Source organism: Aptenodytes patagonicus, chromosome 1, assembly GCF_965638725.1.
Source record: "Aptenodytes patagonicus chromosome 1, bAptPat1.pri.cur, whole genome shotgun sequence".
NCBI classification, from domain to species: domain Eukaryota; kingdom Metazoa; phylum Chordata; class Aves; order Sphenisciformes; family Spheniscidae; genus Aptenodytes; species Aptenodytes patagonicus.
In genome coordinates this window covers 131,280,827-131,352,915 of record NC_134949.1, presented here as the reverse complement: position 1 = coordinate 131,352,915, position 72,089 = coordinate 131,280,827, and the positions used below count along the sequence as shown (strand labels likewise).

Here is a 72,089-nt window from a genome sequence, read left to right as displayed (position 1 = left end):
CTCTCTTTCTTACTCGTGTGGCCTTAATTGTAATTTCTTGGGGGCATGTTGTAAAAGCTGCATTTTTTTACATGGCTTTGAAGAGAGTATAAAGAAATGATGTGAGGGTGCTTTGGGAATGTTCCTGCCATCACTGTCCAGTGCCTGATGCAAATTGTTTTCTTCACTTTGTTATTTGAACTGCTGGCAGGTGAGTTAATTAATTTTAATAGAATGCTACAGGGTGAGTTTTGCAAGTCTAATTATTGGAAGGGCACTCAGAAATGTTAAAAGATCTCTTTTAATGCCAGATCTAAAGAAAGTGATGCAAATAAATAGTGGTCTATTCTTTTTCTTAATAAAATAAAAAAAAGAAGAGAGAAAAAGAAAAGGAAGAGGCCAGGTCAACTGAAGCAATTACACTAGTAGCGTTACAGGAGTGTTAGAAGTCCTCCAAACCCCTTGTTTTTGTTCATGTACACATCTCTCTGATATCTTTATAACTTCATTGTCTATATTTGGATCAAGTTAACGCACACTTCTCTGCTTTGACTTGGCCTGCCTTCACGCTGCAGTTGATATCAAGACACTCAGCAAATCCACAGCAGGGAGATCATCAAAATGGAGCTATTGGACCAGTCACACAGTACCAACCACCCTCAAGGGCAACCAGAGATACTGGTCCACTAAACTGGATCGGCCAGCGCAAGCATTCGTGGTATCTGTGTGAAAGAGTCAGTCTCCAGAGAGGGTTGATCGGAGGCTTGTTGGTGTGCAGTGCGGCAGTGGGGGGGGAGGCGTGCAGGAACGCTGAGGTTATCCCACCAAACAGGTAGGGATTGTCTAACCTGATAGGTGTTTTCATTCCTTAGGATTTTTGAAATCATCTCTCTCCTCCTTTGGCGGTGTGTATAAGGCTACCTCTACAGGGCAAGTAGATAAAGTGTCCCCTAAAGCCAAGAGATTTGCAATGTTTTTCTTGTAGAAGAAAATAGTTTCTGTCATCAACACGTCTCCTTGTCATTTCCCTTTTAAGGCTCTGTCTGTAACAACAACAGAGTTTGGCCTGCCATATTTCACCTTAAGAAATCAACAGAGTGGTAGAAGTTGGATTTCTACATATGTTTATGTATTCAGGTATCAACTCCACTCTGCCCTGCGTATGAGAATACCTCTGAGGTTAAAGTAGCAAGTTCCTGTACCTGCCTCTGGCCTTAAATGATTAAATGTGTTGAACGGTTGACTCTTGCTGTGCTTGAAAAGAACTGATAAAGAACTGAGGAGAGTTAAATCTTGCTTTATTTCAGGTATTTTCCCTGTAGTCATGTTCCTCTTGAACTGAGCACTCTTCAAAACATCTCTTCACAGATTAGGCTTTCTTTTTTATTCTAGTCTATGCCAAGGTAAATTTATAATAGAAGTTTTCTTTCGCTTGTGTATAACCTTGAGAAAGATTCTTTCAGGTGGTAGTTTGACTAACCTTACAAAGAACAGAGTTGAGCAATTTTGTCTAATCTCATCATGTTGGAAAAGATGTATTAAGCTTGTATTAAGAAATGAAAAGATTAAAAATGCAGTGGTCGTGCACAAGTCCATTCTCATTACATCTTTCCAAGTAACTATTTCAAGCTTTTATCTGTTGTTGAGCTTTGTTTCTATCGCTAATAAAACCAATATGAGACAAATAATGAAATATTGATTTAGCAACTTGAAACTTTTTAAACTGCCATTTTATTCAATGCATCCATAGGCAGCGCAGCAGAATGAAAGTTTTATTGTAGACTGAATGAACCCATTGGTTTGGGCACGACACGATGAAATTGTAACATAGCAATAAAATTGCAGGGCACATTTATGCCATCTGTTTCATAGTGGAAAAACAAAGAACATTTTGGTGATGGCCCCAAACAATAAATCTGGATTTAGAAAAGAAAAACAATTGGAGCTTGTAATGTTAGGAACAGCCTAGGATGTTACGCATCCTCCTTCCCCAACTGTTTCCCCACTGCAAAGTTCTCCCAAGTTTTTCTTGGTTTAGGCACCCTTAGCTGTTATAGTCTCCTGGCTTAAGGGCTCTAAAAAACATCTTTAAGTCACAGAATACTGATTCAACAGATGTTTGCCTCTTCCTATCTTGTCTATTGGTTTAGCACCTTTTCATTTTTGGAGTGGGCAGGAAGGAAGGCGGTCAAGTTGCATTGCTCCACAATCAGTTAGTGATAGGAAACAGAGTTAAAAGGTCACGATCTATTAGCAGGAGGCAAGCATGAAACAAAGGTTTTGTTCAATCTTCCATCAAAACAATGTAAAATCTAGTAGCTAAGCCCTGTGTTATCAGAAAATGAGGCCACTAGATTACTGTAAATCATATAGTATATGCAGGAAAGGTGTTTTTCTTGGGAAATCGGTGATGCAAGATAAGAGGGATCTCTTATTCTGGCCACTCTTCAAACATTCAATATTGTGGCCCTTGTATTTTTAAATATCCTGTGACCTTAAAGAAGGGACCATAAAATTCTGTCCTTGTAGCTATTGAAATCTGTAGATACAGAATGTGATTAAGATGGGTAATAAATCTTCATTTTAATTATTTTTGTTGCAAGGTTATAAATGTTTTGGCATATCTGCCTAGTAAGAAATAAAAAAACATCTTTCTTCTTTGGTGAGTGGGATCTCTCACAGCGAGTTTCTGCACAGTTTCTTACTGTTTTCTGCGTGTCCCCTTTCCCACAACAGTCCTCTGTAATGTACCTGGATGACCTTCTGTAGTGGTATCCATTCAAAGTCCGTGTCTGGACCTTCTGGGGGAAGAAAGAAGAAGACAAAAGATGTCAGGGTTGTTGAAGCCTCTAGTTTCCGGTCCAGCTACAGCACTGTGATCCCCTCGGGGCATCTGCGCACGCTCCCGGTGGCAAAACCCCTCTCTGGCATGTCCTCCTCGGTTCAACTACACGTCCCCAGTTCCTCAGCCTGGTTCCTTGGCCTGCCAACATGCGGTGAGTACACGCTTTCCTACAGCCTCCCCCACAGCCTGCTGCTCTACAGAGTCAGACCTTCGTAGATAATTGCTGTGAGTGTACCATCAACTTCTGTGAAGGAGGTTTTCATCCTTACCCAGCTGTCTCCATTTGGCATCTAGCTACCTGCCTGGCACAAATCGGTGCCTGTTGGATTTTAAACGAGAGGGATGGAAGCAACCGGGCTTGTTTGTGTTTAAGCCGCAGAAGGCACAGTTTTCATTTTTTATAATGTTCGCCAGTTTTAAGATGAGAGCTTGAAAAATGCCATTAAAATGAAGAATGGTCGCAAGGTAATAAAGAAACAATCTTCTCGCTTTAAGGATTTGAGCTAAAAGCTAAATGACTGTAGTGGCTCAGATTGTAAAAGCAGTGGGAAATTTAATGAACAGTGACCCCACAGGAAAGTCAATCTGTCTGTTAATGTTTAGTTTTGTCATTTCTTCTGAAAAGTAATAAACTTCTATTATCTAATCCATTGGTTATGGGACCTGGGGTCAGGCTCCCGTTGAGCTTAATTCTGCCAATCTGTCTCAGCTGAAATTACTGACTTTCCTGGTGTAATAGGTAAACATCCCAAGCAAGAAATAAGTATGCAGGTACTCAGGGAAAGAGTTACGGTTGTGGGGAAAGGAAACTGTCATGAACTTGACTGCAAGAGCTCTAAATAGTTTGCAAATTGCCCTAATATTGAGCCAATTCAGACAGTTAAATTATTTGAGCTGGGCAAAATATAAAGAATGAAACTGTGATTAATTAGTAGTGGCTGATGCCCCAGTTCTGTAACAAGCCATTCATCTGGCTGCTGTAGAATATTTATTGCAAATCTCGTAGCAAAGGTGGTAATCAAATAAGAGGTGAAAATATGAACCTCTTTGCTCATGTTTAGCTATTAAGAACATGTATTTACTTAACTAGGTAGCAGGAAGAGCATATGTAAAGAGGCACCTTGAAAGCTAGCTAATTTAAAGAAGTGTATTTTAGCTACAGACTAAAATAATTCAGCTAGAAGTAGTATATCTGTGCCCTTTGTGGTGCAATAAACCTTTGTAAAGCAGGAAAGCTGCAAACTTTGGATAGCACCATCCACAGAGGCTGCTGCTGTGAGCACAGGCCTGGGAGAGGCTGGAGAAGTCATCTGCTCCTGTCCCCTGCCGCAAGGCAGAACCAGCACCGTTCTGTAGTGTTCTTTCTTTGGGTTAAAGTTTCAGGTTGGCTTCGTTTTAAACTTATCTGCTTCTTAAATCAGAAGCTGATCCTGTTTGGTTATGCTTTGTGACCAGCGTGTTTGAGTGGCTTCGCACAGCAGTTTGTCCTGTGAGAATGGGACTGTGCATGGGTGGGATGTGACTTTGGAAGTGGCTCAGCTGACAGAACTCTTCAGGCTTCACCACTCTTCTTCTCTTTTTTTCTCCAGTTAAATAGTGGCGATTATCCAGCGTCCAACCTCTACACATGCACATCCCTCACAGTGTACAAATTTAACTGGAGATTTATGAATTGGTTACATACTGCATGTCACACTAAATCGGTATTTTCTTCTTTATGATGCTTTAATAAAAAATGTGTAGTTCTATTTACATATGTGTCTCAGATAAAATTTCTTTAAAGTCTACTCAAGTTTATTTTGGCTTAAAAGCCTATTGCAATTTATGGTCAAATATATAACACAAATAAAACTTTACATTTAAAAAGTTATAAAGCATTTTATAGTTTCCATCTTTTTTTCCCCCTTTTCTCTTTTTTTTGTTGCTGGCTGGCATTTGGTTCTGTGGGCTGGAAAAATAGCTTTCCCCGATAGTAATGTCCTTTTCCATTACGCAAATCTTGTTGATGTAAAGGAAGTTTTCCAGCCAGCAGTTTCCTATTGCTAAAGTACAGTGAAAAGTTGGTAAAAAATAGCCTGGAGAAGGCCACTATTTTCACGAAAAGGAATGAACCTATAAAGGGTCGTACTGGTCTTCAGGCTGTCCTGGCACAGCAGGGGCCAGCAGCGGGGGCAGGGACGTCCCCCAGCAGCCCCAGGGCAGAGCCGGGATGGGGACGGTGACCGGGGACCACCGCACGCCCCGGGGACCACCAGGCACAGCCAGGGATATGGGGCAGCTCCAAGGCCGAGCCAGGGACCTCAGCGGGGGCAGCGGGGTCTGCTCCCAGCCCAGGGCAGAGGCCCCCGATGCTCTTCCTCATCGGCTTTTCCCACTGGAGCCGGCCCGGTTAATGGGGCCGGTCAATGGTTTGATCCCCATAACCAGCAGGATCCTCCTTTTGGTGCCGCCTGTTGCCTTCTGCCTACTCTGCCCGGGTGCAACAGGGCAGACAGGAGGACGGCAGCCTCCCAGCCCAGCCCCGGTGCGCCCTTGGCTTCTTTGGCACGCCTGGGCACAGTCCTGATGTGCCACTATTTTTACTCAACGCTTTAATCTGCTAAGCATTCTCATCAGGAATATTTTCTCTCTGTTTGCCCCGGCAGCGTCTTGCATGTTCAGTGTGTGTGGCCAGCAGCAGCTGCCCGGTGCCCCCTGGTTCGTGCTGCACCGCTCTCACCGCACCTTTTTCTAAGCAGAGTTTCCTGGTGTCTTTTCTGAAGTAAATTTGGAAACTACAGACTTACTAAAGACCTCTTTCAAACACATCTCGTGTAGAAAGATACCACATCAGTCTTCTTTGATGGAGGTGATACAGAAATTTGCCAGCTAAACAAGGGAGGTTGCAGACCTGAGGGCGAGATACAAAATGAGGTATTTTGCATGTATTTGTATTGCATGAGGGTCAATGAAAGTAAGGACACGAACCTATAGAATTTTATTCATAATGTTACTCCTATTAAAATGACTGCTAGACAGGCTACCCCCTGAGGATGAGTTGGAGCACTGAGCCTCCAGTTTAGTTGTCTTATAGTGTCTGAGATATGAAAAAAACGACGTTTTCTTCCGATGTTTAGCTGTCCTAGATTGGATAGCAGCAGCGGGTCATATTAGCTTCTGTGAGATGAAAGAAATTTAATGCATACTGATTACATGTTACTGCTATAAGCAAAATAGCAACACTTTAAAAGAGTAAATGCTCTTTCTATAAATACTATGCATATATCGTAGAATGAAATTCTCAGTTCAAGAGCCTGAGCCGCCTTTTATTAAGGCAGGGAAGTGCAATGGATATTGCTACATTGCCCTCTCGTGGGGCGAGCCTGGAAACAGCAGCTGAAGGGGCCGGAGCTGCCAGCTCCCCTCCCGCAGTGTCACGGGTGTTCACCGGCCTGAGCTGACGGCCAGGTGATGCCCTGCCTGAGAGAAAGTGTTGCGAGACCTGCGCGTGGTAAATATTTAGTCAAATAAATCCATTTTCCCCTAAATCTTCTGTTTCTGCATTTCTGTAGACCACAGCTCCGAGGCTAGGTCCCTACTGGAATCGCAAAGATTGTCCCAAAACATCAAAACAATAAGCAGTCCAAATACGGTACAACTCCTCTTCCCAATTCTCTTTCCGCGGGACTTCACGTAGCAAACAGCAATTAAAAAGCAGGAGGATGAACAACATTACTTCGTGGCATAGTGCATGGATAAACTGCATGCCAGAAGCGAAGAGAGCATGCTGGGGATGAAAGTCTACACACAGATCCATTTTGCCTTACTGTGAATGATGCCATCTATCACGCAGATTGCTGCGATTGCCTCCCACGTTGTTATAGCTCATCTCTATTCTGTGCTCTTCTTCTGGGAATTTTAAAGCAGCGTTTTCCTGTCTAGCCAAGGTGCTTTTGTTACCCGCACTGAGAGAGCTGTCTGAGTACTTCACGGTCTCTGAAATATTTATCCTCTCACTTTTCTTGTCAGGTAAGGAAATTCTCCATTTTGCAGATGACAAAGTGAGGCACACAGATTAATTCTCAGATCCAAAAAGAGATTTATGCATGTAAAGTGGTGCTTAGGCAGAATTTAAGAGTCTATATCCAAAATGTACATTGCGAAAAGCCCCGTTCAAGGGCTGGAGGTGTCTGTGGGCATGCGGGAAGCTGGCAGGGAGTTCCCTTCTCTGCCTGAGGGAGAGGAAAAGTGACAGTGGTTAAAGTCCTTGTTACGAGCCATTTATTTCTGTATATTCTGAAATAGAAGTTCTTAAATAAAACTGCATTCAGCTAGGACTTCACATGCAGCCTGTGCTACTAGCAATCACGTTGGGGTGGAGGAGGAGGCAAAGCCTGCAAAGCTCCCAGAGGGGAAGGAATCAAGATAAGATCTTATCCTACCCTGCTGTGACTAGCTGAGGGAAACACTGCCTCCCTTGTTTTATGCACATGGGACACCTACATCCGCAGAGAAAAATCTTCCCTGAGAGCCTACTGCTGTGCCAACAGGCATGCTATACATGGTCTTGGCCTCGCTGAGGTGACCAGCTAAGTGTACGCTTAATTTGTGAGGCTGTTTGGGGCTTGACCTGCTGTTGAGAATTCATTTCACAAGCCTGAACTATCCTGGAGTTCAATTAAGATGACGTTATCACAAAACATGATGCCCCACTTCTGCCCAGTAACCTAGAGCACTGCTCCAAGACACCTAAGACCTGCGTCGTAGGCTCTTCTAATCCTACAAAAGTTTGAGCCTCCACCTCCCTGAGCTTAGAAAAATGTTCTAAACATGAGGCACTGCATATTTGGGATGGGAATACTCCCCGTTACTCTTGGGCCATTGTACATCTGAGAATGGAAGGACCACAGCACCAGCAGAGAGCAGCCATGGCCTGGAGCTCAGTGGGCTGTGCGTTTCCTGAGGGCAGGACCGGCTCCTACTCTAGAGCATTTTCTCTGTTTTATGAGCACTATGTTTCAATTTTCTCAGTAGCCTGAGGAACCACAGAGCACCCCTCCCCGAGCTAAGTGCTTACACCCAAGGCTACTGATCCAGTCCCCCGTGGGGACCCCTGCCTTCTGCTCTCACAAATTCAGCGCTTTTGACTACAGAGCAGTCTGAGTGCAGTAAGAGAGGCGAGGATTGCCTCTGTACAAAATGCCCCATAAACTGGCAGCTAACATCTTTTCCTGTAATGCAGAGCCATTGGTTCAAATGTCTGCAAGGGTGGTGCTAGTTTGGGATTTAGCTCTCACCTCCTGGGCACGTTTCGTAACCTCTGGCTATGGAAGAGAGCAGACAAGAGTGCTTTCAGGGCTCTGAATCCCTGTTTCATCAAAGACAAGGTTTCAGACACACAGCTGTCTCGGTGTTTCTGATTGACTAGTTTAAAACTCCCCTGTGCTCAGCAATTTGGCTTTTGGACATTCCCACTTGGATGCCTGATTTTCCTGTCTTCAGTGGAGAGTGACTGTCACCCCGCTATGTCACCCTTGCAGATGGCAGTGGCAGGACAGGTGCTGACTACAGAGATGCCACCTGTACATCGCAACTCCTGCAGCCCGTTGCTGAATGCCTGCTGAAGTGCTCTTGACTGTTGGAAGCAAACAAACAGCCACGCTGGACAGACTGCTTTGTTTTCTTTCTTGCATTTATGACAAAGAGTGATTTTAGAGCCCATCTCCGCTAAAATATTCTGTGTGAAAAGGGTTATTTATGTTGCTTACTAACAGCACTTAAATTTAGGCAACAAATTTAGACATCTAACTTAGGAGACTAGCCTGCCTCATTTCCCTTGTACAGTGTGTGGAGAAAGAAAGCTCACCCAGAGGCTTTTCAAAGCTGGAACTAAAGGTCAGGGGCTGTTTTAAAGTCATCAGCAGTGGGTTACATTAAAATGCAGTGCAACATCTGGATTTTCTGATTTGTCCTCTAAAGGACTGTCTCCTCTGCAACTGTAAGACCAGCCACCTCCTTCCATTAAGTAGTGTATCCCCTAAATGTCACTGTGTGAGGAGGAATAGCATTAGCGCTTTTCTGCTTGATAATGCAGCTCAGCAGTAAAGGAAAATGTTACATTAGAAAACAGATCCTGTCTTTCTGTGGACTGCAGATACCTTCTTTTGAATCCTCATTCAGCAGATCGCTTGGGAGTTGATTCAAAGCCCACCCAAAGAAGATCACATCTTAGTATGTACATGTCTTTAAGCAGATGTTTAAGGACATCTCTATTCAGCAAAGCACACAAATGTGTGTTTAAATCCCACTGAAGGCTAATTTCTCCCGTAAGTGCCTTATTGAACTGGGATTTTGAAATACATCATCACCTCTGTTTGAAATCTTTCCTCACTTTGGAGCTCTACTGTTTCAGAAGGAAAAGCCATATGGAACTAATCATGCACATTTTGTCTAGCAGATAGGCATTACAGCAGATTGTGTTTTCCCTTCAAGTGATTGTCCATATGAGCATGCAAACTGTGGTGTGCATATAGCCAAATATGTAAGACAAGATTTTTAGCCCTAACAACATCCATACTGATGGTACCTCCTGCTTAGTCGCATAATAATTGTAAGAGATGAGCACACTCATCACTGCCTATCTACCAGCCAAATGAGGCTTTTCTTTTTCTTTTGCATTCTGCCCCCACACAGACCTAACTCTTTTTTGAGCTTGTTTTCCTCCTTACTTTCTTTCACTTAACAACTGGACTTCTTTCCTTGTCTGTCGACTCCCCAGAAACATAGTAGAGTTCAGATTGCAGGAGAGAGATTTCCCTTTCTGGCAGATATGCTATATACGACTGTATTGCCTCAGAGAAAACTATGTTCTGGGAAGTATATGATTTCCTGAAACTTCAGCACTGGCTTACAGAGAAACAAGAGGGGCCCAACGTTGCAGAATTTTTACTAACCGTAACTCCAGGGCTAGAAAGGAGGCATCAATCACCTGCAAAGTAGCCCAGGAAAGTGGCTTCTCCATCACTATTGACAAATTCATGATATGAGATCTCTTTATCTTTGGAGCATACAAAGAGGTTTGAGTGAGCTCCCTTTCCTTATCGGTGCCTCCAAACTGGCATGGTTGGTCTCTATCGTATGATGAAAATCAAAGAGAAGAGAAAATACAGGGCTTCTCTTTCACCTACTAAAGCAACTCCTTCTCCAGATTTCAGGGCATTTCTGGGGCACTTCCTCAGCCCTGAGTCTTACCAGCAAGCAGTGAATGAGGACTTTATATCTCTCAAGAGAATCTAGATTTTTTTTTTTTAAGTTTTTTGAAACCCACCAGTTTTATTCTCAACTTCTCCTGCCTGCCAGAGCAAGATCTGGCTGTCAGACAGCTGAAAGGGATTTTACCAAAGGGGCTCTCTCATAGTCCCATATGGAGCTCTGAGGCACCAGTCAGGTAGGCAAACTTGGGCCCTTGCCTTAGGCCAGGCTCTTTCCTGGAGCCTCTCCAGCCCCTGAGAGACTGTACAGACTGCTCCTCACATCCAGGTTTATCTCCCTCCAGTTCCCTCCAAATCTTGTACCAGTAGCCAAAAAAAAAAAAAAAAAGGAACTAAATGTACTGGGATGAGTGTCAAGTTCCTTTGAGATGGTTTGTGGCGTGATGGTTGATGATATATACCTTCCTCTTCTCCATGCTGGTCCTTCCAGCAGTAGCTCCTTTTGCAGCCTGTTTGGTAGATAGCATGAGCAGACTGTTGAGGTCACATCTTCTCAGCACCCAAGCCAGAGCAGACCCTGCAAGTGCACACTCTCACTTAGGGCCATCTTCCTACAACAGACCTTCTCATTACTTCTCTGCCTTAGTCGGAATGGGTTTCTTTGCAACTTCATCCAAGGTACACAGTTATAGAGATTCCTTGGCTCTTATGAGATGAAATAGTAGGTCCTCTCAGATTGCTCTGTGCTAGGACTCAAGCATGATGTAACCTGGTGGCTGGGATAGAGTTAATTTTCTTCCTGGTAGCTGGTACAGTGCTGTGGTTTGGATTTAGGATGAGAACAATGTTGATAACACACCGATGTTTTAGTTGTTGCTAAGCAGTGCTTACACTAGCCAAGGACTTTTCAGCTTCTCATGCCCTGCCAGCGAGAAGCTGGGAGGGGGCACAGCCAGGACAGCTGACCCAAACTGGCCCAAGGGACATTCCATACCATGTGACGTCATGCTCAGTATATAAAGCTGGGGGAAAGCTGGCCGGGGGGTGGTGACCACTGCTTGGGAACTGGCTGGGCATTGGTCAGCAGGTGGTGAGCAATTGCACTGTGCATCACTCATTTTGTATATTCTTTTATCGTGGTGGTGGTGGTGGTGTTATTGGTGGTGGTGGTATTATTCCCCCCCCCCCCCCCCCTTCCTTTTCTGTCCTATTAAACTGTCTTTATCTCAACCCACGAATTTTACTTTTTTTTTTCCCCTGATTCTCTCCCCCATCCCACTGCGGGGTGGGGAGTGAGCGAATGGCTCTGTGGTGTTCACCTGCCTGCTGGGTTAAACCACAACAGTGCATCTGACAGCTGTAGCCACCATGCCTTTCCCACAGAATAAGTGCTTTGTTTTTTCCAACCAACTTTTACATCTCTTCAGAGTTTCTCTGCCAGTCGGGAATCTGCTCTCTGGCTGGGACATAAATTTGGTTCTTGAAATGATAGTGAGCTATAAGTTTGAACGCGGCATGTCCAGTACCTACCCTTACCTTTCTCTCTCGTCACTTTAGATAGAAAAGTTGGAGAGACTGAGACTCTCATGACTGCTACACGACTGTTACTCCTTGTACAAGCTTTCCTGTGGCATGACATTTCATTTCAGATATATCCAAAGTTCTTAATCAAACTGGTTCTCATTCCTACCTAATTCAAAAAAATCATCCTTCTCTGGTCGTGACTAAAAAAGCCTTTATCAGCAACAGGGGCAACACAACACAGAATAGTTCTTAAACATGATTTTTTCTTTTATTCAGGCAGGATACAGCCCTTCCTCAGTTCTTTATCTCCAATACAGAGAGATCATATGATAACTGTAGTAGCAAGCAGCTTGTATTTGAGATGATCCAATGTAACACCAGTAGAATGTATCACACGATTTTTAAAGTAGCATGTAAGTACCCCTGTTATCACTCGTGTGGCGAGTACTGCCTTCGTCTGGAGTGGGACCTTATTCTGATTTAAAGACAAATGGCAGGTCGTTGAACTGTGTCAATCAGATGCCGATAAAGACCAAATAGTAAAGTTTAGCACCTCGCAAAGTACACTGCGTTCTCTCTTTAAAAGTGATGGGTATAGCTCCAACTCAAATTGCAGTGTCTATCATTGTGTCATCCTTGTTCATGTCACAACACTGGGGAAAACTCGTCCCAGCTCTTCTCTCTTAAGGCTTCTTAGCATGAGGCATTCTGAGCATTTTATTAGCTGTTGTTTGGACTCTGTAAAGATGACACATTCATCCCAAATCTTGCAAATAAGCCTACGCATTATGTCATGACACTATCATCTAATTTACACACATATAAATACACCTAGTACAGATAGATATGCATGTATATTATCTTCGACTGAGAAGTTACATTCTAAATATTTTTCAGAATGTTAACAGTGTTTTGGGAGGTGAATATTTTAATCTCTGTAAGTGTAAAGATTTGCATTAATCCTCGTCTGTAAATCAAAAGGAGAGAGAAAACCCAAGAGTAATACAGGCAAAATTTCTCAAATGTGTCCTAAAATACTCTTCTACGCATTAAGCTTCTCTGCGTTTAAAGCTGTGTATCTCAGCACTCTCCAGTTCTCTAAACTAGTACAGTGGATATATGTTCTGGGAGATTCCAAAGCTCTTCGTTCCATTAGCATTTTAGCTCTGAACTGCTAATTTTTGCGTTGATCCTACCACAAATACTTGTCCAATATGGAATACCGAATGCCAGGAGAAGGTAATGTCCAGGAACTTAAATTTCCCACATGGGAGACAGATATGAAGGGAGAGGGTAGAAATTTACGGCAGGGTGAAAATTTGAAACGTTTTTGTAATGACTGTCATTTGGATTAGACAGACGATTGTGGTGTCAAATGGGCTTCCACCGGAGTGAGATGGAGAAGTTAATTTTTTTTTCAGAGCTCTAGTTTATCATATAGCTGTACTTGTGCGTGGGTGTATAACCATTTCCTTAATACATATGTAAGAGAATGAAAAGGCTATGTCATCAACATTAGAAACAAACGTTCCTATTTTACGGTCCCAGCTGGGACTGAATGAATATTTCACGGACTGCAAAGGCGGTTTAGTTTGGCTTTGCTTGGCACAGTTCCCATGGCAGATGATTTGGAGCTGGCCTCAATTTGAACTGTAGGGGTCAGCGGCGAGTGGGAAAGGAACTGAAGGAGGCAGGGGTGTGCGCTTCCTTGCCTGCTGCGATACGTGGCCTTGAAAACTCTCGCTGAAGCAGCCAATTTTAGATAAAATACTTAAAAATTAGTGGACACAATGACTCAAACTCATTTGTTCTGTCAGCAGGTCAGTGCTGCGATGACCGTGCTATAGGTGTGTTTAGTCCCTCATTCTGGCCAGGGATAAAGGTGAACAGATTTACTTCACCGGGAAGTAGCTAATTACTTCACCAGGAATAGGCAGCCATGACGATGCTTGCCCTTGCTTCATAAGGTCATACAATGAAAGGTGGGGAGTAAACGGTCCTCTGAGAGAGAGCAACTATTGATCCAAATCTGACTCAGCTCTATTAATCAAGTTACGAAAAGTGCCTGAAAGCAACTCACATTTCATTTTTCAGTGGCATGAAAGACTGAGGAGGTTGGGTTGGTGTGCAATATTTTCATTGTTTGGCCACTTCAGTGAGAAATCAATCATTTGAAAAATGTGAGTGGTTAGAAACTCTCAACTTGCTTTCGATTAAAAGAGAATAGGAATATAGCAAAAATTTTCTTTTCTATTTTTCAGGTGGGTTATGTTATCATTTTATGCCGCTGTTTGATTTGATCGTGCTTGACAACTTTCTGCATATGATGCAGAATTCTCCATCTGGAAGAAAATTTAACTCATCTCCCTTACACAAAGTAAAAAGAACAACGATGGCTGGGCTTATGCCTGTGAGCAGAAAAACTGTGTTGCACTCTCTGAGAATGGGAAGAGAACAATGTCTGAAGGAAGCTGAAGGAATTATTCTGGAGTGGTTAAATAATTATAAAAGATGCAATAATTATGATTTTATCTTGGTTCTTACGTTTACTTTTTTCTGATTTTCCAAACTGTTTGTTGCTTGTGGTTATTCAGAACATCAGAAATTAAAAAAGGCCAGCGTGCATATGTGTGTGTTTGACAAACACAATAAATAAAATTTTATTCATAGTTCTAATTCTCAATCTTTGCATTCCTTGCAATAAACAAATAAAAGATAGTTTGCAAGTAAGTATGACATATCATTCTTTGGTTGCTTCAGTCATTACTCAATAAGGTTACGAAGGTTAAATATGCAACTGAAAGTGGTAGATTTATTTATCTTATTTGAAAAAGCTCAATAACAAAGTCCAGAGGCATCCAAATAAGTCCTAGTTTAACTTGTAAAAATAAAATTTCACTTCTTTCATGTCTCAATAATATTAGAGATATCATTGTTCTTTATCATGGGAAATTAAAATATAATTAAATCACAGTAAGATTTCAGAATATTTTTTACCTGAGCAGCTCTGCTCTTTATCGTGAAAAATATGTCCTACTCTCCCTACTCTATATCTGAGAAATTGCCACAGCCACTGAAGGCACACAGTAGATCATTAGCTAAGGCAAGAACCGAGATGAGTTTCTCTGATTTGTGAATCTGTATCCTAGCCACCTGATTAGGTAACTTTTATTCCAGTAGCAAAAAGTCAATCTTTATTATGTGCACTGCAGTACAATCTGGGAAGCCACAAGCAGGGGTCTGAAACCCTGCTTTTTAGGCACTCTGAAAACAAATCAAAAATACAGTATAGCAGGAAACATGGTAGATGAAAGAGCAGTGCACAGCAGCATATTTTTTTCAGAGGGCATTTTTCTTCATTTTTCTCCATATCCTGGCCAATACTACGTCCTTAATATGAATTGGACAGCCTTACAGTCTTCTTTCCATTCTTTGGACAACTGCTGATGAAATACGATTTCTGAAGTAAACGGCGTCCATGCAGAAGTTACCATTCAGTTCCCGATATGCAGCAGAGCCACAGGTGCCCACTTCCCCCTTGTCTGAACAAAATCAGTAATGACTGGAAAAGTAAACGTCATTCAATTATATGAAGCTAAAGTCTTTTCCTGATGTCACATTTAAAGAGAATGGTCTCAAACATCACTTATGAGACTCGGGAAATATTGACTAGCAGACCTCTGCAGGCTCTGTTGAGCCGGGGCTATCAGACACCCACAATGAAAAGAGTGCACACAGGTCTGATAATTTTTTGCAAGTTTTTGTTGTGTCTATGATAGATAACGTTGTTGCAGCAACGGAAACAGAGCAACTGGCAGCGCAGAGGCAAACCCATCTGGGCTGCCGCACTGTGGCAAGATATTGCTGCCCGGGTAGAGAACCTGGTTGTAAAAGTCCGTCACGTAGATGCTCATGTGCCCAGGAGTCGGGCCACTGAAGAACATCAAAACAGCCAGCAGGTGGATCAGGCTGCTAAGATTGAAGTGGCTCAGGTGGATCTGCACTGGCAGCATAAGGGTGAAATATTTCTAGCTCGGTGGGCCCATGACACCTCAGGTCACCAAGGAAGAGATGCAACATACAGATGGGCTCGTGATCGAGGGGTGGACTTGACCATGGACACTATTGCACAGGTTATCCATGAATGTGAAACATGCGCTGCGATCAAGCAAGCCAAGCGGTTAAAGCCCCTTTGGTATGGAGGACGATGGCTGAAATATAAATATGGGGAGGCCTGGCAGATCGATTATATCACACTCCCACAAACCCGCCAAGGCAAGCGCCACGTGCTTACAATGGTGGAGGCAACCACCGGATGGCTGGAAACATATCCCGTGCCCCATGCCACCACCCGGAACACTATCCTGGGCCTTGAAAAGCAAGTCCTATGGCGACATGGCACCCCAGAAAGAGTTGAGTCAGACAACGGGACTCATTTCCGAAACAACCTCATAGACACCTGGGCCAAAGAGCACGGCATTGAGTGGGTGTATCACATCCCCTATCATGCACCAGCCTCTGGGAAAATTGAACGGTACAATGGACTGTTAAAGACTGCACTGAGAGCAACGGGTGGCGGGACGTTCAAACATTGGGGGACACATTTAGCAAAGGCCACCTGGTTAGTCAACACGAGGGGATCTGCCAATCAAGCTGGCCCTGCCCAATCAAAACCTTTATGTACTGTAGATGGGGATAAAGTCCCTGTAGTGCACGTAAAAAATATGCTGGGGAAGACAGTCTGGGTTATTCCTGCCTCGGGCAAAGGCAAACCCATCCATGGGATTGCTTTTGCTCAAGGACCTGGGTGCACTTGGTAGGTAATGCGGGAGGGTGGGGAAGTCCAATGTGTACCTCAAGGGGATTTGATTTTAGGTGAGAATAGTGAATGATTTGAACTGTATGATGTTAACTGCTATATAATACTGCATATCATCACTTCTATGTTGGCTATATGCCATATCAATGGTATTACAGTAAGAATCACCTAGATTCATTAAGAATGAATTTTGATGAAACTGAGCAAAGTGCAGCAATGATAGAACCAGACAAGTGCAGCGGTGATGGAACCAGAAGTGGCTTCAGCATGCAACACTCCAACACCACACACCATCTCTCCTGCCCTGAAGGACTGTTATGACAGATGGAGCCCAAAGTCATGGACTAAATGAACTCAACGGACATTTCAGAGGGATGGCCCATAGGCTAAGGGAATGATATCTGTGTGTATATATCAAAAGACAGGAAAGGTGATGGCAATTAATTGGGATGTATTGGAAAGTGTGGGGACCTGGGCATGACGTAGATGGTATAGAATAAGGGGTGGATACTGTCCTGGTTTCAGCTGGGATAGAGTTAATTTCCTTCCTAGTAGCTGGTACAGTGCTGTGGTTTGGATTTAGGGTGAGAACAATGTTGATAACACACCGATGTTTTAGTTGTTGCTAAGTAGTGCTTACACTAGTCAAGGACTTTTCTGCTTCTCACACGATCCCACCAGCGAGGAGGCTGGAGGTGCACAAGAAGTCAGGAGGGGACACGGCTGGGACAGCTGACCCCAACTGACCAACGGGATATTCCATACCATGTGACGTCATGCTCAGGATATAAACTAGGGGAAAAGCGGGAGGGGGGTCCGCTGCTCAGGGGTCCGCTGCTCGGGAACTGGCTGGGCATCGGTCAGCAGGTGGTGAGTAATTGCATTGTGCATCACTTGTTTTGTATATTCTTTTATCATTATTATTATCTTCCCTTCCTTTTCTATCATATTAAATTGTCTTTATCTCAGCCCACGAGTTTTACCTTTATTTTTTCGATTCTCTTCCTGATCCCACTGCAGGGGAGTGAGCGAACAGCTGTGTGGTTTTCAGCTGCCTGCCAGGTTAAACCACAACACCCACCTCACTACAACCTCCTTTCAGGCAGTTGTAGAGAGCGATGAGGTCTCCCCTCAGCCTCCTTTTCTCCAGGCTAAACAACCCCAGTTCCCTCAGCCGCTCCTCATAAGACTTGTTCTCCAGACCCCTCACCAGCCTCGTTGCCCTTCTCTGGACACGCTCTAACACCTCAACGTCCTTCTTGTAGTGAGGGGCCCAAAACTGAACACAGTATTCGAGGTGCGGCCTCACCAGTGCCGAGTACAGGGGGGCAATCACTTCCCTACTCCTACTGGCCACATGATTTCTGATACAGGCCAGGATGCCATTGGCCTTCTTGGCCGCCTGGGCACACTGCCGGCTCATGTTCAGCCGGCTGTCGACCAGCACCCCCAGGTCCTTTTCCGACAGGCAGCTTTCCAGCCCCTCTTCCCCAAGCCTGTAGCGCTGCATGGGGTTGTTGTGGCTGAAGTGCAGGACCCGGCACTTGGCCTTGTTGAACCTCATACAGTTGGCCTGGGCCCATCCATCCAGCCTGTCCAGGTCCCTCTGCAGAGCCTTCCTACCCTCGAGCAGATCAACACTCCCGCCCAACTTGGTGTCGTCTGCAAACTTACTGAGGGTGCACTCAATCCCCTCGTCCAGACCATTGATAAAGATATTGAACAAGACCGGCCCCAAAACTGAGCCCTGGGGAACACCGCTCGTGACCGGCCGCCAACTGGATGTAACTCCATTCACCACAACTCTCTGGGCCCGGCCGTCCAGCCAGTTTTTGACCCAGTGCAGAGTACACCTGTCTAAGCCGTGAGCCGCCAGCTTCTCGAGGAGAATGCTGTGGGAGACGGTGTCAAAGGCCTTACTGAAGTCCAGGCAGACCACATCCACAGCCTTTCCCTCATCCACTAGGCGGGTGACCTGGTCATAGGAGGAGATCAGGTTGGTCAAGAAGGACCTGCCTTTCATATATCCATGCTGACTGGGCCTCATCACGTGGTTGTCCTGTACGTGCAGCGTGATGGCACTCAGGATGATCTGCTCCATAACGTTCCCTAACACCGAGGCCAGACTGATGGGCCTGTAGTTCTCTGGATCCTTCTTCTGGCCCTTCTTGTAGATGGGTGTCACATTTGCTAACCTCCAGTCAACTGGGACCTCCCCGGTTAGCCAGGACTGCTGATAAATGGTAGAATATGGACATCAGATCTCACAACAGATAAGTCTGCAGCACAGGATAAGCCATTCTGATGGATTTTCATTGAGTTGCTCAATTTCTAATGGGTGCAAAAGAATATAGTGCCATCAATATTTCTCATGTGTGGTTACCAAAAATGTTTCCAGCAATTCAAAAGTAGAAAATGGAACAAAAGGGAAACCATTTATCTAAGTGTCTCACACAAATGTCACAGTAAACTTAGGATTGGCTTTATTTTTTCACTCCGCCTTTGTGTTTGTACAGAGGCATACAGCCAAAGTTGTGCGTTTAAAAATATGTGTTAAAACAGGCAGAGTTTTCCAATAGTAAAAATGTCACTTCCAAATAAATGCTTATAGGACTAAACTGCCACAGTAATCAAGTATTATCAGCTTTTCATATCTTTATTAGTTTTACACTTTTATAGTCTCATGTATCAAGAGACCTGAGTATGGTCTCATGGACACCTTCATGGATGTCGGCTCTGAAAACAGGCATACCAGTTCTCTGTGCTTTATCGAACAGGTAAGCTGCTCTCCTGCAGAGGATCAATTCACCTCTCTGTTCATTCTGCAAATGAAAAGAAGGGCTGGAAGCGGGACCAAGAATCTTTGGAGTCACATTCAGTGATTTCACCAGCATGATCACTCTTTGCAAAAGCAGGGTGCACCAAAGGACAGGCCTGAGGAACAGTCTATGTTCCTGGTTCTTCTCAGTCATAGGATTAGCCTGGCCCAGTCACATGGATGTTTTACCTCATTCCATGAGCATTAACTTAGAGTAAAAAAGCATTAATGTAGAATAAATGAAATGCATTTTCATTTCTGTCCCCATTAAACACAGCAAATTTCAAGACAACCGTAGTCTGTATGTAGAATCGAGAGCACTTGACGTGTCAGCCTTTAAACAAAATATAACATGCATCTTTAATTCTGGGAGAGCGTCACTACCCTACAACATCATTGGGATTTTAATTAAAATGCCTCAAAGGAAAGAATAACATGGAAATTGTAAAAATTACAAGAAATTGCTTGTGTGTGCAGATGTCAAAGAGAAGCATAAAATATAACACAAAGTTCTTTTTTTTTCTTTGTTGATTTCTTTCTCTTTCTTTTCTTCTCCCTTCCCTTCCCTTCCCTTCCCTTCCCTTCCCTTCCCTTCCCTTCCCTTCCCTTCCCTTCCCTTCCCTTCCCTTCCCTTCCCTTCCCTTCCCTTCCCTTCCCTTCCCTTCCCTTCCCTTCCCTTCCCTTCCCTTCCCTTCCCTTCCCTTCCCTTCCCTTCCCTTCCCTTTCCCCTTCCCTTCCCTTTCCCCTTCCTCTTCCCCTCCCCCTTCCCTTTTCCCAGTTCTGTAAGTCCCCAAGGTCAATGTTATAAATACTTCAAGTGACAATTTATAAGAGAGAAGTCAGGTTTTTGCCAGGACACAAGAATTTTCAATGTGTCTCATATACAGGTATGTTTGAGGCCCACTGAGGAATTCTGTACTGAGCGAGCTAAGCCCAGCTCCACTTGCTGTGCGTCTGACAGTGCGGAGGCATGGCATTACGGGGATGTCTCACCAGATGTCTCCCTTGTATCAAAGTCTTAGGTGCAAAGTTTTTGGTGAGGTCCAATGAGAAAATCTTCACGAATTTCATTTAAAAGATGTTATATACGACTATGTAAATATTGCTGCATAGTCATTTGTTCACTAGAGAAGACAGTTTTATAGTAGTTTCTCCATTTTAAATTGTAATTTCTTTAAAAGAACATCGTTTGCTGATTAGAGATATCAGTTTGTTTAGCTGCAGTGCCTGAAGCTTCAAATTTGATTGCATTCATTTTAATCACATAACTGATCTTATTTTCAGTAACACAGAGTTGTTTGTTCCAAATGCATTTATGAATTCTTAACTCATCTCAGTTATGCCACATGCTGGAAGTGATATTACTCTTACTAATTCCTAACATCATAAAAACCCAGCCTACATGGAGGAGAAAGTGCTGGAAGAAGGAAGCATCTCTTGAATTTATTTAAAGTAAATGGACTTAATTTCAAGTCTTCAATCCTGCTTGTGCTACCCTAAGGGACAGGCTCCAAACCACACATGACCTTTGTGCCTCAGATATGAAAGACCTGTCAACTCCCAGACACTGGGAGTGACACTAATACACTTGGCTCATCTCACGCTTCCCCTGGCTGTGGCTACATCTCACTTGTTTGCAACGCTTTACCGTGTCCTCCTTCTTACTAGATGAAACCTACCTCCCAGCCCCAGCCAGCTGCTCCAGCTGCCATCCCTCATTCCTCCGGCCTACAGGACAAGGGAGGAGAAAATAGGCTAAGGGAGGAGAAAACAGACTAAGGGAGGGAGCACTGTTTCACAGCACACCTTCCTGGCTCCTGTACCACCTCCTCTGCCCCATGATTGGAGTGCCTCCTCACCCTGTGTGTGGGATCTTGCTCTTTGGGAGAAGACAAACCTGAACTTTCTGGGCCTGCAAGGCAAGCACCAAAGAGGGAAAACTTTTAACAAAGCGAGGCAGAGAGAGTTTTTGGTGATGGAAGAAATTGCACCTGGCAAGGCACCTTCTACAGAACTTGTCTTCCCTCCGCAGCATGCTGGAGGCAGAGACGCGTTTTCAGAAATCTTGGTTTTCAGCCAAAGGTTAGAGGGGCACCTTCAATGAATTAACTAATAATTTTACTGCCAACACACGTAAACCTCTGTTCCTAACCTCATACGTTTAACAGTCATGCCTGTGGGCCATAAGGTGAAGAACAGGGATCCAAGGACATAATGTGTTGGCAGCAAAACATTGCCCAAGTGCCACAGAGCTCCTTTCACACTCCACCTGCCACCTGCCAGTGAGCAGGGAGTGCCCACACGCCCCAGGACGTGTGCGCCAGGGATATGTGGGTGGGAGAGTAGGAGGTTCATTACCTTGTTCCAGAAGTTAATGGTCTTTAGGTGCTGTTTTAGGAAGAAGTCATCACTGGGCCATAAAATGCTTGGAACATGTCTTCTCTCACCCAGAAACTCCCTCTGTGGCAACAGTGAGGAGGATGCCAGTGGAAAATTCCTGTGCATAACAAGGTCGGATATACTGGTTTTCCATCTTTTTTAACTGCCCAAGCAGTGAAAAGCAACTGGAGTGACAGCCAAGGCTGATCCAGACGCAGCTCCAGGAAACATTACGCAAGAATAGGACCTTGGTGTAAATGGGAATCCAGGACCTTAACGCAAATGGGAGTCGAGCCCATTGAAAACATCAGTCAGATCCCCTGCTGAGGTAGGGTTGTTCTGATCAGAAGAAACATTTGAAACTTAAATCCATCTTTTGAACATGATGATAACCTAAATCTGAAGGTGGATATGGGAAAATGTGACTAAGTACCCCAGTGTGTGTGCCTCTGAGCCTTCCTACGCTGGAAGGCGAAGTGACGTGAAAAAGAGGGAACAGTTTGTACGTTGGCTAACATGCAGAGGCTTAACTTCTCCACAGCAGGTAACAAGCACCGACATCTGTGAAAGTCACTGTGCACTGAAGAACAAGCATCCAAACGTGGGGCATCCAGAAAGCCAGCCCAGTCCAGCCCTGCCACCATCAGCAGCTGCACTTCCAGCACAAAGACAAAGTTTTTATTGCAGTGACTTCTGATGATTGAGCCCGGCGTCCTTTTCAAAGGAGAGGCTTCTCATCAAACTGTGTATTAATGCCCGACTGCGGAGAGCTGATGGCTTTGTTTCGTGATTTGACTCCGACAGAGGGGAACAGAGGCAGCAAGAGAAGGCGGCAAATGCAGGCAAATTCTTCCAAAACAGTTGTGATTCTAAAAAGTAGTGTTGAGGTTCTTCTTCTTTGCACAAGTGCTGAAAGCAATGAGGTGACACAAAAAAGGCTGACTACCGGCAGCAGTGTGGAAACCAGCAAATAAACCAAGCAGTAAATGAGTAGGTGTAACTGTTTGGATTTGTTTGGTTTTGATGAGGTGTAAAAGTAAAGGTAATAATCAGAGAAAGGAATGGTTCCATTTCAAAATGATTTGCAGACTCACCAGACCAAGTTTTATTTTCAAATCTGAAACATGAGCTTATACATACATATATATATAACTTATGTTTGTGTATAAATATTACTTATATATAATTTCCTTTATCTACGTTGCCTTTTTCATTAAAGAACTTGGATCATCTGGCTCACATAGAGAACATATAATAACCATGTTTGTGTGGAAAGGCAGTGGGGTTTTTTCTGTCATTCACTAGTGTCACTTTGTGAAGTCTTAAGAGGTTTAAAATGCCCTTTAAACGGCCTTAATTCTGCCTACTTCAGGAAAATCTCAACTTACAGAAAGCTGGAAAGGGCAAATGTGCTATATCCTGTGCCAGAGCAGTACAGGTCTGATGCACTCGAGCATGCGCTTTATATAAAGTATGTGAGCAATGCTTCTGACCCATATGGTTTACTGAATCATAGCCTAATTTTGTAATATCCCATCCAAATTTATATCTCAGTACCTGAACGTTTTGCCTATCAACAGGGAACTAGAATGTTGCCCTGCATAATTCATGAAGCTGTGAATTATTTTTATATATCCTCTCGCTTTTTTTAAAAAGGCATTTGCAAACTGAAGACTAGAAAAACAAAAATGGTTAATGGCCTTCTGGAACAATCTTAGAGCATGATCTTGCAAACAGTATTTACTGAGAGCAGTGAGGGACTATTCACACATGTAAGATAAAGCCCAGGTGTAAACATTTCCTGGATCATAGCTTACATATTTGAGGGTGCAAAAATAATGCAAAATATTTTTGTTCAAAGTCCAATAACAATACTTCGTATTAGTTAAATTTATAACTTCAAACCACTAATAAAGCTTGCTCCTACTAAAAAAATAAAACAAATGGAGTATAATATATTTCACATTTCTGTTACCTCCCCCTTGGATGCTGAACAAGCAAAATAGCATAAACTGCTACAGATGAATCTTCATCTAGCACAGCTTCTGTGCATCCCATCAGACTAACATACAGCAATGAAATGAAGACGGACGGTGCACTAAGTGCAAGAGCTGTAAATGAATGTAAACAGAAATTGATTTTGAAATGTTCTTGCCACTTTCCCAAGAAAACATTATCACTGTATTTAAAAAAAAAGTGCTCCATGCATTGTTTCAGGATTCCTAAGAATTAAAAACTCTGGCCTCCTTAGTTATCTTCTCTTCTGAGACCTACTTGCAGTTCAGTTGCAGCATCTACATAAAAACCAAACAAACTGTTATGGACTCTTAAAATTTAGCAGACCAAGAATAATACTGGAGTACTGGTCTAGTTCTGGGCTCTCCAGTACAAGGCAGATACGGAGCTACTGGAGAGAGTCCAGCAAAGGGTCACTAAGATTATAAAGGGACTGGAGCATCTCTCACACGAGGAAAGGCTGAGAGAGCTGGGACTGCTTGGCCTGGAGAAGAGAAGGCTCAGGGGGGATCTCATCGGTATGTAGAAATACCTGAAGGGAGGGTGCAGAGCGGACGGAGCCAGAATCTTCTCAGTGGTGCCCAGTGACAGGACAAGAGGCAAAAGGCACAAGCTGAAACACAGGAGGTTCCCTCTGAACATCAGGAAACACTTTTTCACTGTGAGGGTGACTGAGCACTGGCACAGGCTGCCCCAGGAGGTTGTGGAGTGTGCATGCTCAGGTATTCAAAAGTCTTCCGGACATGGTCCTGGGCAACTGGCTCTAGGTGACCCTGCCCGAGCAGGGGGGTTGGACCAGATGACCTCCAGAGATCCCTTCCAACCTCAGCCATTCTCTCATCCTGTGAATATATTGAGAATTGTGCTTTAAAATATGTCAATCCAAAAAATTCCTGTGGTGACTGCAGTTTTCCTGAGTATCAACCTCATTTATTTTCTATGTCTTAAATTAAGCCATCTGTTTCATTCTTTGAGTGGAGAAAAACTATATATGCAAAGTCAGGTTATTTTATGTTTTCCTAGGTCTGCAGTTGTAAGGGATAATTCATCAGGATCCCATAGAGAGAAGTCAGTATTCTGCGGATTCATGAAAGCATCTAGACCAGGCTGCTCTCACTTGCACAAAGCTGGACCCGTGCAATTTTGCATGACTCCGTGTTCCCTAACCTACGCTACTTTACTCCTTAGGTTATGCTGAAAATAGCTGGGATAAAAAGTTCTCAGAAAAAGTCTCACATTACAGTTTTCATTTTTGTAAACCCAGCCGTCTTATGGTTTTGTTCGTTTGACCAAAGAAAAAACCCCACCCAACAAACCATCTGGAAAAGGTTTTATTTCTGGACAATATTGTATTTCTATGTGTGTGACCATGCGTGTGTACGTACCATTAAACACACAGCATATCTATGAATGTCTCAAATATGTCAAGCTAAGAAATTTAGACCTGGTCAATATGCATGGCCAAGATGGAAATTTTAAAAAAGGTCAAATGCTGCACTAGTTTTGATGATTCAGAACTTGGAAATCTTCCGTCCGCATTAGCACGTATCCAACTTCCTAGCATATCATTAAAGGGTAACTTGTTTCTGGAGGTGCTATCTTTCCTCAAGGACATAAAATCATTATCATCGCTATCATCATTAGTTGTATTTAAGACCCCAGGACATTTTCTTATCAGACTTAGTCTTATAGCCTGAAATTCCAACAACATGTATTATTACTCAGTGTCTGCGGCTGTGTGGTCCCAGGGCTGCAGTGGGCCCAGTCACTGTCCCCAGCTCTCTTCAACACCTGCAGGTGCTGTGGGATGAGGCCCGCGGGGTGAGGTCTCTGCCCCGGCAAGTAGAAGCATGATCCGTTAATAAAAGTCTAACATACGCATCACAGCAGTTACTGAGATGAGCTAGCACAAAGGCAACAGCAAAACATACAGAGAAGAAAATCCAGGTAAAACATTATGGATAAAAACGTTAGCTGCTTTTAGGTAAAAACACCACTTGATTTCAGATATTGAATTTTGTTCCTGTACTTTGAAATGCTTCCAAATTCCAGCTCTGACAAAAATGTTACAATTAAAATCTTGGAAGTCACACTGACATCAATTGTAGAATAGATGCACTTAAGGAAATTTAGAATTGACAATGTATGTTCTACTGACAGACTAATTAGTAAGACAAAAATAACTATTTTCTTTTAATATTAACAGTGGAATGCACAGTGGGATTTTTTGCTTCCTTATTCTGTTAGCCAATGTCAGAACCATGCAGAGAACTGCAGCTTAACTACTGCTCTCTAAGCATATAAGAGTACTTGTGGTTCATCAGAAATCACCTTGAACATAAAAAATTGGACATAATCTGCTGGACAAAGAAACTGCGGATTGTGACAGACCTGTCTAGAGAAAAGAGTTCCACCACCCTGCTAGTTTGAGTAGGTTCAAGACAAGGGAAGGAATGCTAGGAATAACAATGCCTATGGAAAAAGCTCAGGATAGGGTCAAGGTAACGCTACTTTGAAGTTGGATTTTTGCCAGTTAAGACAAAACTCAGAATTTCAAACCTCCTGCTCTGCAGAAAGCCCTGGCATTTTTCAACAGCTAAATGGCGATTCACCAATCGCAAATAAGTCTACACTGAGATACTGAAAAATGTAATACTCTCTTCAGAGACTTCATAACAGCTGCTATGTTTTTACCTATGCTGAAACCCTTACCAAAATTAGCCCACCTCTCCAAATGGAAAATGTGATACTCTGTAAGCAGAATCAATCCTGTAAGCAATGAGTACCTCTACCCACAATTTCAGTATCTTGTTACAAGAACCATTAAGTTGTTCACTGTATATTCTCACAAAAAACCCCCCCGAAAACTTTCTAGCCTTGTTTCTTAATGAAGCAAGGTTTGCATGATCATGCATGACTGTCCATCCACTTATTCAGCATTTCCCACTATCCCGATAATTTTGCATCTGTTGGCCAATTTCAACCAAATTTGGTAATAAAGACAGAGCCTCAAAGAAATTAAACTCCTGTTCAATTCCTAAGGTTCATGAAACTGAGCAGTGGACAGAAATTCAGCACACCCTTGGAGCAAAAAGTCATTCAGTGCAGCCCCTTACCATGGGCCGACGGTAACTCAACTCCACTCACCAGCTGCAGGCACCTGCCAAGTCCCCCAAGCCATCCGCAGCACATGCTTCACACCAAATGGGAAGAGCGTGGCTGGGATGCAGAGACCAAGGTGAGAAATGCTGACACGGGACAGGCCTGGGAATAAGATGGTGATAATGGAAAGCAGAAAACAAATTAGTCAGACACCAGACCTTATTAGTTCCACTGCTCATGGACCAGCTTGACTAACAACAAATACATGCAAGTCTCAGAGTGTAGGTCTGCTGCGTAAAAGCACAAGAGCAGTCATTGCATACCCATTGGAACTCAAATGAGGTAGGATAATTTAAATATCTGACACAATATTTAGCAAAACCTCTGTGCAATAACACACTTTGTCTTCTGATGTGTAATTTTCCTTGCAATGAAATGGCAATACAGGCACTAAAACTTATATCACTTCTGTCACACAGAAATTGTGTTTGTATTATCAACTGTACACAAGTAACAGAATAAAAGATTGACTGAGGAAAAGAGATTCCGCTGTGCAATGCCAAGAAGCACTTCATTTTTTCAGAACAGGTCTTCATATCACTGTCAATTGATTGTCATGGAACAAAAAACATAAAAGCTTTTGTGTAGCTTCGTTAAGTGGAGCCCATACAGAACAGGATAGCATAACCCAAAAAATGAGAAAAATACTTATGGTAAGAAACCAGAATATACTGAGCAACCAGAGACTGATGGGACAATGTGGCTACAGAACGACAATGCTATGAAATCCTTGGGGCTGCCTCCGCTGCATGACTCCTGGTCAGGCTCCTCCGTATTTTGGCTACTAGCATGGTCTCTGCAGTGCACAGCAACAATTTCCTCTTCAAGAACCCACGGCAGGGAAGGTATAGAAGAAGGGCGTATGGGCAATACAAGTACTTCTTTTCTAATGCGGACATGAAACAGCTCTGCCTAATTCATTCCCTTCTGCCAAATGCCCAAGAGCCAGCTGCCTACCCAACATGAACTGATTACAGGGCAGGGATAGAGGTGACCCTGTAAACCCCAGAGCCACTCGTTTAGGAGTGCAGATTCTCAGGACAAAGCCCAAACAGGCAGCGAGAGGAGCTAGCTGCAAAGCTGACCTGCAGTGGCAAAGCTCTCCGGGGAGGGAACAGCAATACGGGGCAGTAAGGGGTACTGATGGCTGATTTTAATAGGTAGAGTGGGAACTAATTTTGAATTTCACAGCCGGTGTGCTCACACCAGCCTGAAGACCCTCTAGCACAACCCTGCTAATGTGTTCACACCACTAAATACACTGTTACTGAAGCTCAGCCTGTGTATGGGAGCCCAGTGTTTCACCTTTGGCTCAGGAGAGATGTGGAATACTGGGTATCCAAAAATCCTGAAGGCACACTAAATTGTTACATCAGTAAAAAGTATACAAGACAAATGATAGACTAACCCGTAAGACATTTGTTAAGAGATGCCTCCAGTCCCAACACTACAACTGCAGACAGGCTACTGTGCTCTGTTGGAAGTATCAGACGGCATGGATTCCCTGAAAGAATACGTAAATAAATAAGTAGCAGTGAACAAGCATACATGAACAAGTACACCAATATGCAGTTAGCCCTACTTTGAGCATGGGTTGGACTAGATGACCTCCCAAGGTCCCTCCCAACTTGAATTATTCCATGAGTCTACATTTTATCAATATGCAACAAGCGTATCTCCAGAATAGGTGTTCTATAATGATGGAATTACTAGAACAGAAGAAACAGCTTTGAGGCTTCAGCTCCCTCCTCCACAGTTACCTCCACCCACCACGCCAGTATTATATCCTTTCCTTGTACAATCCATAATTTGTTTCCATCTCCTTGGCTTGCTGCATCAGATTTACAGAGCCAAAGAGGAGGCATGGCATGCGCAGGGAGCACAAACCAGGGAGCTGCAGCAGTGCAGAGGGGCGAGAGGGGGGAATTCACATTTTTCTCAAACTGAAGCCATACACTGGAGGCCCACACTTACTCTGGGACCCAAGAGAAGGGCAAACCTCAAAGGATGATCTGACGAGAGACACATGATCTACATCTGAGAATCACCCCTACTTCTCTTCCATTCCTACCAGGCCTGCATCTACACTTGGTTGAGTGAAAAAGATACAGAACACATCCTGTCTAAAAGCATAAAACACTTGTACATGAAAACATGAGCAGTTTAAGACTTAATTTTTTTACAGTTGTAAGAAGCATATGTGTAATTTTAATTTAGCTCTCCTTTTGGCATTGGTGGTTTAATACTCTCATATAAAAGAAGTACAGCAGAAACAGTCATCCTCATCTCTTGCTTGATTGCTGTATGACATCTGCTAACCCTACAGTGGCTAAGCACTCTTTACTTTGTCAAGACTCTCCAGAGCATGGAAGATGTTCCTTTTCAGCATGTCATTACTGACTCCTTTTTGAAAAAAAACTGTAGCAGGCTTATTTGACCCTCATATAGAAAAGTGTTGCTAACCCAACTGATTTTCTTACGAAGTCTGTATTTTTCTTAAATCCTTTGCTGCTGAAACTGGCAGAGATCCATTTCCCCTTGCTGAGGTTCTCAAAAAGAGGTGCCTGCGCCAAGGTTACTCGCTCGGTTACTTTCAGTGCAGGGAGACAAGCAGCTCCAGTGAGAGGATTCCTTCACATCAACGGGAAGACCGTGTCTGAGACACCTCCCACCCCAAAAGACTGCAGGAAAATGCCAGCCCTTTTAATGTGGAAAAAAGATTGAAAAGATGAAGCAAGCATCCCCAAAATGTGGAATAAATGGTGTCAGAATGAAAAATAAAACTCCCATATTTTCACTTAAAAGAGCACTTAGGGAACACGCTTCTCTACAACCAACAGAAATTATGCTGGAAAATCCTGAACCCTATCAACAGGCCAACAGAAGCCAGTTTATAACAGAAAATAATATATGAATGAGATGTCCTACCATTGGTAGGGCATTTTCACATTTTCAATGCTCTAGATCGCCAAGATCTGCGCAGCAGAAACCACATATGGTACAGTTGTGAATAAGCCAAAAAATGGGGCTTTAAGGAACAGTGTACAAGCATAGTAGGTAGTACCTGGAATGTACATAAACATGGCAAAAATGCACTGAAGGAAAGTGTAGAAACCAAAATCAGAGGGTGGAAGCAAATGTCTCTGAGGAGATCATAAACCCAAAAAAAGGAGGGAAAGAAAAAGGATGGGTGAGTTGAAATGAAAAGTGGGTGTCAAAGTGCAAGTGAGGAGCTGCAGAGAGTTGAAGGTACTTTGAGGGGGAGGCAGGAAGAGGGCTGAAACAAGCAGCCGGCATGAAGCAGAGAAAAGCCAGCCACAACTCTAGTAAGGTCTTTCAACATCCAAAGGACAGTGCTTTGGCTCTTGCTACTGCTGTTCCAGCTGCTGGCTACTGGCTGGAGCCTCCAGCAAGCTGCTCCTTCCACCTTCCTTTGGGGAGGCCCTCAACTATGGAGGCTGCATCTCCAGAGAAAGTACCAGAAACCACCAGGTGACCGTCAGTCATGGATCTTTGATGACAAATTCACTTATGCTGCACAAGTTCACATGGTCAGGGGAAGATGTGACAACTGCGTGTTCGTATCATGTAAGAGCTGCTCTTAGTATCTGCTTCAAGATTTTCCTTCTTTTTTTTCCTTTAACTAGGAATCTATTCAGTGGCCTAAATTTTCTGTCCCTCATAAGCTCTGCTTGGCTCATGCATGAAGGAACGGGGCCAAAGATGGCCTTGTGCCATTGCTGGTCTGCTGGCGACTTGCTTAGCTTTCCATGTAAACCGGCCCCAGGCTGCCCTCGTTTGGATTTGGCTACACCCTTCGGCTTTGGCTGCAGCAGCCCCCAAGGAGCTGTTCCACAGCCCGGAATAACTCAGCAGCCCTCTGGCCATCCTTCCCGCCCCTGGATCTCTCCTGCAGGCCCGGCACTCATCCCTGAGCCAAATCTTCCGGCAGCAGTGGGGCGGGAGGATGAAAAACCCAATAAACCCTTTTTCCTCGGGGATCTGCAGACGAGCCGGACGCGAGAACCGGGCCGGCCTCCCCCATGGCTCGGCTCAGCGCTCTGGAAATCCGGGTCAGTCACAGCTACCTCTTCGACAGTTCAGCGGCCGCTTCGGAAGCGCTCGCTGAGCTCAGGTGGGGCGGCGGCCTACCGCCCCCGAGCAGAGGGGCGCTGAGGGGGGCAGCGGCAGCCGCTCCGCCCCGGGGTGGGGGAGGCGGTGCCGCCCTGTGGCAGACCCGTCCCCGGCGCTGCCGGCGCGACCGGCCGGTCTCGCCCCAGCCTCCGCTCCCGGCGGTTCGGCAGCGCCCGCCTCCCCTCACGGGCACCGCCGCGCACCCTCCCCAACCGCCGGCGGGCGTCAGTGGGGGCGCCCCTTTCCCGCCTCTCCCGCTCCCTCCCGCCTCCCCTGCGCTCCCTCCTCCCCGCTCCCCCGCCCCCTCCCCCGGCAGCTCCCCGCTCGCTCCCTCCCGCCGCTCCCCGCTGCGCAGAGCGCCGCGCCGGCGGGGGCATGGAGAGCCAGCGCTGCTTCGCCAACCGCTTCGATGACTACCCGGGCAGCCCGGCGGCGGCCCCGGACAGGGAGGCGGCGGTGCCGCTGGTGACGGCCACCATCGAGCGGATCCTTCGGGAGCTGCCGCCCCTGGGCGGCCCCCGCGGCTGCCAGGGCGGGCTGTACGGCGGCGTGGCCGGCGTGGCCTACATGCTCTACCACGTCGCGCAGTGCCCGCTCTTCGCGCCGTCGCGGGACGCCTACCTGCGAGCGGCCCGCCGCGTCGTGGACGCCTGCCTGCGCTACCAGGAGGGCGGCGGCGAGGCCGACGCCGACACCCGCGCCGCCTTCCTGCTGGGCGGCGCCGGGGTGTACGCGGTGGCGGCGCTGGTCTACCGCGCCCTGGGGCTGCCCGACTTCGCCCGGCCGCTGGGCAAGTTCCGGGAGCTGAGCGAGGTCTGCGCCCCGCTCTCCTTCCTCGAGTGCGGCTCCGACGAGCTCTTCGTCGGCCGCGCCGGCTACCTGTGCGCCGCCCTGGTGCTGAAGCAGCGGCTGGGCATGGAGGTAAGGGCGGGGGCGGCGGGTCATCCCCGGGGGGACCGGCCCCGCCGTCGGGTCCCCTGGCGGCGGCGCCTCGGGCTGGCACCCCGGCGTCCCGCCCCGCGCTGCTGCCGAGGCAGGGCAATGCCCTCGCCTCTGGTCCGCGGCAGAGGGGGATGCACCGCTACCGGGGCTCTCAACAAAAAAAAAAGAGAAAAACGCCTTTTCCAGCTTGCACTTTGGGGTCACGCTTCAGGAAGAGCCCCGGGGGAGCTTTCTCTGGTAGCTGTTTCTCCGCAGCGCTCCTCCCCTAAAATAAAAGATGCATCTTCTGCAAGAGGGAGTGGGGGGCACAGGGCGTGCGGGATGCGGTCCCGCTGCTGGGGCAGGGCTCTGGGAGCAGAGCGCTGCAGGTCGTTCCCGGGGCACGCCGAGAGCATCAGCTGTTGGTTGCCAGGTGGTGAATTACTTGGCAGGAGCAACCCCGGGCTTTTCAAGAATACTTCTGTAGAATGAAGTGGGTAAGAAAAGGAATAGCGTTGGGTAAAACCGAGTGAGGAACCTTATGATAATAAGTGGTACTGTGCTATAATTTGCAAGCAAGGAACCAGATTTTCAGAGGCACTTGGGTTTACTAACCCCAGCGTATGGAAGCTGGTAGTCTTTTGGAAATCTGGCCATGTATTTTGGTGCTTTTCATGAATGAGAGCTGTTTTTTTCTGGAAGCGTGAGATGTGATTATGGTTTGGTGTGCTGTTGATTTCAGTCGTCGGGACTTTACCCTAGGATATTGTCATTGTCAGTGCTGAAATTCAGAGCTTCCACTGATGACAGCATAGTAATTAATGCAACTGATTCTGTTTGCTGTGGTGTTTGTTACTAAGTGGTCAGTGCGGTATCTGAGCAGGCATTTGTTAGATTTTTGTTCGTGTCCTCTTGTCAGGTCCAATTTGTGTTTCCTCTGTTAATCAGTGATTTGCAAGTTCATATGCTTCTGGCTTTCTTTCCACCTGGGAGAGGAAGCAACTATTACAATTAAATAAACGATGTAAAAACAAGTGGCTCTGCCCCATCCAATACCAGTCACTGCAATCAGAGTCCAAGGAAATTCCTCCATTTAATGGAGGAGTCAGGAGACTCCAGAGAAGGCAAGAAGAATGTTAAGTCAGTTGAATGTTTTCATTGCCTTGAACAAAAATTCTTACAGCACTAAGCACTTAAAGTAGCATACCATACGTGCTGTTTCTTTGTACAGGGTTCTGTCTGAAGAACCATAACCATAACATAACCAAACTTTTTATTCTGACAGCATTGTCTATGTGAGGAACGTTTTGTAGATGCATCACAATCCTATGTGAGTGTGCAGCAGTGCCAGCCTGAGGGGATGGTTCCTCACAGAGGAATAATCCCTGTTAGTTCAGGTTGTGCTGGGGAAGTGTATCTGGTACCCATGTCAGTGCTTATGATGGTGTCGTGACATAGCAGCTGAATGAGGTAGCACCCTGGACTCCGCTGCTTCATTTAATTCTTTCATCCATTTGTCTTACGTCCTTGAGAGCAATCACTGAACAGTTTGGAGAGTAGGTGCAATCACCTCTGACAGGCAGTGCGAAGAAGGGGAAAGCTCTCCTCTCTGCTTGCTTGCTTGCTGGCTGAAAAATTATACTTTACGCAGCTGTAAAGAGTTAAACATCCCCACAGATGAGCGCAGGTATGCACTTATTGTGGAATCCATTTAGCAGGTGGGTTAAGTACAATCGCAGAGGGGTTTATTTTGCCAGTAAAACATATTCTGTGTCCCCTTGCTGGTGTTTTAATCGGTAAGCTAACATCCTTCCATAGTATTATTTATTCTGTCACCACATTGTAATTTTAAATGTATAGTGCAAGAAATAAAATAATCTAAACTGTTAAATATTAATAAAACCAACTTTAATTTTTAATTTTAACAAAAATTAAAACTTTTAATTAAAATATTTTGCTCCTTCATGAGGAAAATGATAATGATTTCTAGTCTATGTGTACTCATGCTTGAGCAAAATTCGTGTCCTTTGATAAATGTTCCCATCCTAATACAGAATTATTTTAATTAGTACATTGCCAGACCAGACCCTGCATCTTTTTACAAATGAAGAAAGGAGTGCCTAGAGAGAGTGCATGTCATTTATTACCCAAGGTCAAACGATAAGCCAGGTACATCCCAGAATAGAAGCAACGTCTTGTGATTCGAACCACTGGAAAATGCTACCTCCTGTAATTTGATTGTGCACAGTCTCACATGGCTCATTGCAGCATGTTTTCTTGTTTCCCACGTTCTTTCTTTTGAGGATGCTGTGCAAACATTTCCAGCATAAAGTGAAATCCATTCTTTACATTGAAATACAGACGCTGCTGCCCGTATGGTTTTTTTTCCTCTGAAGAAGTCCAGTAGTGACCTATATACAAGAAATTGCTTGCCCTTGAAGAAAGGCTTTTTGAGCAAATTTTACAATTTATGTTGTGGGTTTGGTTTTTGTTTTTTCTGGGCAGGGAAGGAAGGAGACTTTTATTTCAGTAAATGCCAATTTAGCTCAGCTGCGGTGCTCTGATGCTTCAGTTTCTTCCTAAAGAGTCTCAGCGTTTTAAAGCTTCACATGTTCTTCAGAAAGTTAATGGACTGTCCTGAAGGATCCAGTCTGTTGAATAACATCGACCTCGTGAAGAAGGCATTTACATTCAGCTGGTTTTCAGAGTTTTAGGCTAATACAGCATTTTTCCCTGATGAATTAATTGGGAGTTTTTGCATGACTAAGGATTACTTCAACAGTCAAGGCTTAACAGGATCTGACTTTCATGATGCACTATGCATTAGGAAAGATGTTTGTTTTCATCCTTTCTTTAATTTCCATTACATTGTAGTCAGTGCTTACCAGGCAGAGATGGGTAAAATATTGTTTTGGCAGAAACAATGTGTCATTTGTATAAGGTACATATAAATAAGGTGCATGTACTTTAGCTGTCCTTAACTGCTGTGTTTTCACTGTTCAGGGGAAATTTTGTTTCTGCTCTGTCTTCTTTGGGGACCTCTTTTTCTGATGGTTGGTTCGTTATGTGTTCTTGGGGAAATCTGTCACTCCTGCTTTTGATTCTCTTCACTCAGTCTCTGTTTGCTTGTGCAAACAGTAGTAAGACACCATTAAAATAGTGGTCCCATCCTCCTGTTCGGATGGTATTTTACCCTCTCCTCATTTTTTCTCAGTGATTTTTCTGTCCCATTTCGTGGTTGATGGAGCATGGTGTGTCTCAGTAGTTGCACTTCCTTCTGGCAATGTAACTGTCAGATGACGGAGGAAAAGGTACAGGAGTTCAAGTGGCTTCTTGCATCACCATCTGCTAAGATGTTACAGCCTTTTAGCGCAGCTCAGGTTTTCTTTTAATAACTGACTGAACCGATGGGCTTGACTGACTTCCACTAGCTCTGGGTTGCAGCAGAAAAGACAGCGTTGGATAGCAGTGTACCATGTAGGAGGCAGGGCAGCAGTTTGCATGACTGCCTGATTAATGAAACTCTGGTTTCATTAGAGACTGTAGTTTTGAAAGACACTGGGGACACCGTAAAAGACCCTTCCCTGCAGTTGCACTGGTGACAAGCTGAACCAGTACACTCTGCCCACAACACGGCCAAACAAGTTCCCTCGGGGGCTGCACCACTGGGGTGAGTCTTGAGAGCCTGCAGGGACCTTGGGCTCTTTCATGCCATTACGTAGCTAAGCTCCCTGTCTCTGTGGCAGAGGGGCATCTCAATTTCCTTTTCCAACAAATGCGATGTCATGATTTGGTGTGTGTTTCTGAGGTTGTTGTCCTGTCACAGGGAGGGCATAATTCTGATGTTACTCTGTTATGGGATGCCCAGAAAGGGCAATGGTCTTTCTAGCAGGAATCCATTGAGTGTAGGGCCCTGCTAAAAACCATACTTACCCTGGCTGCTGTCTATCACCAGAGCCTCTTTTCTCTTCGACCTCACAAGATTGCAAATCAAGTTGACCAACTTCACCTGGTACGTGGAAAACAGAAATAGCACTGCTGTGCAATGCCTGAGATCTGGGTGCCACAGCAAGCGAGGTGTGAGGCAGGACTGGCTTTAAAAGGCAGTGGAACAGACTGATGTGCAGTGCATGGGACCTGACAGGTCCAGCCAGTGTATTTCATAATATTCTGGGAGGGAAGATATAAATGAATGAAATCGTTTTCTTTCAACTCCTCAGACGTCTTTAGGTGGTATTACTTGTTCCTCACAGTCTTCCCTCCACCTAGTATTTAAAGACTGTTGTAGGTTACTTCCACATTTTTTGTCTGTTTTTTTTCAATCTCAGCAAAAAAATCAGAAAGTGTGAGAGGAAGGAGTTTCCTGAATCCTGCCTAGAACATGTTCATTTGCGACTCTTTAAAGTGGGATGTAAATGTATTCATGCTGATGGACTGATCTTAGAAAGGCAGATCTGCAAAATGCCCACAGAAGAGATGCACCTCCGAGTGCTGTAGCGCAGGGTCCCCATGTCGGGCTTTTAATCTCACCTATGCCTGAAAAGGAAGGTTGTCCTTTGAGGCGAGATTTCTTTCCTTCTCTATGCCCATTAAAGTCCTTTCTCTCTGTGGAAGAATTTGCCAGTTTATCTGAAACTTGGTGTTTGAAATGTCAAATATCATGGTGCTAGCTGGAGCTGTACTGATTTCATTATTTCATTTTACACAGGCCACCGCACAGCCAGGATGCCATTTTTTGCCACAGAGGATTTAAATGAGATAAGTAAAGATAAAAAGCTTTTGATCCTAGCCTGCCTCTTAAATGTACGTTCTTCTAGCCATGGTTTCTCAAACCACACAGAGGGGCTAGATTTTGCATTACTTTGCTTAAATTGATGAATTTAAAGTGGGAGTTGAAAATGGGAGTTTTCTAAAGTAAACAGTGAAACAAAGGGAATTATTTATGTCTGGATTTTTTTAGAAAGCATTCTGAAATAGTTTGGGTCTACATTTCAGAATGTCTCTGTTTCTCTTCAGCAGGGCAACACGAATCTTTTTTATTTTAAACAGCCCTCAAATTCTGAGATGGGGATGCCTTGATAATGGCCGCCTGGATTCAATTCAACACAGTGGACACTGAATATCCAGTTGTAGAGAAAAAGTAGAAAATTAGGGGTTGAAAATGTTGAATTTCAAGTATATTTGTGTCAGTAAAAAGCACTGTAGTACAGAGGTTTTGGTGTGGATCCTGCCAGGATTGGAGGTTTGATTGACACAAGTTTAGCTATATACATTATATATTCTGTTGCAGAAATACGGATTTCAGCAGTTTATAGCTGAAGAGTGGTATTAATCTGCCATCGTCATCTAAAAAGACAGTTTTGTACAAAAGCAGTGTCGTATCTCTGTACTGCTTTGTGCTGTTGGAAGAATGTTTGCCTGTGCAGCAGCATCTTTTTGCTGAAAAAGCAGCCCAAGCAGTAATATTGATGTTGTAATACCAGTTTTTAACAAAAAAAGAAATATATTTATCCAGAGGTGTCTCTTGTATCCAAAATAGATCTCTACTTTCCCATCCTTCTTCTAACTCCTTTAAATTTCACATACTAGAAGTTAACTCCTAAACTTTGTCAGTTCAGTCATCTTCCTCATCATCACCGTAGAGAACTTTTAAGTCACCTTTTGGAGTTTGTCTGTATTGCTCCTTCGCCTGCTAGAACCAGGGGTGTTGAACACAAAGTGTCTTTGCCCGCTGCAGAGCAGAGCGTGCTGCCTCTGTGGCCTTCCTGGCTTGAAGATGAGATCTGCGGAACAAAACGCAGGAATCGGAACGAGGGTGTTTTTGTGGAAAGCGGTTCTTTGGACCTGTGGAGTGTATCTGGTGACTGAATCGCTGGAAGCATCTGGATCCGTCAGAGCGTTTGAAGCAGAGAAGCAGGGGATGTCTCCAGCAGAGAGGTGCAGGGCTTGGGTGGAAGCTACTGTTCTTCACAGCATTAGTTACTTGTCGTCAGCTTGGTGGCACAGTGCAGGAAGTTTCTTAAATCTACTGCCTTAGGTTTTCAGATTTTTATTTGTTGTATTTTATACGTATGTCAAAGAACTTTATTACAGTACCGTGTTTCTACAGATAGCTATATTTGACATTTATGTTTTCCTCCATGACAAAGGCTAATAGTGATTTTTCTGGCACAGTTCTCACAAAGGACCAAAAGCCACAGTTAACTGTGTTAACTCACAGTTAACGCTGGATGACATAGCAGAAAGAAAGAGTGCATGAGGCTGCACCTCGAATACTGTGTTCAGTTTTGGGCCCCTCACTACAAGAAGGACGTCGAGGTGCTGGAGCGTGTCCAGAGAAGGGCAACGAGGCTGGTGAGGGGTCTGGAGAACAAGTCTTATGAGGAGCGGCTGAGGGAACTGGGGTTGTTTAGCCTGGAGAAAAGGAGGCTGAGGGGAGACCTCATCGCTCTCTACAACTCCCTGAAAGGAGGTTGTAGCGAGGTGGGTGTTGGTCTCTTCTCCCAAGTAACAAGCGATAGGACGAGAGGAAATGGCCTCAAGTTGCGCCTGGGAAGGTTTAGATTGCATATTAGGAAAAATTTCTTCACCGAAAGGGTTGTCAAGCATTGGAACAGGCTGCCCAGGGAAGTGGTTGAGTCCCCATCCCTGGAGGTATTTAAAAGATGTGTAGATGCGGCGCTTAGGGACGTGGTTTAGTGGGCATGGTGGTGTTGGGTTGACGGTTGGACTCGATGATCTTAGAGGTCTTTTCCAACCTTAATGATTCTATGATTCTATGTGTAGAACATGCATATATAGTGGAGTGTGTGAAGGCAGAGAAACAGGCAGGCATGGGGAAAAAAAGACATTTGACAGAGGCTGAACAGAGAGGAGGAAAAAAGAGCCAATAAAAAAATGATAAAAAGGCAAAAGAATAAGTTGCTGGCAAAAACATAAAAATGGAAGGCTGCAGAGGGGAAGCAGAATTCAAAGATGAAGGGAAAAAGGCAAGAAATAACATAGAACCTGGAGCAGGGGAGATTTAAAACTAAAATGAGGTTCTCTGGCAAACTGATGTGGATCTGATGGCTAATGTACTCAATTTAGAAGAAGATAAAAGTTCAACAGAAGAGTAGAGACAGGGAGAGAATGGGTTAGGGAGCAGGCAGAGGAGTAAACTACATCTTGTTGAGGAAAATTACTATTTTTGTCTGCTTGTTTTTTGTTTGTCACTCTTCTCTCACCATATTCTCTTTGCATAGGCTCATACACTTACAAAAATAGCTGTCATCACATTCAGTGCTTGCAAATTCAGAGCACAACATTATGTCTTATATTCCATATTTTCTTTCTCCAAGGAATAACTGAGATAACTACTTGATGTCTGGAAGCAGATATGGGCATTTTCATGAACCTTGCTGTACTACTTCTGACACTGACATTTTCTTATTACATGCATATAATACTATAAATTAGTATGTAACCTAAATGGTAACGCTGTTAGTAAACCTTACTTTGGTATCAGGCTAGAGAAGCAGAAATATGAAAGACTGAGCTGCTCCTGAGAGGAAGAAAAGAGCATGAGGCTAACAGCAATTACCAATGAAAGCGTAACATCCTCAGCACTTTACAGCACTGAAATGGAGGGATAAAATTAAGCTTTAAGTTTCTCTGTAGTCATTTAATACACATCGTTAGAACATTAGGCTTGTACGTAAATCATAGCACAGCTATGCACCACAACTAGCAGGGCCCAAATACAGAAACCGTCCTCTTCTTCCCCTCTCCTCCATTAAATCAATAGACCCTACTTCTCTCTGACAATTCAGCTAGACTGTCTTAAAATCAACCATCACCCTATTGACAGGTTGTATGAAGACTGCAGAGCAGTTTACTCAGCCAGTAAACTGCTGCCTTCAGCTTTACCTCCAAGCAGTGGAGGAGCTCTGTAGAGAACTGGAAGGCAACTAAAATGGGTAAGTCCCATGGTCCTGCTGTGCTGCTGCTGCAGGAGCATCCCAGCACAGCATGGTGTAAGGCATTTGCTATAAATGGGGGTTTTGTTTGTCAGCCAAACTTCTCTATTCCACCCCCTTTTTAAAAAATCAGAATTCAATATATGCAATCAGGTCACCATTTTTGATAAGACAGTCTGTCAAAATGCCTCTTTGCCTGTGTCTGTCATGAAGTTCTTTGACCATTGACAAGCATGAGATTAAACACCAAGTGATGTTGCATAACCTTCTGTTCATTCCATTGCAACAAAGCTCAATGAAAATACCCTGTCAAAAACAATTATGTCTTATCTATGTCATAGGATTATTTTCAAGTGATAGTTAGTGAGCTGATTAATTTTTCTAGGAGTAGTAAGGCAAAATAGTTGAAAAAGCAATTTCACTTCAGGCAAACATGAGCAAGAAGTATCTTAATAGCAGTCCAAGCTGTTGCTGAGTCATTTGGTGTTTCTCAGCTCAGTATGTTTTGATGTCTGAGAGCAGAACCATAAATCTATTTTTGCAGCAGATCAGCGTTCCTGAATTCCTCATTTTAATGGCTTAATATCTGTTGTTGAAGAACAGTGGATCATGAGCAAGATGGAATGGATGTCAGATAGCACTGAACAACCCAGGGAAAAAATGTGGCAGATAAATACACCTTCTGGCTGTCCAAGGCATTTAGTTATTTTGTGTGGCTAATCTTTTTCTTCACAGAATACTTCTATTCCCTCATTGGTATAACGTTAACGTAATCGAGGATTGTAAGTTGGGGATGTGCTGGTCAAATTTAGATTTCAGTGTCAAGGAAATGGAAACTGCTCTTAAAAGTGCATGGGCATGGGGCTAGAAGCTAGAAGAACAGGACAAAGCAGCTCTCCGCTGGTGGGTCAGTGCAGAATTGGAAAATGGTGGGTATTGCATATTCTGTACTGGCAGTGTTCTGCAGTTTGCCTACTCAGTCCTGACAACCAAACGATATCCCTACCAGAATCAAAGGACTGGTAGGGACCTTGAGAGGTAATTCAGGCTGCCATCTAGCCCCCAGACAGGTGTTCCTGTGTGCCTGACAGCCTCTCTCTAACCTGCTCTTCATACCCCCCCCAGTGATGGAGGATCTGCAGTCTGCCTTGGCTGTCTGAGACGCTGTTTTTTTAGCTTCCCTATTAGAAAGTCTAGCCTAACGACTAGTCTAAATCTTGCTGTAATTTAAGCTTGATATTCCTTGTCCTGTCCATTGAGAAATAGTGAGAAATTCTGTTCCTCTTTACAGAAGCTCTTCATGTATTTCAAGACGGTTGTAATTTCTACCCTTAATCTTCTCTAAACAAACAATCCTAATACTTCCAATCTTTCCATGTGTGTCATGTTTTCTACACCTCTAGTCATTTGCATTGCACTCCGCCAGACTCCCTTCAGCCTTTCCTGAAGAGTGCCAGAAGTTGGACACATGGTCCTGGCACAGGCCTTTCTAATTGAGCAGAGAGATAACTTTGTGTTTCTTCCAGGACTTGTTTCTATTTATACTGCTCAGTAAGGTGTTTGTATCTCACACCAGCGTGACACTGACTCACATCCAGCTCATGATCTGCTATTTTCCAGCAGTGTTTTAATGGGCAGCTGCTACATGGGCAGGTATTCGTTAGGAAAGGCCTCCGAACGAGTGAAGTAGGTAGGGGTCATGTAAAGCCAGGGAATCATTGAACCGCAGAAACTGTGCTGTGATATGCAAAATGAGAAGCTTCAATAGGAGGAGCTTTGTTTCATTCATGCCAACTAGAGAATCTCCTTTCCTTTATTCCCTGAATAAAACTGGGAATATGTTATTCTACGTTGTAATGCCAGATGTGCCATTACATATTCAGGGGACATCTGTGAAGTGATAGGGTTCCTATGTGGAAGTATAGTTGGAACAATATATTTGAGAGGACCATATTAAGTCAATTATTTTGTCCACATTAGAAATTAAGGAATAAGTGAAATCTCAAGAAGTGTCTGGAGGTTAAACTTAGTCTGTTCTTGTGATTTACTTTTGTTGCTAATGTAAAGATAAAGCTCAGTGTTGTCTCTCTCCCTAGTTCTGCCATCTTCAGTAAGGGCCACCTTATATATTCTTGGATTCACCAGCAGCACGACTCAATGGAAATCTCCTTTTATTTTTATAAAAGTTTCTTATAGCTTAATCCAACATCACCAGATGTGGGGTGTTTTTGTCTTACTGGAACTGTCCTAATAAAAGCAAAGATTGTCTTGTAGTAAAGTAGTGCTACAGGCAGGGGTTGGAAGCGTCACCCATGCCATAGATGTTCATAGGACTTTGAGTGTGCCATTTTCACTAAGGTTCTTCATCCCTTTGTAAAGCTAACTCCTGATCTCTAGATATTTCTGCTTGCCATCTGTGAAATGGCTAATGTTATACTTAATTGTTTTAGTTTTCTAAGGCTAAGCCAGTGATTAATTAATCAAAATTACAGTTATAATAGCAATGGACCCCAAGATACACATTCCACATGTAGCTGTGTAAATTTGATCAGACATAAGTTGGTCAAATATGAACTCGGGGAAGATTCTTAGTAGTAGAACAGCAAAACAAGCTTCTTCAGGCTCTTTAAATAAATATTGATTTGTTTGTTCTTGGTCTTGCAGAGCTGAATCAATCATGAGCTTTCTTATGCCAGGCTGCTGTTTTCATACATACACATTTTTTATTATGCCAGCAAAAATACCTGGGAATAATGCTTATATAACTGCTACGTATCCAGAAGACAAAATGTAGACAGAGTTATAGTAGGAATGCATTTGTCCTATTTTGATTTTGTTCTCTAAGCATTGTGAGACTGCTAGCTTATTTTGGTAAAACAAATATTTTAAAAAAACACACAGGTAAGCTGAGTCAAACTTGGAGCTGAATCTGAAGATCTCTAGAGGAGTAAAATCCACACCATCTGGCTGAACAGTGTATCGACATACTTAGATTTGGATTTGTCTCAGTCGTAGAGCCACAGAATGGCCAAGGCTGGAAGGCACCTCTGGAGATCTTCTGGTCCAGACCCCTGCTCAGAGCAGGGCTGGCAAGAGCAGGTTGCTCAGGGCCGTGTCCACTTGGTTTAGAGTATCTCCGCTCCATGACCTCCCTGGGCAACCTGTTCCCGTGTTTGGCCACCCTCACAGTGAAAAAGCATTCTCTTTATATTTAAGTGTAATTTTATGTCACTGGGCACTGCTGAGAAGAGCCTGGCTCCGTCTTCTCTACTCCCTCCCATCAGGTGTTCCTACATGTTGATCAAATCTCCCCTGAGCCTTCTCTTCTCCAGGCTGAACAATCCCCGAGTTAGTACATGGAAAGCACCCATGGAGAGCCAGAAAAATTAAATGCCACTCCCATAAATTGCAGTCATTCCTGCTCCGTTTGCCTCTTTTCCCAAAAGCAGGCTCACAGTGCTTTCCCACCTCCTCTGGCTTCCCCTAGTACCTTGGATGGGCAAAGGATTGCAGTTTTTTTCCCTGCAGTTGCAAGCAGGGAAGAGCCTGAAGTCCAGAAGAGTCAAAAGGAGCCATTCAGCGCCATGCTCTGCCACAGAGCCTTGAACACTGGTTGCATCCCTCCTTGTCAATCTTTACTGTATCAAGGAAGGCCAAAATCTTCCCCCAGTAGCGAAGTATTAAGGTTGACAAAATTATTCCTGGTTCTTGCAGGTAATTGGGAAAGTTCTGGACCTGAAGGGCTTTAGTGTAAAGAATTTTTTTAAAAAACAAAACAATCTTAGAGCGTACTGCAGCCCAAGGGCTTCTTCAGTGCCTTGCACCCCTGCAGCACTGAACGTCTGTTAGTGAAAATGTCTGGATGATCGTAAGAGGTGAACCATGCCTCACCAGTAAAAGGAAGACAAGAAATACCCTAAAAGTACCTGTCCCCATGAGCTATGGAAAGATTATTTCCTAAGCCTCCATATTAATCAAACACGTCAGGTTGCTGTTTGCTACTGGAGGAGGGATATTCCCTGTCCCACATTATGTGTGAGGAGCCAAGGACGCATCAGGGGAGGAAGGCAAAACCTTTTTCTGAAAGCTGACTTATAGGCCAGGGGTGATAAAACATTCTTCCTGGTGTCTGCAGGTAGCCGGGACACCCCTCAAGCATGGGGGCTGTGAGGGAGGTTCTTTTTTGTTGGTTTTTTTATGGGATCTTTTCCAAATTTTGCAAGACAGACATCCAAGGACTTCTGTGTCCTTCTGGGCCCTTGAAGGGAAGCTGCTTTACTCCAAGGGCATCAGAATATTAAGCACACAGAATAGGTAGGAAAGGTATGTGGCAAAGAATTTTAAATACATGTAGTTTGACTTAAGAAGCTTGACTTGGAAAACACATTTTGTCATCCGTAGGTCCAGAAATAGCTGCCCAGGCCCTCCTGTCTCACTTTGCGTAGTTCCTCCTGTAGGGCTGCAGAGTAGTCATGTAAAATGACAAATCCAGCAAAAGAGAAGCATGGCATTGAGTGCTCCCAGGGCAGCGACAGCACAATGTAATGTGTAGCATGAGGTAATAGTACTTCCCATTAGTTAATTATACAGCACTTTGAGATCTTCAAATGCAAGGTAATGGCTAAGCACAGTGTTTATTATTGGTGGCGGTGGTATGATTTCTCTCATGGCTGTTACTCATCTTCCTCCTTTCTGTGTGAGGTTTGAACTCTTTTAGAGTAATCTGAACTGCGCCTTCTGGCACAGCAGTCTCGTTTTCCCAAAGCATGCTTGGTTTATACACAGTCACAACTGAGAATACGTTGCGCAAAGGGAAGATTGATAACACTTTCCAAATTTTATTATAGTACCAAATGGCAATCTTTTAACCAGGAGGAAAGTACAGATGGTGATTCCGTTACTTACCGAGTAAGCTACATTTTAAAGAGCACAGTATCCCACACTTCCTCAAATTAATCCCATGACTCTTACTCTGCCCTTGAAATGTGGCAGTATTGAATTATAAGTGGCTGTCTGTATCTGAAGTATGACTTGAATTGTATTTGGAGTTGTGGGCATATTTCCAGGCAATGCTAATGGCACTGCATGCCACTGGAAGCTCTTTTGTTACTGTCTTTTGCTTCAGAACTGTCTTTGTCAATGTGCCTGGGAGGATCTAGGAGCCACATACAGATCATCAGGATTTTTACTACATCAGACTGCTACCACAGTCTAAGAGTAGGGTAAAATTCAGATGACTCAGAGGACTCAATCACCTTCATCTGGTTTTCCTGCATTACATTGTCAGCATTCTTCTTGTAGCTTAAGTTGGTATTTCACTCAGCGGCTTATTGGCATGGCACAAATTGCAGATCATCACGCAAAGTAAAAGTGGCATGGTGCCAGCATGGAGTTCTCTAGAATTACCTTTGCTTGAAAGCAATGCTGGTGCTACTTTAAAGTGATTAATTTATGCTTCTGTTAGCCTGTGAATGATGCTGTTTTGTCGTTCACTTCATTTAACTAATTTCGTGGGTAGCCACATTGTTCCTCAGCAGCAAATATTTAGACATACTTCTAGATATCATATGCCTCATAAATATCTGCGTAATAGAACGATACATACAAAGCAGTGTGACTTAGAAGAATAAGGAAGTCTTGCAAGACAAACAAGATCACTTGTTGTAAATAACAGAATTATAAAATTAGTGGCTGATGAAAGAGCAGTAGCCAATACCCTGTTTACATTTGAATAGGGCTTTTGATGCAGTGTCAAAGATAATCTTCCTTGAAAACTTAATTCTTGCTGGCTTAGATGGGGACATTGTGGATTTGGGATCGGCTGAAAGACCACAAGCAAAGCTAGTGTAACTACTAATGAAGGACTGATGTAGGAACCAGCCTTATTTATTATCTTCATTAATGATCCAGAAGAGGCAGCTCATTGGATAAGAATTGCTTTGGCTTTTAAACTGAGACAAGTGCCAAATACCATACGCAGGCAGAGGGAAAGTATGAAAACACCTCAAGAGATTAAAAGATGAGCTAAACCAAGGGGGTTTTTTAGCAGTACAAGCACATGTATCTGGAGAGAATTATCTATAATACTTATCCTCTATGCTAGGAAAAAAATGAAATTCAAGTAAGCTGAACATGACAGGGCCTGAGTTACTTGTGTACTCAATTCACGTGGGTGTTAGCGTATTGTCTGCACGTGTGCTGCATCGCTGCTTGTACATCTGGATGTAACATGATAGTGCATCAGAGTTCTATGCTTACTTTAATGTAAATTAACGTTACATTTCTTTGCTTTTACTCTGCATGGGAATGAACAGCTAATATAAATGAAAAGTCATAACCAGTCCTGATAGAGGTTAACACAACATGGCATCCAGAAGGTCAATGAAATTTTGGCATGCCTACGCAGCTGTACCACCCAACAGAGATATTACGGATTTACTCTCTACGATTCTTCAGGCCTTTCCATTACCACAAACCCACTCTGGATGCCAAGACCTGAAAGTTTTGTAGTCAAAACTTTCCCCTGCTGCTGACTAAGGTTGGATATACCTAAATGTCCAAGGCACCTAGTTTATGCCCTTGAAGTCTTCTGGGCATCTTTTGATAGGCATGCAAGTCCTGAGAGTGCTGCGTTGTGGGGCACGTAAGCCACGCCAAAATTCATAAGCATGCTGCATCACTCACTGTCCATGGAGCTCTGGTACAGATTTATAGTGCTCTCTTTTCTTCATGGTGTTTATGCAAATCCTTCCAGTTGCCTTCCCACAGTAGTAGCAGTTTGCACTCCATCTCACCTGCTGTAACTCATCTCTGCCTCCTCCAAAGGAGGCTGTAAAGCTGCAGCTTGGGAGCATGTCCCACCTAGCTCCTCTCTCCCTGTTGCAGTCTATCCCAGTTTGCTGGAGGTGCTCTTCTCACAGAGCCCCAGGCAGGGTCTGGCCTGCTGCGGAGTAAAAGCGAACTAAGCATCATGTCTTTTCCCATTAGCAAGGGCAGAATGTGTTCACCTCTCATCACCCTTACGGGTTTTAAGACCAAATTGGGCTCAGAGCAAATTACAGTCCAAGTGGGGGTCATAGTCTCTTCCTTTTAATATGCAATAACCTTGAGATTTCATCACTAACCTGGTAATTCAAATTCACATCCCTTCTTTTTCTGACACAGTGCAAGAATTTAAGCTAATGCCTCTAAGCTGAGTGTGCTGATGGCTAGAGCAAGTCTCTCTTATTGCAGCTCTGATTGAAATTACTTACATAAAATACTCAAATGTTCTTCAGAGCAGGGCCTGCAGGGAAGTGCCCGCAACTCCAGGCTCCAAAGTCACTCTGTTTCTTTGTCACCCGAAGTGTAAGCATGGGAGGAAACTGTTCCTGCGCAGCAGAGACACGCTAATTGCAGAACAGCTTTGAGTAACAGTTTTCAAACTGTGTTACATACGGCACAACATGGACATTGTCCAAACGGTTTAATGCTTCCGCTTGCTTGCAGTGAGGAGCACAGTAGCATACAAGCAAATTTTTCTTCTTCAGGATTTGTTTCCAATGCTCCATCTGGTTTAATATCTTGTACCAGTACTAGATGACTCAGGGTAGCTGCACGAATGTCTGTGGAAGGTAATTTTGAAATGTGTTGTCTGTAACATGCCTAACCTGCATTTTTTAAGGACTGGTTTATGCTCTGAAGCACAAGGGTTTACCTTTCTTCCAGAACTGTTGGGCTGAGTTCTGGGAGTTGATTGTATGACTTGGCCTTGCAACATCTGTCAGGAATAAATGTTCGTGCATTGTAATATTTGATGAGTTGAAAGGTGATAAAATATTTATTTAAACAACACAGGCTCTGAAGAATTGTAATTTAATTCAATTGGAGTGGTGGGGCACTTCTGGCAGTTAACCCAAAAATATTTTTAAAAAATCTTCACCTTAATTATAATTGTTAAAATTCCACAGTGCGAGTGTGCTCAGATAAATTTTGCAGAAATAAATTGCCTAGCTTACTTGAGTCTTGGGTGCGCAGGGAGATATTTTGTCTTTAAACTTGCTGCTTTTCATAAGCTATCATTTTGTTCTTATATTACAAGATAAAATAACTTCTTGTGTTCTTTATCACATTAATTACCTCCTGTCCAGAAAATATATGTTGCAGTCTTTTTAGCTTCACTTCTTAGAAGAATCTCTTACTTGTCTCTAAAATATCTGTTTCTGCTTGATTTTTTTATTTTATTTTATTTTGATAATGGGAGAACAGACCTGGAGAAATGTCAGAAGAAAGAACAAAGCAATGACTGCAAAAGTAGCTTTTTAATAACCATTTCAGTATTATTCTTATGCATCCTAACACTTTTTGTTTGCTTTCTACAGTGCTGCAATACACTAAGCAGAGATTTTCACTGGGCTGTTCACAGCGCTATGCAAATTGTCACATACAATTTAGGTCCTTCTCTTCCATGAGTGTAAGATTTTGAGAAGGTCAAGGACTCCTCTAAGGTACTGAACTGTTACAACTGTGCACATATTATACAGCCACTATCAGGGCATTCTATGCATCCCTATGTAGCATCTTAATGTGTAAAAACAAGCTTTTATTGGTTGTAAATGGGAAGAAAAAAACCAAAACATTGAAAGCATTGCAATTGGGAGCCTCTAACTGGCAGCAGCTGTGTTCTCTTTCTTGAACCTTAATTTGAAACAGATGAAGAAAAATAATATTATTTTGATTTTCTCTTCTTCTGGAGTTCATCTCTGCAAGTTTAGCACAGTAACAAGCTATAAAGTCTTCTATGGGTAGTTTTCCAAATGCTACTTTCTGTAGCAGAATTCATTAGCAATCAGTATGATTGGTTCTGAGTTGGGATCGAAATAGCTGGGGTTTGGGTTTGGGTAGAAGAGCGTGAAATGGATGCTCTGCCTCGGCCTCTCCTCTCAGCCATTCTCCTTCCCCATCATTTTTCTTTTGGTTCTGACACTTCTGCTGTAAGGCTTTGAGGAGGCATATATTTAGTTCACTAAGCCTGTGAATGAAGTGTGCTCACTTTTATAGAGGGAGGAGGTCTGAACACTTGGAAAACAAGCCTAAAGGCATTAGAGGTAGACTGGGAATTGCTGCATGAGGAAGATAAGAGGACTGGATGATGATGAAAGATGAGGAATTCAGTATCTTTTAACATGAAGAGGAAGAAAACATAAGGCTGCTTAATAACGTATAGAATGAAGTCTCTCTCTTCCTGTGTTTCAAATGTACCTGGCATATTTTGTGAGTTGCAGCCATGTGAACAATGTTAAACAAAACTCTGAGGAAGCCAAAAAAAAAGGAGGAACAAATAAATTATGATACCTAGCAACCCGTTTCATACATATAAGTAAATGGATGTGCAATTGCTTACATTGTAATATTTGATTAGTTGAAAAGTGATAAAATATTTTTGACAGGTGTACTACAGGCCCAAACCTGTAGTCCTTACAGAAAAAATTTTCCCCTGGAAAACAGTGGAAATTTGACCTGTGTCCTACAATCACAACTGCATCTGTGAACCATGACCTAGCATAACAGCTTGAAAGGCAAATGAATTTCTGTTAAACCGACTATCGAGTGAGATCAGATAGTTCTGTCCAGTACATTTTGATGCTGGGCGTATAAACTGCAATCTTTCATTTTATTGCTAGGTTTTTAGTTCCTCAAACAATGTATTTGCAGTAGCAAAGCTTTACAGCAAGAGTGTAAAGCTCTGCCTCAACACAAAATATAAACCATTATTTGGAATTCTAGCTGCAGGGGAGTGGTGACTCATACCTCGACTGAAATTTTTAATCCTCTTTCATTTAGATATGGAAGACAGTATATTGCCCAGCTCGTCACAGGAAACAATCTCCTTGAGAATATTTGTTGACGTAAAGCAAAATTCTTCTAGGAGTTCCAGGGAGAACTACTGCTTATAAATGCAGCTTTATTCAACAGAGGCATAGAGTGTACACAGCCTTGAACTGAAGAAAAAAATTATGAAAAAACCCCAAAGATTTTTATTGCGTGTAAGTCATGCGCTCCATGTTGGTGTAGAGCAATGAACCAGAATGCATCTGCTAGTCACTTCCCTCCAAACTGACTAAAATGAGAGTAGGATCAATCCTTGAAGAGTTAGATGTTTGCTCAGCTGTGTCTATTAGGTTTCTCTGCTCAGCTTCTGCAAGCAAGGTCAGCATTTTACTCTGTCAAGTAAGCCGTATTCCTGTAGCCTCAATCTTTAAAGGCTACTACCTCAGACAAAATTATTATCGGTCTCAACAGACTGTGAGCCAGCCCTATGGTGTTATTGGCAAGACATGGAATAACAAGAATTTACAGGAATAATTAGAAACCCTAGTTTATCGACCTGGTCACTAGGTGAATTATTGGACTCCATTCCTGGGGGTCATGAAATTACTCCATTTTTCTATCTATGTTAGATATTACGCCAACTGGTAAAACTTGCAGCATTTCTTACAGAATACTTGCCAGGAGTAACACCCCCCAAGTCAAGACCTATTCAGGTCGATGAGGACTTTGATATTAAAAGCCATATGAATGATCTAATAGGTGAAATGACTTTGACAAATTGAAAAAAATAAATACTGCATGAGACTGAAAAGGCTCTTTTCCTTTTCCATCACTCTGAGTGATTAAGATGACGGTATTACTTAAGATGAATTGAACTATGAACATCCTTAGAGACATTGTCAAGGAACTAGCAATCAATCTTTCTCTGTCCCCATCCTATACTTTTTATTTATTGTATTACGTAGTTGCTTTCAGTGTAATCTTTTAGTTTTATTCGTCTTTTTTTGGTGATCTCACATGAACAACAAAATTACTGTTGTTGAAACAAGTGAAGTTTTAATGTTACATACAATTGCAGCATGAAAATGGTATTTACGATAAGCTGGCAATTGATAAAAGGTTGTGCGACCATACAAGTTCTGTGCAGTAATTTGGTCAGAGAGATGCCTCAGCGAAGAGTGCAGTTAGAAAAACCTTTAAACATCCAAATATGCTACATGCAAACTGCTGACTCTTTTCTCCAGGCCAGTACCACACTGAATTTGGATGTAGACCACTCTCTTTAAACACAGCTAGTTAACGTAGCCTGCGGGGCCCAGGAGCTCTTTCAGTCTTTTATCTCTCTCTCCCTCTCTCTTTACCCCCTTTCCCTCTCTCCCAGGGCCAGTTACGCGAACCCATCTCTCTTTTGTGGCACCCTTTCCAATGTAGCACCCCGCCGGCCCTTCCCAGCCCAGACGAGGAATACGAGAGCTAGCCAGCCACCAAGCACATAGCCTCTACCGGGAGAGATCACTACAGCAGTAAGGTTTTGTTAAGTCAGGTGTATGATGGTACACGGTGCTCTTGTCCACTTATCTTAACCAAATATCAGTTTGAAGGAACTATACAGGTATTGTCAGTTTCCTGTAGAAAACTAGACTAAGTTTCTCAGAGCTTAAATTTTGGAGATGAACCAGAGATATCATCGTTTCCTCTTACTCCTTGCAACAGTGCTTTCTAGTGCCTGATTTCACTTCAATATTTAGTGGCACCTTCAAAATTAACTATGTCTTCATGAACTTGGCAGCAGTACAATTCATAATCTTTAGAGGTCCTAGCATGAACATTTCTCTTTGCACATTTATACTCCTCAGAAGTAAACACATTACATTTTATTAGATAAGTGCCCTGTCAGATGCCGAGTGCTCTCCTTTCCAGATGAAGTAAAGGAATGAAGGAATGGAAGCGTCCAGTTCTTTCTGGAGACCTTCAGGACATCTTAAAATATGGCTTATCAACTTTCTTTGGTTTCTAGCTACAGTTGCCATTTTCATCTGTAGAACTCTAAGCCTAGGTCAGCTTCCCTGTGAAAAATACTAGGCTTTACTGACTGACTCGAGATCAAGTTCTGCCCATCTGATGTTGACCTGCAGATGTGTACAAACACTAACAAATTCATTTTTCCAAGGAGCAGTCTGCCTAAGTTCCCGGTAGCAAATGGTGGTGCCCAATTACACTGGACTTGCATCATTTCTGAGTTCAAACTAAAGGCACAGCCATGGTTACTGTAATGTTCAGGGAGGCTCTCATCTGTGTTACAAAGTTTTTATCTTTTGCAAAGGCTGTTTCATGCATCCTGTTTCCTGCTGCTCTGGAGCTGGACGAGTGGATAGTACTTCTTATACCTTTGCATAGGTTGCATGCATCAACCAGTTCAAGCACCACGGCAGCTTTGCTACAACAAGAAATGTCTGTGGAACAGATGAAGGTATGGATTCACTTCCAATGAACCAGCAGACCCGCTGTTAAGGGGAAGTAAGCTGATCCAAAGTACATGGGTAGAGCAGATGTTCCTTGCTTACTAGTGTAAAACATGGGATGGGATCCTGGGGCAGCACAGCTACAACACACTGGGCTGCCTGTTACTCAAACCAGAGTGCAAGGTGCCCAGCTTGGAAGATGTTTATCATCGTAACACAGAATCGTCAGGGACACGTATCTAGAGTGCAGAAGGATAGATCTCCCATCAGGAAATGACAACTCTGCACTGCAGTTTTGGCATAAGCTAACTACAGGACTTGTGTGCTGATGTACTTTCTGACTGAGACTAAACAGAGTCAAAGGATTTCCCATGGATGAAGAGGTTTCTACATGAATAATCTTCCTCCTACCTGTGCGGGGAGCATAGATGGAAGGAAAGCAGTATCCATGCAGCACTAATCTCTGACTCATTTGCAGCTGTCATAAACTGCTCTGATGTCTGGTGGAGGAGTGGTTGACACACAGGAGCTCCAAACAAGGATTTGGATGGCAGAAGGGTGATCACTGATATATCCATTTTGGCCAGTTCCCAGGGTCTGTGCCCCCAGAATGGCTCAGCCATGCGTTATGAGGCTGGTGAATAATAATAATAAAGGAAAAAAGAAGAATTTTACTTGTTTGTTGAAAAAAGTTGTGGTAGATTTCTGTAATGTAGTAAAAAGCCTCTCCAAGCAGTGCCAGGCTTGCTTCTCAGTTAATTTGCAAATCTTATATTTTTACTGTTTTTAAATATGCTTTTCAATTCATGCTCTTGAATTTGGCTGCAATTCTAGGGAGAGATGCTTGAAATTAAATTGTTGGCTCTCTGTGCTCTGTGGTAACTCTATCTCTCTACTAGGCAGAAGAGAACATGCAGCTGGGATGCAGACAGCTGCCATTTGAAAGCTGTAACACAGGAGCGCATCCCGGGGTACCTCACTTCTTCCATGATGGGACTTGTCCTCCTGAGCAATTCCCTGCTGTCTTTGCTGTTGATCAGCCACCTTCGGCTGAACAGCACCTAAGCTCTCAATAGGCAGACTGATACCTCCTCCGTCATGTTGGTTATCTGAACTGCTCTGCTCTTAGATCTGTTCCTTGACATCCTTCCTGCTTCGGTTCTCCAGCAGCAGAGAGCGGGGGGGTTGTGCTTCCCTACTGTCTTCAAGTAAAGCGGGTGACCTCGTTTCCTTCCCAAGACCTAGGAGAGCCACTGTATTAGAACTAGATAGCTGTATCCAGCCAGACCCCGGTGCAGCTGCATGAGAGATGTTCGGGCCTGTCTTTAACTGGGGGGGAGACAGATAGGAAGGAGGAACAGAGTGTAACTGGAAAAACTCATGTTTTCCCTTTCTCTTCATTGATCCAGGATAGGGGGAGCTTGAAGAAAGGCCGATTGCTGTTTTTTCCTTGAAACTCTCCAGTGTTTAAGTTGAGACACAATGAATAGAGATGCTCATTGCATTTGACCAACTGTGTAGCAGCACCAGCTGCTCTCAGCCTCCTAGCTACAGTAACAGTTGTGCTCCATCCTTTTCTGCAACAATTCATTTGCAGCCGTGTCTGAAATTTTCCCCTTCTGAAGGACAGGTTTAACAGCAGAATTGAATGGGTTTAGTGCTACACAGTCCTGGCAAGTGAGACCTATGGAAATTTTGTACTCTGTTAGCAATAACAAAAGTGCTGTATTATCTTCTTTACCAGTAATCTGATTTCATCAGGAATAAATGCAGCCTTCAGTTTCTGATTGGACTCATGATTAGTGACCCACAAAACAGTACAGGACTGACGTTGCTGTTTCCATGCTGCTGAGGCAAAGAGCAAACCTCAAAAAACCCCAAATTTACGTGTTAAAACCAAGCAATACCAGTGGGATCTGTAGTGGTCTGTTTTACTCAAGATTGCAGTCAAGTACCGTTTTCCAATGAACTGACACAATCCTGTTAGTAGTCGTGCTGAGTCTTCACACGCTGTCATGTAGCTGTGTTAATATGAGAAATTTGGGAAAGTATGCCCTCTAGAAAGTGCTGTTCGTGGTGCTGTTACAGCATGAAACATACTGCATTAGCAACAGTGTCAGTAGTACTTCAGGAACTAATCCGATTCCTTGAACAAAGTTTTCGGGAAATTTTTAAAAGAACATTTGTTTTTTAAAAGAAGTGTGTACTTGACACTGCTCGTAAGGGAAGCAGACAGCTGTGCACTTGGAGCTGGGTTTCCCACTGTGCTGCAGGAGAGGTAGATCAATCAAACTGGAATAACACTAGGAGGAGGCAGACCCCTCTGTCTTTGTACCTGCTACTCTTCCACGGCTTCAGGTGTTAGCATCATCCGAAAGGAAAAAAAAACCTGACCATGACATTGCACAGAAAGGTGCTTGAACAATCCCAGCCCCTGTCTTTGGTAGGAAAAGATCAAGCTTAAGGAGTAAACTTAAACATCACGCAGTGCAGTAAGGTGTCATTAAATTACCAAGTTGGCTCCAGCATCTTTCTGCTTGAGTCAGCTGTCCTGCTGAAGACAGACACGTATATCTATTTTTTACAGCATTTTTGAGTATTATAACTAATTCACAAGCTCCCTCTGCTGGGCTTCCAGCACAGGAGACTAATGGCAAAGCTCCTGTTATCATAGAATCATAGGTTATTTGTAGACTGACCCATTTTTTTCAGGTTATTTTTGACAGTTTCTACAGCATCAGAAAAAGTGTATGATCGAATGCATGTAAATGGCTTTTTAGAAGTGTGACAGAGAGGGGTTTGGTTAGATGCGTATTCAAATTTTTTATACGTGTAAAAGGTGGCTTTTTCCACAATAATGTAAGTGTAGCTGTTACCTCCTAAAGTCCTGATGCACCTATAAAAAGATAAAGATACTTGGCATTCAGTAATGCCTTCTGTTACTTACATACAGGAAAGAGCTCTAAGAAAATAAATACAGATCTTTTAAAAGAATTAAAAGCTTACAGTCCTCAAATATACTCAATACAGTATGCAGTTTTATGTAGCAGTGGTTTTCAAAAGGCAAATCATGAGCCAAGGGGCTTGTAGCAAGCATTCAGAGGAATGATGAAGTGCTGAAAATGTTACTGTAATCAGAAGCAAAGAAGAGCTAGTCCTGCTTCTTTCTGCCTAATCCTCAAGGTCAAGATTTCTGTCTACGGTTTTTGAAACACTTATCTAGGGCCTAGCATTGTCATAACCAATATATTATTAAATCTGTCTTAGTAGATTAAAAGGAGTTGTGAAATAATTTACTTCCAACTAAACAATCTCAGGTTGAGAAAGACTGCTAACAACAAAAAAGGATGATGTTCTGTGATTGCTGTAGACTTGGCACTTCCTTGCTGACTTAACAGGGTGTCCTGGTTTCGGCAGGGATAGAGTTAATTTCCTTCCTAGTAGCTGGTACAGTGCTGTGGTTTGGATTTAGTGTGAGAACAGTGTTGATAACACACCCATGTTTTAGCTGTTGCTAAGCAGTGCTTACACTAGTCAAGGACTTTCCAGCTTCCCATGCCCTGCCGACTGAGAAGGCTGGAGGGGCACAAGAAGCTGGGAGGGGGCACAGCCAGGACAGCTGACCCAAACTGGCCCAAGGGACATTCCATACCATGTGACGTCATGCTCAGTACAGAAACTGGGGAAAGCTGGCCGGGGGGGGGGGGCCGCTGCTCGGGGACTGGCTGGGCATCGGTTGGCAGGTGGTGAGCAATTGCATCGTGCATCACTTGCTTTGTGTATTCTTTTATTATTATTACTATTATTACCATTATTATTATTATTTTGTTTCAATTATTAAACTGTTCTTATCTCAACCCACAAGTTTTCTCACTTGTGCTCTTCCAATTCTCTCCCCCATCCCACCGGGTTGGGGGGAGTGCGCGAGCGGCTCTGTGGTGCTCAGTTGCTGGCTGAGGTTAAACCACAACACAGGGATTTACTGAATAAAATACCTGCCTTAAATAATTCACAAATTTGTGGAGTGCCTTAATGGGAGAAGGCATATTATTTGCAGTGGCACAAGAGAAAAATGGAGATACTTTAGAAACAATCACAGTGGCTTTTTTTACTGTAAGTAGGGCTCCTAGGCACAGGCAGTAGTACAAATACTAAGTATTATAGTGCTGCTTAAGCATTGTGCTTAAAGTAAAGGGTATATGGGAACACAGCTGTCACCAGTGTGAGTGGAACAGTTACTTAACAGCACACAGCATCACTGGACAATGATTTAAAACAGAAAATAAAGAACTCTACCGACCAATTGATACGGAAATTGCAGTGGAAATGTGGAATGCATGTATTCCATACTTCGGTCTAGCGAGGAGACTAAAATGAACACTTCTAGTGTGATAGGATAGGTGTGATGTCTTTAAAAATACAAAAAGAGTTAGCTGAAATACTAAACCACCAGCAATATATCTCTTAGTGTCAGTAGTCTTTTGGCTGAGTACTGACATGATAAAGAATAATTTTACCTACTGTGTAGCCAGCTCATATTAAATGACATTCAAGAAGTTTCTCAAAAAATGTAGCTATCTCAAGCATGAAATTTTTTTCTGGGTAGCCTATACTCATAGTGGCTTTATTCTTCATTAAAGCATCTGACAGCTTTCACCAGAAGATGTGATATCAATATGCAATTTATCCTTTCAAAGCCTTTGGGATGATCAGTCTATTTCTTTGCCATCCCTAATTAAACATACTGCTTCTGTAATTCCCAGGGGCAAGGAGGCATTGCGACTACACTGAAATGAAAATGAACTTTGTAGAACTACGGCTACACCATCTGTGATTATGATTAATGTATTCTATGATTGTTGTTTTGGCCATAAGTTTTTAGCTGTTTTATTAAAGATATTGTGAGGAAGCATACAGAGACTAGCCACAGATTTTATTTCTTGGCAAGGTGGAAGAAATCTGAGGGGGTTTTAACACAAATTTGGTTCAAATGTAGCAAGCTGATGGAGATCTTAAATGTGATCTCTGATCATTCAGCCTTTGGAAGGCCACTAATAATGATGATAAGTGAGGGTCTCTGTTCCAGCCAACCATTTCCTAGAATAAGGATCAAATAAAATCCTTCATATTTAACTGTTTTGGAAAACAGGCAGCAGCCCTACAATGACCGTGGATTGAGGCACTTGGCAAGAGATACTTGGAGTCAGCACAAAAATTTTCTTATTTAGCTATTAGTTAGGACACATCTCCTACCTGCCTTAAGCATACAGGTCAGTCCGAGTGGCCAGAGAGAAGGTTGCTTTCAAGATGTACAGGTTATCTTCTTTTCCATTGTCTTTGGTAATGTGGAAGTGGGTCAGGATGGGTTGATTTCTATCATCCATTCTAATCATGATTTTAAATAATCATTTTTCATCTGACTTTGCAAGTGGGCTTTTTTTGCATTCTGAAAAAGAGGTGATATTCATTAGCATATTTCATTATGCCAGCCAAAAGGGTATACTATCTATACACTTAAGTAATCATAGTGCTTAAGTGTTTGACTTTTTACACTTACTTTATATTAAAAAATGGTGAACAATGCATTTCTTGCTAGCTGATACTTCTTTATGCAGCATTGTGCAAGGCTGGATTTGGGTAGAAGTTTAAATCCATTTAAAATACACAATCAGCATTTTAAAACAGTCGTTAATTCAATTTAAAAATTAAATACACCGAACATGAAAATATGCTTAGCAAAACATGGTTTATATTGAAAGCCAGTTGATTTAGTAAGTAAAGGAACCATTACATACAGAAAATTAACTGATTATGATTTTTCTAATCAGCATGCCTTTGCCTTCCAGAATTACAACCAGGAGATCTTATCCTTCACATTTGTTTTTAAAGGGTTACCTTACTAATCCTTTTACAAAGTGTAGGATTTGGAGGACTACATCCCAAACTGCAAGACAGTAAAATGAGAGCTCTGGAGGGAATGCAGTGTGTCTCACCGTGCCTCTGATCTCCTTGTTTGCTTAGGATGTAAACCGTTTCTTGAAGTTCAGTGAAGCTAAAACAATTCATTGAAAAATGACTGGAAATGAGTGAAGTCTGCAGATGTTAACGGCTTATTTACTTCTGCAGTAACATTAAAGAACACTAATCAAGAACAGAAGCAGGTTGTTCTCCAGGTTGTACAAATATCATAGTCATTTGGAGCAGCTGTAATAAAATGCCTTGTTGTCAGGGAGCAAGGTAAGATAGACAAACAAGGTTTTTCAGCCATTAGTTTTCAGTCAAGTTCTAAGTGACATTAATTAGCCGTAGTATCTTTTACATGTCAAATGAGAGAATATAGTTGATAACAGACGTTGCCTCCATACTTCATGCTAACAGTATTTTTTAAACTTGAAGAAGTAATTGTAAATCCTATGATAATACAAATTATGGCAAAACCAAATGTGTTCAGATACATTGTAAAGACATTATCTTGATATTCCAGTTAGTTTTAGGATTACTATTTATCTTGTCAAGGCTATTTCTACAGGCTTTTTCTTTTTTCTGCCTCATTTTGCCTTTTTTCTTTCCCAGTTCTCTTCTCATAAGTTGAAATATTTTTTCGCGAAGTACAGCTGCCATACAGGCTTTCCCCTAAAGCCAAAACACTACTTCAGCTAAATTATTTTAATGACCTAGGTATTGGTCAGTAATGTACAGGTGTGGCTGACACAGAGGAAATTGCTGATGGTTGCAGTGAATTGCGTATCATTAGAGCTGTAGTTAAAACCTGTAAAACCGATTCCTCACAGAATGCTTTAGGTCAGTAACTTGGAAAAGTTCATGTCTGGTGAAATATATAATTTGTCAATCTTACTTATTTTTGACACCACTAAGAGTAAGGCATTAGTTCCTTCTTAGGACTGCATTAAAGGCAGTTCATGATGATAAAGTTCCATAAACATAGCTAGTCTCTCTTCATAGAAACCTGTCTTGCACTTCATTTTCCTTAGCGTTTTCTTGAAGTAAGAAGGCCTCACTCTTATTACTAAGATGTTGCTGAACCCACATATGTAGTATTGATTTTCAGTAAAATTTAGTAACCTCTTCCTTGCTTCCTCTTTTTTATATTGTCTGAGAAAAATCTGTCTAGCTCAGTATGTCCCAATAAAGCCTGTAACATTTACTTCTATAGGTCTGTTTTCCTTTGTCTTCTCCTAATGTCTTTTCCTCCAGTCTGGAGGCTGTTGTTCTGCAGCTTGCCTGCTGCTTGTTGTCAGCTTGCATCAGACTGATGGATCTCTGGGAAGGAAAGGCAGGAGCTCTTAGTGAGCCTCTCTTCACCTCATCTGTGCAGCTAAAGATTTGACAATCACTTCCCTGAGATGGGATGAAACCGTGTTTTTGAGAAACATGTAAATTTACTGTTTTATGTACGGAACTCTTGATAAGGATGTACATTACAGCATGCTCGTAAGATTAAAGGCAGTACTTTGTCTTGTGCACAAGCAAAAAAGCAGAGTCCTGAAAAACGTCTGAAGAAGAAAATTATTATAATAGGCTTGATGTTTGTTTTGATGTTTCTGTTTAGGTGCTGACCCCAGCACAAATAAAATCAATTTGCCTGGCCATACTAGAATCAGGAAAGCAGTACGCAGTGAAGAAGAGGAAACCATTCCCACTCATGTATTCCTACTATGGAACGGAGTATCTTGGTGAGTAAAACACACCAACTATTTTGAAAGTGATGCTGTGTGTGGATGCTGAGCCAGTACACGCTTCAGAAATAAAATATATAAAACCTACAGTGTGGGATTTCTCCTGACTGAGTTGGGACCATCCAACCTCCTAAAACTGCTAAGTGGGACTGAAGAGCTGGAGGGAAGGACTGATGCTGCCTAGTGCTGGGGAACGCAAGAGGTGCCTCTGCTGCACCAGGGGAGCAGCAGGCAGCAGCTTCATTCCCTCTTCTCCTTTCTGCCCTGGTAAATCTGCCCTTGCCAGATGGAGGCAGCGAGAGGTGTGGTGCCCATGCCTATGTGGAGAAGATTACCGGAGAGAGCTGTCAGGGGATGTTATTTTTTAGCTGTTGTTGCCATGCAGGGACTCGCAGAGCGTTTTTTGGCCGTAGCAGTGCAACTCAAGCATATGGTCAGCTCCTGCCCATCGCAAGCAGCTTAGCTGGAGCTCATCTGAAGCAGTGGTGAAAGGTCATTGAGCAGGTCCCTCAAGGGGACAATGTGTCCTCAAGGCACAATGTCACACTGCAGAAAGCGTGAGAGAGATTGGTTTGCAGATGTTAGTGAGTTCTCTGGCAGGGGAGCAGAGGGAGAAGTCACTGAGTGGTGCTGCTCCACAGACCCTGGGAGGTACAGACAATTCTTGCGCCGAAAGTCAGGTTTTAGCTGACTGACACTGTCAATCAGTAACTGGGAATACCATTTATGGTCCAGTTTCAATTTTGGTTCAACAAAGACTTCAGAACAATTGTCCAGATTCAGTAGTGTGTCAAGAAGAATAACATCTTGAAACAGTATTCAGTTTAGGTTCAGTTTAACTTCATGCACTGAGTTTCAGTCATATCGAAAGTGAGAGCAGAAAAAATTCATATGTATTTTTGCATAGCTAAGGGAACTGGAAATGACAGAAGTAGTAACAAATCATAGTGTCATGCACCTAGAAAGCTTTTATTCCAAGCACTTTTGTAATATGCGTAAAGAAGATGAAAAAGCCATGCACTTGAGAAGGAAATCAGTCCCAAGGGAAGTTGCTGTGAGATGGAGGTAGGACCTAAACCTACCCTCTAATTTGACCGTTTCTGTTCTTTACAGGTGCAGCACATGGGCTTTCATCAATCCTTCAGATGTTGCTTTCCTATTATGAGTACCTGCAGCCAGCAGATCAGGAGCTTGTGTGGCAGAGCGTTGATTTTCTTATGGACCAAGAACAGAACAGCAACTGGCCTCCTGAGCTGGGAGAGACAATTGAGCGGGAGAATGAGCTTGTACACTGGTGTCATGGAGCTCCAGGTTCTTTTCCCATTGATGCTATCAATAGCCAGATGCTGATCACACTGTTTTTCCACGTTAGGTGATTCCATGTAGAAGATAATCTCAGGTTAAATTTGACCAATTTTGACATTTTATGAGATGGAGGCAAACTATTTAGCTTTTTCTTCCCGTTACGAGTGTTTTATTTATCGCTGAAGCAGCTGGAAGGATAGGTGTATTTTCTGCCTTAAAAGCACAGGTGATCACAGCTGAAAGAATTCTGGTGATCCTGGGCTGTATGTTTTCCACTCTTGCTCCCTTTCGTGACAAGACCTCAAAGAATGGTACAGTTGTGTCAAAAGACAGCATAAGGGTGGACAGAGAAGTAGTACGCGAAAGAACACAGATACAGAGACATCTCTGAGTTTTGGGGAGGCCTTCAGAATAGCTTTTTTCCCCCCTCATCAGAATCAAAGTTTAAGCTGCACTTGTTTCATGGATAATGCATAAATTTGACCAAAGTATTTTCATGTGAAGGGGAGTTTGTACTAGCAAGGGGCATTTTTTCTGAAAGTCACCCGTATAAAACTGCTTTTCAGAGAGGAAGAGAATCAATCCTTAGTTTGGGTTCATGAGGTAAGGCTGATGTCTGTCAGTTCAGAATCTAATCCTATACATCAGCAATTTTGGCAAGCAAACCTGTATATTGAAATTGCTTTTTTACCCCCAAGCAGAATTTTATTGCTAACTAGTCATATTGGCTTGGTAGCATGAACCTAGAAGGCTACGGAAAAACTTACTTTTATTAACGAATGTCCATGAGCATTGATGCATTGCTTTTAAAGGTGTTCTATTTAAATTACAAAGAGTACATTATAATTAACATCCCTTAAATGTGCTTTCTGCTGATGCATTATCTTTTTGTTGGTATGATTAAGGAACAAGCTTCTTGCTCTCGCACTGTAATGAAGTGAAGTGAAAACAGCTTTTGCTTACCAACCTTTTTTATTTTTAAGAGGAAAAAGTTACTTCTACAGCATGGCTGGCCTAGTGATGAAACCTGCAGGGAAGATGCCCTCTTTGTTTCAGTATCTTGAGAGTGGCGTTTGACTTGGTTTTAACTATTAGTGGAGACATATGCAGTGAGACTCAACCAAAGTGACAAAATCCCAAAGGGCATAAAGAAGTTACTTTAGGAGACATTTAGAGACATGTAAATTCATTAATTGCTATTGCTCTTCCCCAGAAAATCCTGTATCCCATCACTGTTCTTGGGTAATAACGCACATGTAGTTCACAAGAACACTTTTCAGCTACTTCAGTGTATATTATATTCAGACCACAAGTGAGCTATTCTAAACATTTCCTTAGGTGCTTGATTTGGTTATGTGTTATATGCATTCTTTTAAGGTTACGGTGAACTGAGCTGTGCAGTGCTCTGTTGAAGATTATGATTAATTTATTTGAATCCCCTCTAAAAATAAGCCAAATAGCTGCTCCTTTTTTTTTAACAGAAGTTAGTATGCATAACTGTTTATAACTAGAATAAAGCAGCATGGGCCCCACTGAAAAAAAAGTTTCTTTTTCTCGTTCAGTAAAAAAATGTATCTGTTGCCAATGTAAGAAATTATCTTGCTCATCCTTGTGCTTCTGTCGGTGTAAATAGGTGAGGTGAATGGGGATTTGAAACCAATAGAAGGCAGTACTAAGAGTTCACTGTTTTAAAGGCAAAAATGTGACTACTGTTTTAAATTGATGAAAGACTGGGAATGTTAGAGTAAACCCTGAAATTCAGTAATGCATTGAAGAGATTGAAAGTGGTGGTGTCACAGGGGGTGGATAAGTACATCTTACCGTATGCTTTTTAGCATACCAGATACTCTCCCCTCCATATGTAGCATGTAGATACGTTACGTTGACATGTGTAGAGCTTGAGACTGCAGTCTTTTAGTGTATTAATCTTTGCTTTCTTCTGTGTTCTGTGAAACCCTTGGCCTACTTATTACAAAAGACAATCTCACTGCTGTTTTCCTAGGCATTGCATATCTGTTTGCCAAAGCTTACCTGGTTTCCAAGAAGCCTCAGTATCTGGACACTTGCATCCGCTGTGGAGAGCTAACTTGGCAGAAAGGCCTGTTGAAGAAGGGACCTGGAATATGCCATGGAGTGGCTGGTAGTGCTTATGTGTTCCTGCTGCTGTATAGGCTCACTGGAAACTCAAAATACATTTACAGGGCACAAAGGTTAGCATTCCTACCTTTCTGGATTCAGAGTAATACCGGAAAGTTTCAAGAACATTTATAAAGCTGCTCAGAGTCTGTGATCACCACCCTCTCATGTAACCTGAGTGTTTAAGCCTCAGGTGCAATTCTACCTGGGAGTTGTGGGGCAGGCGCACTCTGCGGGGAGCCCTGCAGTCCTGCTTCCAGGCTGCCTGTGGTGGGAGAAGCATCGGTTTCTCCTGGGCTCCCTCCCTCCCTGCCCATGAGCCTGCGCTCCTTCGGAGGGAACCGAGGTGGATGGGGAGGAGCGGCGCACACCCGGGTCTCGTCCTGACATGAGTTCAGAACAGCCAAGTTGCGTACCCAAGTCCAGGAGCAGAGTAAAATGTGCTGCTGTTCGTTACATTGATTTGTTCTGATTTTCAGAGCATTTAACACTATCCCTTGCTACTGAACATGGAAAATAAGTATAGGACCTGCTTTGCTGTTATTTTACTGTTTTTTTTAATTTATCATTCCCAGCTTTAGCCAGTTTGACATTGTGCTATTTGGCTTAGCTAGTGGGGTTAATTCCATTTTGTCCTGATGCAAGCAAGTATATCCCACTGAAAATTCTGTCACAGTGCTGCAATTATCTTCAATTTTATTTCTGTAATTTACTATACATGTTTAAAAAGATAGTACTCAATGTCTGTTACTGTTTTCCTTACAGCATAGAATAATGAGGGGAAGTGGTATAGAAATTAGGGTGACTTATTTTCAGCCATTTGCTTTGAAGCGAGAACATTTTATTTGTGTAGTTATTTCAGCATTACAGAACTTGTTGCATCGATGTGAAATGTGGCTTGCATCCTGCTGAAATAACAACCAAGATAAAAGTTATTAAAAAGTATTTGTTTAATAATATGTCTCATAGACATCAGAAAAAGTTTATAGCTCTCAAAGAAGCATAACACATGTACAGATCACAAAGGTTTGGCTTTTCTAGATCTCATGGACCTCAGTTTATTGTGGAAATCAGAGAATTAAATTTCCACATAAGGTAAAATAATGAACATTCTACTTTTTTTTAATCATTGAATGTTATTAAAACGATGCTTTCAAACAACAAGTAAGTAGACATACAAGGACACCAAACAATAACAAACTCTCTTTTTTTTTTCCCCTGTTTCTTAGGTTTGCAGAGTTCTTATTTACAGAAGAATTTAAGGCTGGTTCCCGAGCATTAGAAAGTGTATATAGTCTGTATGAAGGCTTCTCGGGAACTGTGTGTTTCCTGACTGACTTGCTGCAACCCAACCAAGCCGAGTTTCCTCTCTTCAGTGTCTTTGTCTAGAGAGTAACGTTCTCCGGGGCCGCATCCTGGTGGCGATGGGAGAGGGCACCTGCGGTTTCACTTATTTGTCAAGAGAGGCTATTTACAAAACAAGCCAGTGGTACCACTAATGCTAGCCTTAACGTAGCTGGGAGTCAGGTGAAAAAGAAAATACCCTGGGGCTTTGGGAGGGACGTGTGTGGTCAAAAAAAATGGGTCAGTGAAAAAAATAATGGGGGAAGTGATTGAATCTGATGTGGTAGATATTTAGCTGTAATAAGAAGCAAAATCTAATTATTCAAGTGAGAGAGAAAGGGGCATTATCAAACTTTTAATTTGGTGGTTACACAGAAGAAAAAAAAGGCAAACTAGAATTACAGGGACATGCAAAGAAGAAACAGTGGTGCATCCAGTAGGTTTTAAAAAGAGACCTGCAAAGACAAGTCTTCATGCAGTGATGCACTTATCGGGGAGGGTGTCGTAGACATGTCACTACACTGCACAAAGGCAAAATCTGGGATTTTTTACCTAAACCACATCTACTAGTTCTAGTAACATGTATTAGAAATACCTGTATCTTGGAGCTCTTTCATCTTCATATGCATATAATGATAGTTGTCGATAGCTATATATTCAGCCTGCAGCTTCGCTGGTTCATTTCAGCTAGTGAGGTTTCATGTGTGTGAATGAGAACTGAATTTGACCCTTCCTTTCAGAGCTCAGTCTGTGGCGAGGAGCTGGTCTCCTTACTGATTTACTGTTACCGTGCCACTTCTTGTCAATACTTTCCCTGTCACAGGGAAGATGAGTGGAGCCATGGAGACGACTTGGATTGAAAAGTTCTATAGCAAAGATACAGCAGGCAGATGCTTTCTTCACGGTACAGCATTGCTAGATAAGTATTGTTCAGTGACACAAAAGCTTCCTTTAAAACTTAATTACTTATAGCAGCATTTCTGAACAATAACATACATATTTCAGAGAATAGAAAATCTGTTTTCCTTGATGAATTGTTCACTGCAAACCCTGCAATCTGAATGCAAACCTTGGATGGCATACTGATCTTAAGAAAAGCCTGATAACAAAACTCAAAATTGCTTCTCTTCCCAGTTAACAAAATAGTGCATATGCCCAAATGATTTGTAGCTATAGAAATAAATGGGTTACTCAACACTAGTTGCACTAGCACTTAAGGTTGCAATTATATGCTGGTTTATATGTATTATATATATGACATGGTACTTGAAAGCTAAAGAAAATGCTAACGTAGATTTGTACTAAAAAAACTATAAAATCAATATCTGTATTTAAAATATATTTACTATTTATTTATTTTTATTTATATGGGAATAATGTAATGCAATTACCTTTAAAGACAGATTGGGAAGACCAGTATGTCAAAAATCGCAGTTAGGGTGAAAAAGCTGACCTACATGCACTTCCAAACAATGCGGTCTCTCTTCCTGCATTCTCAGCTGGAGGAGATTACAGTTTCTTTATTTTTAATGCCTAATGGATGAAAGTTCCCATTTAAGTTCAGTGGGTCTTGATCAGGCTATAAGTTGGAGCCAGGTCTTGCAATCCTTCCGCATTTTAATACAGTAATCCCATTCCTACTCTCACCACTTATTTTAATGAGATGGCTTGCATTATTATGAGCTGCAGATTAGGATTTCTGCTATTTTGTCTTGCACTGTGCAGCTCTAATTAATTACTTAATCATAGAAGTAACCATATTTAATTGGTCAATAAAGCAATGCAGTTCTGTGTCAGTTTGTCAAGAGCTTAGGGATTTTTTGGTGAATGGAAATGTTAAAATTCAATACACAGTTATTATGTGTTTATTATTTGTGGGATAAAAGGTCTTTTAAGAAAGCCATTAATGTTACTTCGTTATGCTGAGCAGTGAGATGCATACACATAGGAGGATGTATTTCACAGGGAGGTACACGTGAGGCTAAATTAAAAAGTCAATGGAGACGTGTGCGTGCTCTGCCCAGCCATGTTTAAATGCTCCGGTTAGATCAGAGCAAAGTCAATTGTCAGTAGTGAAGATCCCAAGTCCATTAGGATTCTTCTCTAGTTGTTTCGTGTAATGCGGGTGTCTAATATATATATCATAACGAACTTTTTAGACAGATGTTTAAGGAAGGTAAAACTTGGTGTATCCACTTTTTCCCTGTGGTCAATAGCTTTTCAGTCCAAATTTTTATTGTAGGGTAATGTCACTCAGCTAAAACATGTAAGTAACAACATTTTTGCCATAGCATTTAGATAGCTACTGTAACTGTGTTCTATCTTACTGTAAGACAGAGAAATAGGTTTTGCTATGATCTGGACTCAAGCTGTTGCAATCCTGCATTTATTGTCAATCATTTTTTTCAGAGATGCAAACATAAAACAAAAAGGCTTAGTGTTTTGATAACTACACAGTCAAAAAACCCCAAACAACTCCAAACTTAAGCCTTAACAGAATCTACGCATATCAGCATAGTAATCACAACCTCTAGATTTTGTCCCCAGTGCTTACTTTCTAATTATCACTGGGCCACAATATTTAATTGTTTCCAGTTAGTTATTTCTCAGGAGATGCTTGAAGAAGAAAATCTTTGCCAAAACCTTGATAAATCTAGAGCACAAAAACTCAGTACAGTAACTTAGATCCTAAGTAAGTCATGAATGCTGATATTGTAACATATACCACATATATGTTAAAATTTACCATAATAGGTATAAATAAAATCACTCCATTTTATTATGCTTAACTTCTAACGATCGTGTTTGCATTGATCTTTTAATACAATTGTTCATAAATGGCAGGAAATATACATTAAGAATTCAGTGTCAGTTTTCTGGTGGCTTTCCCTCAGTGTCTCTTTGTAGAATTAATTCCTTCTGATTTACATTCAGAGGAGACTCCGCTCCGCTCTGCGTTGTGTTCAACAGCACCCACAAAACAATCTTCTGTCTCTGCAGCCCTTCTCCATACATGAAGCCATGTGTTTGGCTTCATTTGATACTAATCCTGTGAGAAAGGAAATAGTTATGTGAGTAAGAGTTAGTCCATTCAACAATGAGAAAACCCATGCAACCACCCAGTTTTCAAAATCTAAGTCCCAAACATCTCTCTGCAAGTTACGGGAGTTCGGCGCTGACTTCAGCAAGGGCAGCATGCAAACTTCGTTTACTGACCCTTAAGATCAGTAACAGTAACGTGAACATCCAGTCTCATGGGATACATCTTGTACAGTCTTGGAACATAATTATTCATCTGTTTCATCAGTCATGGCGCTTTGAGCTCATTCTTAGAGCTTCGTGGCTTTTCTTACCTGACCTAGCTGGGTTAAGGTGGCTACTAGACATGCTGTAGTCACAGCTTCTGAACACAGTGTAAATACACCCCAGGGCTCTTCCGAAAAAGCCAATCATTAAATGAGCAGGGTTTTTTCATCTTTTCCCTCCTCTTAATTGTCTATCTGCTTTTTTTGCTTTGTACTATATATGCTGTTACATACATGCTGTTGCAGCCTTTATTTGTTGCTTTTAAGACATGGGCAGGAAAGCAACCTGAGCAGAGCCATCAGCACTTTTCAATGTAATAAAAAAATAAGGTCCTTTGTGTTCCCTCCTTACTGCTTCGAGAAATCGATCGTGCAACCTTTGCTAGACGTTCTCAGCTGGACGCTGTCTCCTCCTGCTCCCGCATCAGGCCCTAACAGACTGAAAAAGTGTATTCCTGAACAGATTCCTCCATGGTGCTGTGACAAAAGACTGTGTTACCAGAAACTTGAGAAGCCTCTTTCAAAGTGTAGAACACAAGTTACTACGTCACGTTTGCACATTAGTTTCTTGACTGTGTTTAGTTTCTAAAGTGTAGGCAATTTAAGTGATATAATAGTATTTCTGATTATGCTGTTAAAGCAAAGAGGATGCATTGTGTGGGTATCGGTGCTTATTTGTGATGTACCTGTGTTTGTGTGGTGCTGTTTGTGAGTAAAGCTGTAGACTACAAATCAGTTCAAGGAGCTATATACTATTCGTGACTTTTGGTAGGTCATCCGTAGATTACTGTCATGGAATAATTTTGAGGGAAACTAGATCTGTAATGTCCAGATTTAGTGATCTCAGGATTCATACAGCCAGATGCAATAAGTTTCATCAACAGTACAGTTCTAACAAATACACCTTAATTTTTTCCTGCTACTCACAACTTCTCAGCATGATAACGTATTCGTTTTGTGCCACTGCTTTCAATATCTGCTTTGTTTGCATCCTTGTTTCCTTCAGTTTCCCCGACCTACGAATAACTTCAGAAGACTGAAGCAGCAGCTCAGGTCTTTTGTTCTTGAAAATAAGATTGATTAATTTTGCTTAAGAGGGGTGTTCCACTTACTTGCATTACATTATTTTGCACTCCCAGGTGGTCTCTTCTCACTGGCTCTGTCATTTCCCACCTGCTAAGGAAAAATCATTATACAGTACAACAAACTATCACTGATGTTTTACATCATTAAATAAAACAGAGAGGCTTTCTAGGGAGCATGTTCCCTTCTCTAGTATCTCAATTCTATTAAGACAATCAAAAACAAGTGAAATGGCTAAACATCCCAAAATACACATTGAAATAGTCCTGGGAAATACGCACAAACGAATGCAGGTAAAGTGGTCACCCTTTTCACTACTCTGTGAAATTAAGTAATGCCACTTCGATGTTCTAATAATAATTATATGGACATGTAGAGAATATGATAAGAATACTGATTAGTTTTTAAAATACTGTGGAAAAAACGAAATGTAAGTATCTGATGTATTCAGAAACATACAGGTGCAATATGTGCAAACGGAAACTTTCATAAGCAAATCTTCGTACTTAAATCGTTATCTGCATATACAGTTACAGCATCTGCCAACATATTGCATGTTTTATGCAAACAGTGACCTATTTTAGCATATGCATGTATTTTGAGAATATATCCTTGTTACTTGGACCTATAAGATCCATGGACAGTGTATCTCTGAGGTCTGCCAGGTAAATCTCAGGTGCGGTAATCTTCTCCTACATACCTTGAATATTCACTGGCATGAGTGCATATTCTAATCTGTAGGAAGATCAGTGTATCAGGAATAAGAATTGCTGTGTAGATTTTAAAGAGTAATCTTCCTGTGAAGAACTACACCGATGAGCAATTGCTGGCTAACAGCACAGTCTAGATTGCTCTGAGAAGACATTTCAGTTTATGTAAGTATGTCCTGGACTACGTAGTAAGCAGCAGAAAGCTAAATTGAAAAGAAATAAGAAAATGACCAAAAATCACATTACTGAGGGAACAACATACTTCAAAGCCATAAGCCAAAAATGCTCAGGGCCCACAAAACAATACTGCAGTTTAGGGATGTGTATAGGCATTTTCCAAGAGAATAGCACAGTTTGCTTCATTGCACCGATAGCGGTACAGTGTGCACTGTACAGGTTTTAGCTGCCTTGAACAGTGCTTCATTGCCATGATAGCAAAGTCATCATATGCTGAAAAAAGGCTGCCTGTGAAGGAGTTGCCTGTAGCTGAACCTACTGCCTACTCCTATCATTTAATGGAAGAAAAGTGATGTACACTATCGATGTTTAGGCAGTTCAAAAAAATAGATCCAAAAAGCCAACACACACCAATTTTTTGACCTGCCTTTGAGCTATTAAACCTCCTGACTAATTTGTACCGTCACAGATGTCACTGTTGGTCCTGTACCGTGTGTATTTAAAATTTTACATCATGCTCTGAAAAAAGTCAATTTATAAATAGCAATCTGCTTGAAAATACCTAAGGCCGTTATTTATTTTTAATACTTACAAGGGAGTCCCTTGACTTTGTTCATTGCGTGACTCAAAGAGAAGGTGGAGGCATTTAGGTCAAGTACAGCAATACCAACTAGAATGGCAGAAAATTAATTAAAAACTCATTTTGCCTAGTGGTATAATGATATTTGAATAAAAGATACTTTATAATGCAGTGATACTCAGCAACAGCACTGCATGACTATACATGCGTACTCGCCAGAAAATTTTATGTAGAAGTCCTGATATCAGTTATATCCCATAGTGAATAGAAAACAAATCCTATTCAAACATTTATTTCTACTTCATATAGAAGAGAAAGGCTGTCTGACCAGAAATTGAACTCTGCTTCTGTCTTCATTACCATGACCACACATGAGAGAAGAAAGATTTCCTCTAACGATGATCTGATTTTGCCTCCTGTGCTCATTTTAAGGGCCTGATATGCCACCTGCTGATGTCAGTGGTGAATCTCCACTTGATTTCAGGCATGCAAGGTTAGGTCCTTCCACAGGTGTGAAATAGGGGCAAAACTGCATCATTCTGGGTCCCAAGCCTGCAAACTTTCCTCTATGCAGGAGTCCCATGGAATTAGTACTGCTTGTTCGTGTAGTGAGAGGAAAGCATGGGTGTTTGCATATGCAGGGCCCTATTTGATAGCAGTTTTATTCCCATTTTTTCCCTCCATATGTCTGCAATATACATGAATGCCAATACTAATAAAAAGTACAGGGAACTTAAATGGCATTACTAACAAAGGGTGTTATTTCATGTCTAGTTTGTGTTGGTGACACTTGAGTATCCAATATATTCCAACATACGGTCTTGTTTCTTGAGTACCTGCCGCACCCTAGATTGGTTTCTCAGTATAATAGCCATTCGCAGCCATAATATGGTACAGGCCCTACAGAATCAAGATTGATTTGATTCTTTAGAAATGCACCTTATCGTTTAAAAGCAGGACCCCTGCTCTGCTGATGTTTTAAACACTGTGATCTTTCAGAATGTGTTTATTGTATTAGTTTTGTATTGTAGATTATGATAGAAACTAGATTTTATAGCTTTTTAAAAGCAGCGATAATACTAAGCTTCATAGTGGCAGAACAAACTCTGTGTTATATCCATATTATGAATATTAAAGCTGTGATTATATTTTGCCTTAAGTAAAAGCCCAACCTTGAACAGTGTGATTTTGCATTGGATTGCTTATTTCCATACTTATGTTTCATAGCGGTGGCAACTTTTCCTTCTGGAGCAGTCATGACTCAGGGCTCCAAAAGCTTTTCAGTGGTACCGTGTTATCAAAGGTAAAACCATTCATCTGAGAATTAGATAAAACGTCCAGGCTGCACATAGCGATCAGGTCAAACTACCTCATGGTAGTTTCCCACGAGATAACAGAAGACAGGTTGCTTTTGGCCTGCAGGTTAAAGTTACCCACTTAGGTGTTTATTTTCAGCCTGCTTCAATCCCTGTACACGTGGCCTCTTCTCTGTCCAGAAAGACCCCTCCATTCCCAGTGAAGGGCATTAAATTCACCCAGGGCTGCCCGTAACGAGGTTTCCACCTTTGCCACCATCAGCTGAGCTCCGTTAGGTGAGCGGTGGGACTCCAGATTTGCCAGTGCAGCAGTTCAAGAAACGGCCCAAAGAAAATGTTACTGGCATTTTTTCTGTAAATCTGGTGACAGCCTAGTTGCATTAAAGAACAGTGGCAGACATGCAGAAGTAGCCATTAGT

At 42.6% G+C, this 72,089-nt stretch overlaps 1 protein-coding gene and 1 long non-coding RNA gene across 2 annotated transcripts; one reads left to right on the top strand and one right to left on the bottom strand.

The window, feature by feature from the left end:
* Positions 1–26,699: 26,699 nt before the first annotated feature.
* On the bottom strand, positions 26,700–31,526 carry LOC143168800 (uncharacterized). The gene is made up of 3 exons (XR_012996782.1): positions 31,488–31,526; positions 28,141–28,236; positions 26,700–26,834 (listed from the first exon to the last, which is right to left on the bottom strand). It is a non-coding gene; the product is annotated as an uncharacterized LOC143168800 (long non-coding RNA).
* LANCL3 (LanC like family member 3) lies at positions 31,231–71,537 on the top strand. Its single transcript, XM_076355635.1, has 5 exons — positions 31,231–31,787; positions 59,588–59,711; positions 60,828–61,025; positions 63,022–63,229; positions 64,385–71,537. The coding sequence occupies exons 1-5, from the start codon at positions 31,242–31,244 to the stop codon at positions 64,542–64,544; spliced, it is 1,236 nt and encodes a 411-aa protein (XP_076211750.1). The 5' UTR covers positions 31,231–31,241; the 3' UTR covers positions 64,545–71,537.
* The last annotated feature ends 552 nt before the right edge of the window (positions 71,538–72,089 follow it).

What these genes read in the sequence shown, in the direction of transcription:
- LANCL3 (XM_076355635.1), top strand. Translation starts at nt 31,242, where the DNA reads ATGGAGAGCCAGCGCTGCTTCGCCAACCGCTTCGATGACTACCCGGGC. An exon ending in CTGGTGTCATGGAGCTCCAG is followed by an intron (nt 61,026 to 63,021) that starts GTTCTTTTCCCA and finishes CTGTTTTCCTAG; the next exon opens with GCATTGCATATCTGTTTGCC. An exon ending in TACATTTACAGGGCACAAAG is followed by an intron (nt 63,230 to 64,384) that starts GTTAGCATTCCT and finishes CCTGTTTCTTAG; the next exon opens with GTTTGCAGAGTTCTTATTTA.